Source organism: Spermophilus citellus (assembly GCF_964194105.1).
Source record: "Spermophilus citellus genome assembly, chromosome: 6".
Classification (NCBI taxonomy): Eukaryota; Metazoa; Chordata; class Mammalia; order Rodentia; family Sciuridae; genus Spermophilus; species Spermophilus citellus.
In genome coordinates, this window is record NC_138187.1 from 52337384 (window position 1) to 52409472 (window position 72089).

The window sequence follows — 72089 nt, forward strand, 5'->3', positions numbered from 1 at the left end:
TTAAACCGTTCGTTGGCAGTAACAGTTTTAATATTCAGGTTTCACTCTGTTTTCTCCTATATTGATACATGTAGTTGGAACTCTAAATCAAAGACGGTTTGTGCTAGCTCTTTGAAACTTGACACAATAAAGTAGTTCCAAGTTCTCTCTCTATGGTTTGTTTCCTATTGATGTAGCCCTAAGCAGAGACTGGCACAAATCACTTTCATGGAAAGGGGTTGCCAAGCTACCAAAAAACTATGAGTTTCCTGAAATGTCAGCACACATTTTTTCACCCAATCTTGATGACACTTTCAGGTAATGATCAGTACCCCAATCCCACTTGGCTCACCAAATTTCGTTCTTCTAGGTTAAACCTTTCGTTGGCAGTAACAGTTTTAATTTTTAGGTTTCACACTGATTTCTCCTATATTGATACATGTATTTGGAACTCTAAATCAAACACGGTTTGTGCTAGCTCTTTGAAACTTGACACAATAAAGTAGTTCCAAGTTCTCTCTCTATGGTTTGTTTCCTATTGATGTAGGCCTAAGCAGAGACTGGCAGAAATCACTTTCTTGGAAAGGGGTTGCCAAGCTTCCAAAAATCTACGAGTTTCCTGAAATCTCAGCACACATTTTTTCACCCAATCTTGATGACATTTTCAGGTAATGATCAGTTCCCCCATCCCACTTGGCTCACCAAATTTTGTTCTTCTAGGTTAAACCGTTCCTTGGCAGAAACAGTGTTAATTTTTAGGTTTCATTCTGATTTCTCCTATATGGATACATGTATTTGGAACTCTAAATAAAAACTGTTTGTGCTAGCTCTTTGAAACTTGTCACAATAAAGTTGTTCCAAGTTCTATCTATATGGTTTGTTTCCTATTTATGTAGCCCTATGCAGAGACTGGCATAAATCACTTTCATGGAAAGGGGTTGCCAAGCTTCCAAAAACCTACGAGTTTCCTGAAATCTCAGCACACATTTTTTCACCCAATCTTGATGACACTTTCAGGTAATGATCAGTACCCCAATCCCACTTGGCTCACCAAATTTCCTTCTTCTAGGTTAAACCATTCGTTGGCAGTAACACTTTTAATTTTTAGGTTTCACTCTGTTTTCTCCTGTATGGATACATGTAGTTGGCACTCTAAATCAAACACGGTTTGTGCTAGCTCTTTGAAACTTGACACAATAAAAGAGTTCCAAGTTCTGTCTCTATGGATTGTTTCTTATTGATGTAGGCCTAAGCAGAGACTGGCGGAAATCACATTCATGGAAAGGGGATGCTAGGTTTCCAAAAAACTACGAGTTTCCTGAAATCTCAGCACACATTTTTTCACCCAATCTTGATGACAATTTCAGGTTATGATCATTACCCAATCCTGCTTGGCTCACCAAATTACATTCTTCTAGTTTAAATGGTTCGTTGGCAGTAACAGTTTTAATTTTTAGGTTTCACTCTGTTTTCTCCTATATGGATACATGTAGTTGGAACTCTAAATCAAACACAGTTTGTGCTAGCTCTTTGAATCTTGACACAATAATGTAGTTCCAAGTTCTATCTCTATGGTTTTTTTTCCTATTGATGTAGCCCTAAGCAGAGACTGGCGCAAATCACTTTCATGGAAATGGGTTGCCAAGCTTCCAAAAAACTAAGAGGTTCCTGAAATCTCAGCACACATTTTTTCACCCAATCTTGATGACACATTCAGGTAATGATCAGTATCCCAATCCCACTTGGCTCACCAAATTTTGTTCTTCTAGGTTAAACTGTTCGTTGGCAGTAAGATTTTTAATTTTCGGTTTCACTCTGTTTTCTCATATATGGATACAAGTAGTTGGAACTCTAAATCAAACACGGTTTGTGCTAGCTCTTTGAAACATGACAAAATAAAGTAGTTCCAAGTTCTATCTTTATGGTTTGTTTCCTATTGATGTAGCCCTAAGCAGAGACTGGTGCAAACCACTTTCATTGAAAATGGTTGCCAAGCTTCCAAAACACTACGAGTTTCCTGCAATCTCAGCACACATTTTTTCAACCAATCTTGATGACACTTTCAGTCAATGATCAGTACCCCAATCCCACTTGTCTCACCAAATTTCCTGCTTCTAGGTTAAACCGTTCGTTGGCAGTAAAAGTTTTAATTTTTAGGTTTCACTCTGTTTTCTCCTATATGGATACATGTAGTTGGAACTCTAAATCAAACACGGTTTGTGCTAGCTCTTTGAAACTTGACACAATAAAGTAGTTGCAAGTTCTATCTATATGGTTTGTTTCCTATTTATGTAGCCCTATGCAGAGACTGGCATAAATCACTTTCATGGAAAGGGGTTGCCAAGCTTCCAAAAACCTACGAGTTTCCTGAAATCTCAGCACACATTTTTTCACCCAATCTTGATGACACTTTCAGGTAATGATCAGTACCCCAATCCCACTTGGCTCACCAAATTTCCTTCTTCTAGGTTAAACCATTCGTTGGCAGTAACACTTTTAATTTTTAGGTTTCACTCTGTTTTCTCCTGTATGGATACATGTAGTTGGCACTCTAAATCAAACACGGTTTGTGCTAGCTCTTTGAAACTTGACACAATAAAAGAGTTCCAAGTTCTGTCTCTATGGATTGTTTCCTATTGATGTAGGCCTAAGCAGAGACTGGCGGAAATCACATTCATTGAAAGGGGATGCTAGGTTTCCAAAAAACTACGAGTTTCCTGAAATCTCAGCACACATTTTTTCACCCAATCTTGATGACAATTTCAGGTTATGATCATTACCCAATCCTGCTTGGCTCACCAAATTTCATTCTTCTAGTTTAAATGGTTCGTTGGCAGTAACAGTTTTAATTTTTAGGTTTCACTCTGTTTTCTCCTATATGGATACATGTAGTTGGAACTCTAAATCAAACACAGTTTGTGCTAGCTCTTTGAATCTTGACACAATAATGTAGTTCCAAGTTCTATCTCTATGGTTTTTTTTCCTATTGATGTAGCCCTAAGCAGAGACTGGCGCAAATCACTTTCATGGAAATGGGTTGCCAAGCTTCCAAAAAACTAAGAGGTTCCTGAAATCTCAGCACACATTTTTTCACCCAATCTTGATGACACATTCAGGTAATGATCAGTATCCCAATCCCACTTGGCTCACCAAATTTTGTTCTTCTAGGTTAAACTGTTCGTTGGCAGTAAGATTTTTAATTTTCGGTTTCACTCTGTTTTCTCATATATGGATACAAGTAGTTGGAACTCTAAATCAAACACGGTTTGTGCTAGCTCTTTGAAACATGACAAAATAAAGTAGTTCCAAGTTCTATCTTTATGGTTTGTTTCCTATTGATGTAGCCCTAAGCAGAGACTGGTGCAAACCACTTTCATTGAAAATGGTTGCCAAGCTTCCAAAACACTACGAGTTTCCTGAAATCTCAGCACACATTTTTTCACCCAATCTTGATGACACTTTCAGGTAAAGATCAGTACCTCAATCCCACCTGGTTCACCAAATTTCGTTCTTCTAGGTTAAACCGTTCGTTGGCAGTAACAGTTTTAATTTTAGGTTTCACTCTGTTTTCTCCTATATGGATACATGTAGTTGGAACTCTAATCAAACACGGTTTGTGCTAGCTCTTTGAAACTTGACCCAATTAAATAGTTCCAAGTTCTATGTCTATTGATTGTTTCCTATTGATGTAGTTCTAAGCAGAGACCGGCGCATATCACTTTCATGGAAAGGGGTTGACAAGCTTCCAAAAACTACGAGTTTCCTGCAATCTCAGCACACATTTTTTCAACCAATTTGATGACACTTTCAGTCAATGATCAGTACCCCAATCCCACTTGTCTCACCAAATTTCCTTCTTCTAGGTTAAACCGTTCGTTGGCAGTAACAGTTTTAATTTTTAGGTTTCACTCTATTTTCTCCTATAGGGATACATGTAGTTGGAACTCTAAATCAAACACAGTTTGTGCTAGCTCTTTGAAACTTGACACAATAAAGTAGTTCCAAGTTCTATCTCTATGGTTTTTTTCCTATTGATGTAGCCCTAAGGAGACACTGGCGCAAATCATTTCATGGAAAGGGGTTGGCAAGCTTCGAAAAAACTACGAGTTTCCTGACATCTCAGCACACATTTTTTCATCCAATCTTGATGAAACTTTCAGATAATGATCAGTACCCCAATCCCACTTGGCTCACCAAATTTCGTTCTTCTACGTTAAACGGTTCGTTGGCAGTAACAGTTTTAATTTTTAGGTTTCACTCTGTTTTCTCCTATATGGATACATGTAGTTGGAACTCTAAATCAAACACGGTTTGTGCTAGCTCTTTGAAACTTGACACAATAAAATAGTTACAAGTTCTATCTTAATGGATTTTTTCCTACTGATGTAGCCCTAAGCAGAGACTGGCCCAAATCACTTTCATGGAAAGGGGTTACCAAGCTTCCAAAAAACTACGAGTTTCCTGAAATCTCAGCACACATTGTTTCACCCAATCTTGATGACACTTCCAGGTAATGATCAGTACCCCAATTCCACTTGGCTCACCAAATTTCCTTCTTTTAGGTTAAACCGTTCCTTGGCAGTAACAGTTTTAATTTTTAGGTTTCACTCTGTTTTCTCCTATATGGATATGTAGTTGGAACACTAAAACAAATACGGTTTGTGCTAGCTCTTTGAAACTTTACACAATAAAGTAGTTCCAAGTTCTATCTCTATGCTTTGTTTCCTATTGATGTAGCCCTAAGCAGAGACTGGCGCAAATCACTTACATGGAAAGGGGTTTCCAAGCTTCCAAAAAACTACAATTTTCCTGAAATCTCAGCACACACTTTGCACCCAATTTTGATGACACATTCAGGTAATGATCAGTATCCCAATCCCGCTTGGCTCACCAAATTTATTTCTTCTAAGTTGAACCATTCTTTGGCAGTAACAGTTTTAATTTTCAGGTTTCACTCCGTTTTCTCCTATATTGATACATGTAGTTGGAACTCTAAATCAAAGACGGTTTGTGCTTGCTCTTTGAAATTTGACACAATAAAGTAGTTCCAAGTTCTATCTCTATGTTTTTTTTTCCTATTGCCGTAGCCCTAAGGAGACACTGGCGCAAATCACTTTCATGGAAAGGGGTTGGCAAGCTTCGAAAAAACTACGAGTTTCCTGAAATCTCAGCACATATTTTTTCACCAAATCTTGATGACACTTTCACGTAATGATCAGTACCCCAATCCCACTTGGCTCACCAAATTTCATTCTTCTAGTTTAAACGGTTCGTTGGCAGTAACAGTTTTAATTTTTAGGTTTCACTCTGTTTTCTCCTATATGGATACATGTAGTTGGAACTCTAAATCAAACACAGTTTGTGCTAGCTCTTTGAATCTTGACACAATAATGTAGTTCCAAGTTCTATCTCTATGTTTTTTTTTTCCTATTGATGTAGCCCTAAGCAGAGACTGGCGCAAATCACTTTCATGGAAATGGGTTGCCAAGCTTCCAAAAAACTAAGAGGTTCCTGAAATCTCAGCACACATTTTTTCACCCAATCTTGATGACACATTCAGGTAATGATCAGTACCCCAATCCCACTTGGCTCACCAAATTTTGTTCTTCTAGGTTAAACTGTTCGTTGGCAGTAAGATTTTTAATTTTCGGTTTCACTCTGTTTTCTCATATATGGATATATGTAGTTGAAACTCTAAATCAAACACGGTTTGTGCTTGCTCTTTGAAACTTGACACAATAAAGTAGTTCCAAGTTCTAGCTCTATGGTTTCTTTCCTATTGATGTAGCCCTAAGTAGAGACCGGCACAAATCACATTATGGAAAGGGGTTGCCAAGCTTCCAAAAAACTACAAGATTCCTGTGATATCAGCACACACTTTGCACCCATTCTTGATGACACATTCAGGTAATGATCAGTACCCAAATACCGCTTGGCTCACCAAATTTCGTTCTTCTAAGTTAAACCGTTCGTTGGCAGTAACAGTTTTAATATTCAGGTTTCACTCTGTTTTCTCCTATATTGATACATGTAGTTGGAACTCTAAATCAAAGACGGTTTGTGCTAGCTCTTTGAAACTTGACACAATAAAGTAGTTCCAAGTTCTATCTCTATGGTTTTTTTCCTATTGATGTAGCCCTAAGGAGACACTGGCGCAAATCATTTCATGGAAAGGGGTTGGCAAGCTTCGAAAAAACTACGAGTTTCCTGACATCTCAGCACATATTTTTTCATCCAATCTTGAAGAAACTTTCAGATAATGATCAGTACACCAATCCCACTTGGCTCACCAAATTTCGTTCTTCTACGTTAAACGGTTCGTTGGCAGTAACAGTTTAAATTTTTAGGTTTCACTCTGTTTTCTCCTATATGGATACATGTAGTTGGAACTCTAAATCAAACACGGTTTGTGCTAGCTATTTGAAACTTGACACAATAAGGTAGTTCCAATTTCTATCTCTATGGTTTGTTTCCTATTGATGTAGCCCTAAGTAGAGACTGGCACAAATCACATTCATGGAAAGGGGTTGCCAAGCTTCCAAAAAACTACGAGTTTCCTGAAATCTCAGCACACATTTTTTCACCCAATCTTGATGACACTTTCAGGTAATGATCAGTACCCCAATCCCACTTGGCTCACCAAATTTCGTTCTTCTAGGTTAAACCGTTCCTTGGCAGTAACAGTTTTAATTTTTAGGTTTCACTCTGTTTTCTCCTTATGGATACATATATTTGGAACTCTAAATCAAAGACGTTTTGTGCTAGCTCTATGAAACTTGACACAATAAAGTAGTTTCAAGTTCTATCTCTATGGTTTGTTTCCTATTGATGTAGCCCTAAGCAGAGACCGACGCAAATCACTTTCATCTTATGGGGATGCCAAGCTTCCAAAAACTACGAGTTTCCTGAAATCTCAGCACACAATTTTTTCACCCAATCTTAATGACACTTTCAGATAATGATCAGTACCCCAATCCCACTTGGCTCACCAAATTTCCTTCTTCTAGGTTCAACCGTTCATTGGCAGTAACAGTTTTAATATTTAGTTTTCACTCTGTTTTCTCCTATATGGTAACATGTATTTGGAACTCTAAATAAAACACGGTTTGTGCTAGCTCTTTGAAACTTGACACAATAAAGTAGTTCCAAGTTCTCTCTCTATGGTTTGTTTCCTATTGATGTAGCCCTAAGCAGAGACTGGCACAAATCACTTTCATGGAAAGGGGTTGCCAAGCTACCAAAAAACTATGAGTTTCCTGAAATGTCAGCACACATTTTTTCACCCAATCTTGATGACACTTTCAGGTAATGATCAGTACCCCAATCCCACTTGGCTCACCAAATTTCGTTCTTCTAGGTTAAACCTTTCGTTGGCAGTAACAGTTTTAATTTCTAGGTTTCACTCTGTTTTCTCCTATATGGATACATGTAGTTGGAACTCTAAATCCAACATGGTTTGTGCTAGCTCTTTGAAACTTGACACAATAAAGTAGTTCCAAGTTCTCTCTCTATGGTTTGTTTCCTATTGATGTAGGCCTAAGCAGAGAGTGGCAGAAATCACTTTCTTGGAAAGGGGTTGCCAAGCTTCCAAAAAACTACGAGTTTCCTGAAATCTCAGCACACATTTTTTCACCCAATCTTGATGACATTTTCAGGTAATGATCAGTTCCCCCATCCCACTTGGCTCACCAAATTTTGTTCTTCTAGGTTAAACCGTTCCTTGGCAGAAACAGTGTTAATTTTTAGGTTTCATTCTGATTTCTCCTATATGGATACATGTATTTGGAACTCTAAATAAAAACTGTTTGTGCTAGCTCTTTGAAACTTGTCACAATAAAGTTGTTCCAAGTTCTATCTCTATGGTTTGTTTCTTATTGATGTAGCCCTAAGCAGAGACTGGCGCAAATCACTTTCATGGAAAGGGGTTGCGAAGCTTCCTAAAAACGACGAATTTCCTGAAATGTCAGCACACATTTTTTCACCAATCTTGATGACACTTTCAGGTAATGATCAGTACCCCAATCCCATTTGGATCACCAAATTTCGTTCTTCTAGGTTAAACGGTTCGTTGGCAGTAACAGTTTTAATTTTTAGGTTTCACTCTGTTTTCTCCTATATGGATACATGTAGTTGGAACTCTAAATCAAACACGGTTTGTGCTAGCTCTTTGAAACATGACAAAATAAAGTAGTTCCAAGTTCTATCTTTATGGTTTGTTTCCTATTGATGTAGCCCTAAGCAGAGACTGGCGCAAACCACTTTCATTGAAAATGGTTGCCAAGCTTCCAAAACACTACGAGTTTCCTGAAATCTCAGCACACATTTTTTCACCCAATCTTGATGACACTTTCAGGTAAATATCAGTACCCCAATCCCACCTGGTTCACCAAATTTCGTTCTTCTTGGTTAAACCGTTCGTTGGCAGTAACAGTTTTAATTTTAGGTTTCACTCTGTTTTCTCCTATACGGATACAAGTAGTTGGAAATTCTAATCAAACACGGTTTGTGCTAGCTCTTTGAAACTTGACCCAATTAAATAGTTCCAAGTTCTATCTCTATTGATTGTTTCCTATTGATGTAGTTCTAAGCAGAGACCGGCGCATATCACTTTCATGGAAAGGGGTTGACAAGCTTCCAAAAAACTACGAGTTTCCTGCAATCTCAGCACACATTTTTTCAACCAATCTTGATGACACATTCAGTCAATGATCAGTACCCCAATCCCACTTGTCTCACCAAATTTCCTTCTTCTAGGTTAAACCGTTCGTTGGCAGTAACAGTTTTAATTTTTAGGTTTCACTCTGTTTTCTCCTATATGGATACATGTAGTTGGAACTCTAAATCAAACACGGCTTGTGCTAGCTCTTTGAAACTTGACACAATAAAGTAGTTGCAAGTTCTATCTATATGGTTTGTTTCCTATTTATGTAGCCCTATGCAGAGACTGGCATAAATCACTTTCATGGAAAGGGGTTGCCAAGCTTCCAAAAACCTACGAGTTTCCTGAAATCTCAGCACACATTTTTTCCCCCAATCTTGATGACACTTTCAGGTAATGATCAGTACCCCAATCCCACTTGGCTCACCAAATTTCCTTCTTCTAGGTTAAACCATTCGTTGGCAGTAACACTTTTAATTTTTAGGTTTCACTCTGTTTTCTCCTGTATGGATACATGTAGTTGGCACTCTAAATCAAACACGGTTTGTGCTCGCTCTTTGAAACTTGACACAATAAAAGAGTTCCAAGTTCTGTCTCTATGGAGTGTTTCCTATTGATGTAGGCCTAAGCAGAGACTGGCGGAAATCACATTCATGGAAAGGGGATGCTAGGTTTCCAAAAAACTACGAGTTTCCTGAAATCTCAGCACACATTTTTTCACCCAATCTTGATGACAATTTCAGGTTATGATCATTACCCAATCCTGCTTGGCTCACCAAATTTCATTCTTCTAGTTTAAATGGTTCGTTGGCAGTAACAGTTTTAATTTTTAGGTTTCACTCTGTTTTCTCCTATATGGATACATGTAGTTGGAACTCTAAATCAAACACAGTTTGTGCTAGCTCTTTGAATCTTGACACAATAATGTAGTTCCAAGTTCTATCTCTATGGTTTTTTTTCCTATTGATGTAGCCCTAAGCAGAGACTGGCGCAAATCACTTTCATGGAAATGGGTTGCCAAGCTTCCAAAAAACAAAGCGGTTCCTGAAATCTCAGCACACATTTTTTCACCCAATCTTGATGACATTTTCAGGTAATGATCAGTTCCCCCATCCCACTTGGCTCACCAAATTTTGTTCTTCTAGGTTAAACCGTTCCTTGGCAGAAACAGTGTTAATTTTTAGGTTTCACTCTGATTTCTCCTATATGGATACATGTATTTGGAACTCTAAATAAAAACTGTTTGTGCTAGCTCTTTGAAACTTGTCACAATAAAGTTGTTCCAAGTTCTATCTCTATGGTTTGTTTCTTATTGATGTAGCCCTAAGCAGAGACTGGCGCAAATCACTTTCATGGAAAGGGGTTGCGAAGCTTCCTAAAAACGACGAATTTCCTGAAATGTAAGCACACATTTTTTCACCAATCTTGATGACACTTTCAGGTAATGATCAGTACCCCAATCCCATTTGGATCACCAAATTTCGTTCTTCTAGGTTAAACGGTTCGTTGGCAGTAACAGTTTTAATTTTTAGGTTTCACTCTGTTTTCTCCTATATGGATACATGTAGTTGGAACTCTAAATCAAACACGGTTTGTGCTAGCTGTTTGAAACATGACAAAATAAAGTAGTTCCAAGTTCTATCTTTATGGTTTGTTTCCTATTGATGTAGCCCTAAGCAGAGACTGGCGCAAACCACTTTCATTGAAAATGGTTGCCAAGCTTCCAAAACACTACGAGTTTCCTGAAATCTCAGCACACATTTTTTCACCCAATCTTGATGACACTTTCAGGTAAAGATCAGTACCCCAATCCCACCTGGTTCACCAAATTTCGTTCTTCTAGGTTAAACCGTTCGTTGGCAGTAACAGTTTTAATTTTAGGTTTCACTCTGTTTTCTCCTATACGGATACAAGTAGTTGGAACTTTAATCAAACACGGTTTGTGCTAGCTCTTTGAAACTTGACCCAATTAAATAGTTCCAAGTTCTATCTCTATTGATTGTTTCCTATTGATGTAGTTCTAAGCAGAGACCGGCGCATATCACTTTCATGGAAAGGGGTTGACAAGCTTCCAAAAAACAACGAGTTTCCTGCAATCTCAGCACACATTTTTTCAACCAATCTTGATGACACTTTCAGTCAATGATCAGTACCCCAATCCCACTTGTCTCACCAAATTTCCTTCTTCTAGGTTAAACCGTTCGTTGGCAGTAACAGTTTTAATTTTTAGGTTTCACTCTGTTTTCTCCTATATGGATACATGTAGTTGGAACTCTAAATCAAACACGGTTTGTGCTAGCTCTTTGAAACTTGACACAATAAAGTAGTTGCAAGTTCTATTTATATGGTTTGTTTCCTATTTATGTAGCCCTATGCAGAGACTGGCATAAATCACTTTCATGGAAAGGGGTTGCCAAGCTTCCAAAAACCTACGAGTTTCCTGAAATCTCAGCACACATTTTTTCACCCAATCTTGATGACACTTTCAGGTAATGATCAGTACCCCAATCCCACTTGGCTCACCAAATTTCCTTCTTCTAGGTTAAACCATTCGTTGGCAGTAACACTTTTAATTTTTAGGTTTCACTCTGTTTTCTCCTGTATGGATACATGTAGTTGGCACTCTAAATCAAACACGGTTTGTGCTAGCTCTTTGAAACTTGACACAATAAAAGAGTTCCAAGTTCTGTCTCTATGGATTGTTTCCTATTGATGTAGGCCTAAGCAGAGACTGGCGGAAATCACATTCATGGAAAGGGGATGCTAGGTTTCCAAAAAACTACGAGTTTCCTGAAATCTCAGCACACATTTTTTCACCCAATCTTGATGACAATTTCAGGTTATGATCATTACCCAATCCTGCTTGGCTCACCAAATTTCGTTCTTCTAAGTTAAACCGTTTGGTGGCATTAACAGTTTTAATTTTTAGGTTTCACTCTGTTTTCTCCTATATGGATACATGTATTTGGAACTCTAAATCTAACACGGTTTGTGCTAGCTCTTTGAAACTTGATACAATAAAATAGTTCCAAGATCTATCTCTATGGATTGTTTCCTATTGATGTAGACCTAAGCAGAGACTGGCGCAAATCACTTTCATGGAAAGGGGTTGCCAAGCTTCCAAAAAACTACTAGTTTCCTGAAATCTCAGCACACATTTTTTCAACCAATCTTGATGACACTTTCAGGTAATGATCAGTACCCCAATCCCACTTGGCTCACCAAATGTCCTTCTTCTAGTTTAAACCGTTCGTTGGCAGTAACAGTTTAAATTTTCATGTTTCACTCTGTTTTCTCCTATATGGATACATGTATTTGGAACTCTAAATCAAAGACTGTTTGTGCTAGCTCTTTGAAACTTGTCACAATAAAGTAGTTCCAAGTTCTATCTCTATGGTTTGTTTCCTATTGATGTAGCCCTAAGCAGAGACTGGCGCAAATCACTTTCATGGAAAGGGGTTGCCAAGCTTCCTAAAAACGACGAGTTTCCTGAAATATCAGCACACATTTTTTCACCCAATCTTGATGACACTTTCAGGTAATGATCAGTACCCCAATCCCACTTGGATCACCAAATTTCGTTCTTCTAGGTTAAACGGTTCGTTGGCAGTAACAGTTTTAATTTTATGTTTCACTCTGTTTTCTCTTATATGGATATATGTAGTTGGAACTCTAAATCAAAGACGGTTTGTGCAAGCTCTTTGAAACTGGACACAATAAAGTAGTTCCAAGTTCTATCTCTATGGTTTGTTTCCTATTGATGTAGGCCTAAGCAGAGACTGGCACAAATCATTTTCATGGAAAGGGTTTGCCAAGCTTCCTAAAAACGACGAGTTTCCTGAAATGTCAGCACACATTTTTTCACCCTAACTTGATGACACTTTCAGGTAATGATCAGTACCCCAATCCCACTTGGATCACCAAATTTCGTTCTTCTAGGTTAAACGGTTAGTTGGCAGTAACAGTTTTAATTTTAGGTTTCACTCTGTTTTCTCCTATATGGATACATGTAATTTGAACTCTAAATCAAACAAGGTGTGTGCTAGCTCTTTGAAACATGACACAATAAAGTAGTTCCAAGTTCTATCACTATGGTTTGTTTCCCATTGATGTAGCCCTAAGCAGAGACTGGCGCAAACCACTTTCATTGAAAATGGTTGCCAAGCTTCCAAAACACTACGAGTTTCCTGAAATCTCAGCACACATTTTTTCACCCAATCTTGATGACACTTTCAGGTAATGATTAGTACCCCAATCCCACCTGGCTCACCAAATTTCGTTCTTCTAGGTTAAATGGTTCGTTGGCAGTAACAGTTTTAATTTTAGGTTTCACTCTGTTTTCTCCTTTATGGATACATGTAGTTGGAACTCTAAAAAAAACACGGTTTGTGCTAGCTCTTTGAAACTTGACCCAATTAAATAGTTCCACGTTCTATCTCTATTGATTGTTTCCTATTGATGTAGCCCTAAGCAGAGACCGGCGCATATCACTTTCATGGAAAGGGGTTGCCAAGCTTCCAAAAAATTACGAGTTTCCTGAAATCTCAGCACACATTTTTTCACCCAATCTTGATGACACTTTCAGGCAATAATCAGTACCCCAATCCCACTTGGCTCACCAAATTTCCTTTTTCTACGTTAAACCGTTCCTTGGCAGTAACAGTTTTAATTTTTAGGTTTCACTCTGTTTTCTCCTATATGGATACATGTAGTTGGAACTCTATATCAAACACGGTTTGTGCTAGCTCTTTGAAACTTGACACAATAAAGTAGTTCCAAGTTCTATCACTATGGTTTGTTTCCTATTGATGTAGCCCTAAGCAGAGACTGGCGCAAATCACTTACATGGAAAGGGGTTGCCAAGCTTCCCAAAAACTACAAGTTTCCTTAAATCTCAGCACACAATTTGCACCCAATCTTGATGACACATTCAGGTAATGATCAGTACCCCAATCCCGCTTGGCTCACCAAATTTCGTTCTTCTATGTTAAACCGTTCTTTGGCAGTAACAGTTTTAATTTTCAGGTTTCACTCTATTTTCTTCTATATTGATACATGTAGTTGGAACTCTAAATCAAAGACGATTTGTGCTAGCTCTTTGAAACTTGACACAATAAAGTAGTTCCAAGTTCTATCTCTATGGTTTTTTTCCTATTGAAGTAGCCCTAAGGAGACACTGGCGCAAATCACTTTCATGGAAAGGGGTTGGCAAGCTTCGAAAAATCTACGAGGTTCCTGAAATCTCAGCACACATTTTTTCACCCAATCTTGATGACACTTTCAGGTAAAGATCAGTACCCCAATCCCACTTGGCACACCAAATTTTGTTCTTCTATGTTAAACGGTTCGTTGGCAGTAACAGTTTAAATTTTCCGGTTTCACTCTGTTTTCTCCAATATGGATACATGTATTTGGAACTCTAAATCAAAGACTGTTTGTGCTAGCTCTTTGAAACTTGTCACAATAAAGTAGTTCCAAGTTCTGTCTCTATGGATTGTTTCCTATTGATGTAGCCCTAAGCAGAGACTGGCACAAATCACTTACATGGAAAGGGGTTGCCAAGCTTCCAAAAAACTACAAGTTTCCTTAAATCTCAGCACACAATTTGCACCCAATCTTGATGACACATTCAGGTAATGATCAGTACCCCAATCCCGCTTGGCTCACCAAATTTTGTTCTTCTATGTTAAACCGTTCTTTGGCAGTAACAGTTTTAATTTTCAGGTTTCACTCTATTTTCTTCTATATTGATACATGTAGTTGGAACTCTAAATCAAAGACGATTTGTGCTAGCTCTTTGAAACTTGACACAATAAAGTAGTTCCAAGTTCTATCTCTATGGTTTTTTTCCTATTGAAGTAGCCCTAAGGAGACACTGGCGCAAATCACTTTCATGCAAAGGGGTTGGCAAGCTTCAAAAAATCTACGAGTTTCCTGAAATCTCAGCACACATTTTTTCACCAAATCTTTATGACACTTTCAGGTAAAGATCAGTACCCCAATCCCACTTGTCACACCAAATTTCGTTCTTCTAGGTTAAACGGTTCGTTGTCAGTAACAGTTTTAAATTTTAGGTTTCACTCTGTTTTCTCCTCTATGGATACATGTAGTTGGAACTCTAAATCAAACACGGTTTGTGCTAGCTCTTTGAAACTTGACACAATTATATAGTTCCAAGTTCTATCTCTAGGATTGTTCCTATTCATGTAGCCCTTAGCAGAGACTGGCGCAAATCACTTTCATGGAAAGGGGTTGCCAAGCTTCCAAAAAACTACGAGTTTCCTGAAATATCAGCACACATTTTTTCACCCAATCTTGATGACACTTTCAGGTAATGATCAGTACCCCAATCCCACTTGGCTCACCAAATGTCCTTCTTCTAGGTTAAACCGTTCGTTGGCAGTAACAGTTTAAATTTTCAGGTTTCACTCTGTTTTCTCCTATATGGATACATGTATTTGAAACTCTAAATCAAAGACTGTTTGTGCTAGCTCTTTTAAACTTGTCACAATAAAGTAGTTCCAAGTTCTGTGTCTATGGTTTGTTTCCTATTGATGTAGCCCTTAGCAGAGACTGGCTCATCTCACTTTCATTGAAAGTGGTTGCCAAGCTTCCAAAAAACTCCGAGTTTCCTGAAATCTCATCACACATTTTTTCACCCAATCTTGATGACACTTTCAGGTAATGATCAGTACCCCAATCCCACTTGTCTCACCAAATTTCGTTCTTCTAGGTTAAACGGTTCGTTGGCAGTAACAGTTTTAATTTTTAGGTTTCACTCTGTTTTCTCCTATATGGATACATGTAGTTGGATCTCTAAATCAAACATGGTTTGTGCTAGCTCTTTGAAACTTGACACAATAAAGTAGTTCCAAGTTCTATCTCTATGGTTTGTTTCCTATTGATTTAGCCCTAAGCAGACCAGCGCATGTCACTTACATGCAAAGGGGTTGGCAAGCTTCCAATAATCTATGAGTTTCCTGAAATCTCAGCACACACTTTGCACCGAATCTTGATGAAACATTAGGTAATAATCAGTACCCCAATCCCCCTTGGCTCACCAAATTTCGTTCTTCTAGGTTAAACCGTTCGTTGGCAGTAACAGTTTTAATTTTCAGGTTTCACTCTGTTTTCTCCTATATGGATACATGTAGTTGGAACTCTAAATCAAAGACGGTTTGTTCTAGCTCTTTGAAACTTGACACAATGAAGTAGTTCCAAGTTCTATCCATATGCATTGTTTCCTATTGATGTAGCCCTAAGCAGAGACCAGCGCAAATCACTTTCATGTCACGGGGATTCCAAGCTTCCAAAAAAATACGAGTTTCCTGAAATGTCAGCACACATTTTTTCACCCAAACTTGATGACAGTTTCAGGTAATGATCAGTACCCCAATCCCGCTTGGCTCACCAAATTTCGTTCTTTTAAGTTAATCCGTTCGGTGGCATTAAGAGTTTTAATTTTTAGGTTTCACTCTGTTTTCTCCTATATGGATACATGTAGTTGGCACTCTAAATCAAACACGGTTTGTGCTAGCTCTTTGAAACTTGACACAACTAAAGAGTTCCAAGATCTATCTCTATGGATTGTTTCCTATTGATGTAGGCCTAAGCAGAGACTGCAGAAATCACTTTCAAGGAAAGGGGATGCTAGGTTTCCAAAAAACTACGAGTTTCCTGAAATCTCAGCCCACATTTTTTCACACAATCTTGATGACAGTTACAGGTAATGATCAGTACCCCAATCCCGCTTGGCTCACCAAATTTCGTTCTTCTAAGTTAAACCGTTCGGTGGCATTAACATTTTTAATTTTTAGGTTTCACTCTGTTTTCTCCTCTATGGATATATTTTGTTGGAACTCTAAATCAAAAACGGTTTATGCTAGATCTTTGAAACTTGACACAATAAAAGAGTTCCAAGATCTATCTCGATGGATTGTTTCCTATTGATGTAGCCCTAAGCAGACACTGGCATAAATCACTTTCATGGAAAGGGGTTGGCAAGCTTCGAAAAAACTACGAGTTTCCTGAAATTTCAGCACACATTTTTTAACCAAATTTTGAGGACACTCTCAGGTAATGATCAGTACCCCAATCCAACTTGGCTCAAAAAATTTCGTTCTTCTAGGTTAAACGGTTCGTTGGCAGTAACAGTTTTAATTTTTAGGTTTCACTCTGTTTTCTCCTATATGGATACATGTAGTTGGAACTCTAAATCAAACACGGTTTGTGCTAGCTCTTTGAAACTTGACACAATAAAGAAGTCCCAAGTTCTATCACTATTGTTTGTTTCCTATTGATGTAGCCCTAAGCAGAGACTGGCGCAAATCACTTACATGGAAAGGGGTTGCCAAGCTTCCAAAAAAGTACAATTTTCCTTAAATATCAGCACACAATTTGCACCCAATTTTGATGACACATTCAGGTAATGATCAGTACCCCAATTCCGCTTGGCTCACCAAATTTCGTTCTTCTATGTTAAACCGTTCTTTGGCAGTAACAGTTTTAATTTTCAGGTTTCACTCTATTTTCTCCTATATGGATACATGTAGTTGGAACTCTAAATCAAACACGGTTTGTGCTAGCTCTTTGAAACTTGACACAATAAAATAGTTCCAAGTTCTATCTCTATGGATTGTTCCTATTGATGTAGCCCTAAGCAGAGACTGGCGCAAATCACTTTCATGGAAAGGGGTTGCCAAGCTTCCAAAAAACTACGAGTTTCCTGAAATCACAGCACACATTTTTTCAACCAATCTTGATGACACTTTCAGGTAATGATGAGTACCCCAATCTTACTTGGCTCACCAAATGTCCTTCTTCTAGGTTAAACCGTTCGTTGGCAGTAACAGTTTAAATTTTCAGGTTTCACTCTGTTTTCTCCTATATGGATACATGTATTTGGAACTCTAAATCAAAGACTGTTTGTGCTAGCTCTTTGAAACTTGACGCAATAAAGTAGTTCCAAGTTCTATCTCTATGGTTTGTTTCCTATTTATGTAGCCCTAAGCACAGACTGGCGCAAACCACTGTCATCGAAAGGGGTTACCAAGCTTCCAAAAAACTACGAGTTTCCTGAAATCTCAGCACACATTTTTTCAACCAATCTTGATGACACTTTCAGGTAATGATGAGTACCCCAATCCCACTTGGCTCACCAAATTTTGTTCTTCTAGGTTAAACCGCTCGTTGGCAGTAAGAGTTTAAATTTTTAGGTTTCACACTGTTTTCTCCTATATGGATACATGCATTTGGAACTTTAAATAAAAGACAGTTTGTGCTAGCTCTTTGAAACTTGACACAATAAAACAGTTCCAAGATATATCTCTATGGATTGTTCCAATTGATGTAGCCCTAAGCAGAGACTGGCGCAAATCACTTTCAAGTAAAGGGGTTGGCAAGCTTCCAAAAAACTACGAGTTTTCTGAAATGTTAGCACACATTTTTTCACCCAATCTTGATGACACTTTCAGGTAATGATCAGTACCCCAATCCCACTTGGCTCACCAAATTTCATTCTTCTAGGTTAAACCGTTCGTTGACAGTAAACCTTTTAATTTTTAGTTTTCACTTGTTTTCTCCTATATGGATACATGTAGTTGGAACTCTAAATCAAAGACGGTTTGGGCTAGCTCTTTGAAACTTGACACAATTAAGTAGTTCCAAGTTCTATCTCTATGTTTTTTTTCCTATTGATGTAGCCCTAAGCAGAGACCGGCGCAAATCATTTTCATGTTATGGGGATGCCAAGCAAGCTTCCAAAAAACTACGAGTTTCCTGAAATCTCAGCACACATTTTTTCACCCAATCTTGATGACACTTTCACGTAATGATCAGTACCCCAATCCCACTTGGCTCACCAAATTTAATTCTTCTAGGTTAAACCGTTCGTTGGCAGTAACAGTTTTAATTTCTAGGTTTCACTCTGTTTTCTCCTATATGGATACATGCATTTGGAACTCTAAATCAAAGACGGATTGTGTTAGCACTTAGAATCTTCACACAATAAAGTAGTTCCGAGTTCTATTTCTATGTTTCTTTTTTCCATTGATGTAGCCCTAAGCAGAGACTTGCGCAAATCACTTTCATGGAAAGGGGTTGCCAAGTTTCCAAAAAACTACAAATTTCCTGAAATCTCAGCACACATTTTTTCACCCAAACTTGATGACACTTTCAGGTCACGATCAGTACCCCAATACCACTTGGCTCACCAAATTTCGTTCTTCTAGGTTAAACCGTTCATTGGCAGTAACAGTTTTAATTTTTAGGTTTCACTCTGTTTTCTCCTATATGGATACATGTAGTTGGAACTCCAATTCAAACATGGTTTGTGCTTGCTCTTTGAAACTTGACACACGAAAGTAGTTCCAAGTTCTATCCCTATGCATTGTTTCCTATTGATGTAGCCCTAAGCAGAGACCGGCGCAAATCACTTTCATGTTACGGGTATGCTAAGCTTCCAAAAAACTACGAGTTTCCTGAAAACTCAGCACACATTTTTTCACCCAATCTTGATGACACTTTCAGGTCATGATCAGTACCCCAATCCCACTGGGCTCACCAAATTTCGTTCTTCTAGGTTAAACAATTCGTTGGCAGTAACAGTTTTAATTTGTAGGTTTCACTCTGTTTTCTCCTATATGGATACATGTATTTGGAACCCTATATCAAATAGGGTTTGTGATAGCTCTTTGATACTTGACACAGTAAAGCAGTTCCAAGTTCTATCTCTATGGTTTGTTTCCCATTGATGTAGCACTAAGCAGAGACCAGCGCAAATCACTTTAATGGAAAGGGGTTGCCAAGCTTCCAAAAAACTACGAGTTTCCTGAAATCTCAGCACACATTTTTGACCCAATATTGATGACACTTTCAGGTAATGATCAGTACCTTAATTTCACCTGGCTCACCAAATTTTGTTCTTCTAGGTTAAACCGTTCGTTGGCAGTAACAGTTTTAATTTTTAGGTTTCACTCTGTTTTCTCCTATATGGATACATGTAGTTGGAACTCTAAATCAGACACGGTTTGTGCTAGCTCTTTGAATCTTGACACAATAAAGTAGTTCCAAGTTCTATTACTATGGTTTTTTTCCTATTGATGTAGCCCTAAGCAGAGACCGTCGCAAATCACTTTCATGGAAAGGGGTTGCCAAGCTTCCAAAAAACTACGATTTCCTGAAATCTCAGCACACATTTTTCACCCAATCTTGATGACACACTCAGGAAATGATCAGTACCCCAATCCCACTTGGCTCACCAAATTTCGTTCTTCTAGGTTAAACAGTTCGTTGGCAGTAACAGTTTTAATTTTTAGGTTTCACTCGGTTTTCTCCTATATGGATACATGTAGTTGGAACTCTAAATCAAAGATGGTTTGTGCTAGCTCTTTGAAACTTGACACAATAAATAGTTCCAAGTTATATGTCTATGGTTTGTTTCCTATTGATGTAGCCCTAAGCAGAGACCGGAGCAAATCACTTTCAAGGAAAGGGGTTGCCAATCTTCAAAAAAACTACGAGATTCCTGAAATCTCAGCAAACATTTTTTCACCCAATCTTGATGACAGTTTCTGGCAATGATCAGTACCCCAATCCCACTTGGCTCACCAAATTTCGTTCTTGTAGGTTAAACTGTTCGTTGGCAGTAGCAATTTTAACTTTTAGGTTTCACTCTGTTTTCTCCTATATGGATACATGTAGTTGGAACTCTAAATCAAACACGGTTTGTGCTAGCTCTTTGAATCTTGACACAATAAAGTAGTTCCAAGTTCTAACTCTATGGGTTGTTTCCTATTGATGTAGCCCTAAGCAGAGACCGGCGAAAATCACTTTCATGGAAAGGGGTTGCCAAGCTTCCAAAAAACTACGAGTTTCCTGAAATATCAGCACACATTTTTTCACTCAAACTTGATGACACTTTGAGGTAATGATCAGTACCGCAATCCCAGTTGGCTCACCAAATTTCGTTCTTCTAGGTTAAACCGTTCGTTGGCCGTAACAGTTTTAATTTTTAGGTTTCACTCTCTTTTCTCCTATAAGGATACATGTAGTTGGAACTCTAAATCAAAGACGGTTTGTGCTAGCTGTTTGAAACTTGACACAATAAAGTAGTTCCAAGTTCTATCTCTATGGTTTGTTTCCTATTGATGTAGCCCTAAGCAGAGACTGGCGCAAATCACTTTAATGGAAAGGGGATGTCAAGCTTCCAAACAACTATGAGTTTCCTGAAATCTCAGCACACATTTTTTCACCCAATCTTGATGACACTTTCAGGTCATGATCAGTACCCCAATCCCACTGGGCTCACCAAATTTCATTCTTCTAGGTTAAACCGTTCGTTGGCAGTAGCAGTTTAAATTTTTAGGTTTCACTCTGTTTTCTCCTATATGGATACATGTAGTTGGAACTCTAAATCAAACACGGTTTGTGATAGCTCTTTGAAACTTTACACAATAAAGTAGTTCCAAGTTCTCTCTCTATGGTTTGTTTCCTATTGATGTAGTCCTAAGCAGAGACTGGCGCAAATCACTTTCATGGAAAGGGGTTGCCAAGCTTCCAAAAAATGACGAGTTTCCTGAAATCTCAGCACACATTTTTTCACTCAATCTTGATGAATTTTTCAGATAATGATCAGTACCCCAATCCCACTTGGCTCACCAAATTTCGTTCTTCTAGGTTAAACCGTTCGTTGGCAGTAACACTTTTAATTTTTAGGTTTCACTCTGTGTTCTCCTATATGGATACATGTAGTTGGAACTCTAAATCAAAGACGGTTTGTGCTATCTCTTTGAATCTTGACACAATAAAGTAGTTCTAAGTTCTATCTCTATGGTTTGTTTCCTATTGATGTAGCCCTAAGCAGAGACCAGCGCAAATCACTTTCATGGAAAGGGGTTGCCAAGCTTCCAAAAAACTACGAGATTCCTGAAATCTCAGCAAACATTTTTTCACCCAATCTTTATGCCACTTTCAGGTAATGATCAGTACCCCAATCACACTTGGCTGACCAAATTTCATTCTTCTAGGTTAAACTGTTCGTTGGCAGTAACAGTTTTAATTTTTAAGTTTCACTCTGTTTTCTCCTATATGGATACATGCAGTTGGAACTCTAAATCAAACACGGTTTGTGCTAGCTCTTTGAAACTTGACACAATAAAGTAGTTCCAAGTTCTATCTCTATGGTTTGTTTCCTATTGATGTAGTTCTAAGCAGAGACCGGCGCAAATCACTTTCATGGAAAGGGGTTGCCAAGCTTCCAAAAAACTACGAGTTTCCTGAAATCTCAGCACATATTTTTTCACCCAATCTTGATGACACTTTCTTGGAATGATCAGTACCGCAATCCCACTTGGCTCACCAAATTTCGTTCTTCTAGGTTAAACCGTTCGTTGGCAGTAACAGTTTTAATTTTTAGGTTTCACTCTCTTTTCTCCTATATACATACATGTATTTGGAACCCTAAATCAAACAGGGTTTGTGATAGCTCTTTGAAACTTGACACAATAAAGCAGTTCCAAGTTCTATCTCTATGGTTTGTTTCCCATTGATTTAGCACTAAGCAGAGACCTGCGCAAATCACTTTCATGGAAAGGGGTTGCGAAGCTTCCAAAAAACTACGAGTTTCCTGAAATCTCAGCACACATTTTTGGACCAATCTTGATGACACTTTCAGGTAATGAACAGTACCTTAATCCCACCTGGCTCACCAAATTTTGTTCTTCTAGGTTAAACCGTTCGTTGGCAGTAACAGTTTTAATTTTTAGGTTTCACTCTGTTTTCTCCTATATGGATACATGTAGTTGGAACTCTAAATCAGACACGGTTTGTGCTAGCACTTTGAAATGTGACACAATAAAATAGTTACATGTTCTATCTCTATGGTTTGTTTCCTATTGATATAGCCCTAAGCAGAGACTGGCGCAAATCACTTTCATGGAAAGGGGTTGCCAAGCTTCCAAAAAACTATGAGATTCCTGAAATCTCAGCACACATATTTCAGCAAATCTTGATGACACTTTCAGGTAATGATCAGTACAACAATCCCACTTGGCTCACCAAATTCCATTCTTCTAGGTTAAACCCTTCATTGGCAGTAAGAGTTTTAATTTTTAGGTTTCAGTCTGTTTTCTCCTATATGAATACATGTAGTTGGAACTCTAAACCAAACACGGTTTTTGCTAGCTCTTTGAAACTTGACACAATAAAGTAGTTCCAAGTTCTGTCTCTATGGTTTTTTTCCTATTTATGTAGTCCTAAGCAGAGACTGGTGCAAATCACTTTCATGGAAAGGATTGCCAAGCTTCCAAAGAACTGTGAGTTTCCTGAAATCTCAGCACACAATTTTTCACCCAATCTTGATGACACTTTAGGGTAATGATCAGTACCCCAATTACACTTGGCTCACCAAATTTCGTTCTTCTAGTTTAAACAGTTCATTGGCAGTAGCTGTTTTAATTTTTAGGTTTCACTCTGTTTTCTCCTACATGGATACATGTAGTTGGAACTCTAAACCAAACACGGTTTGTGCTAGCTCTTTGAAACTTGACACAATAAAGTAGTTCCAAGTTCTATTACTATGGTTTTTTTCCTATTGATGTAGCCCTAAGCAGAGACCGTCGCAAATCACTTTCATGGGAAGGGGTTGCCAAGCTTCCAAAAAACTACGAGTTTCCTGAAATCTCAGCACACATTTTTCACCCAATCTTGATGACACACTCAGGAAATGATCAGTACCCCAATCACACTTGGCTCACCAAATTTCGTTCTTCTAGGTTAAACAGTTCGTTGGCAGTAACAGTTTTAATTTTTAGGTTTCACTCGGTTTTCTCCTATATGGATACATGTAGTTGGAACTCTAAATCAAAGACGGTTTGTGCTAGCAGTTTGAAACGTGACACAATAAATAGTTCCAAGTTATATGTCTATGGTTTTTTTCCTATTGATGTAGCCCTAAGCAGAGACCGGAGCAAATCACTTTCATGGAAAGGGGTTGCCAATCTTCAAAAAAACTACGAGATTCCTGAAATCTCAGCACACATTTTTTCACCCAATCTTGATGCAGTTTCTGGCAATGATCAGTACCCCAATCCCACTTGGCTCACCAAATTTCGTTCTTGTAGGTTAAACTGTTCGTTGGCAGTAGCAATTTTAACTTTTAGGTTTCACTCTGTTTTCTCCTATATGGATACATGTAGTTGGAACTCTAAATCAAACACGGTTTGTGCTAGCTCTTTGAATCTTGACACAATAAAGTAGTTCCAAGTTCTAACTCTATGGGTTGTTTCCTATTGATGTAGCCCTAAGCAGAGACCGGCGAAAATCACTTTCATGGAAAGGGGTTGCCAAGCTTCCAAAAAACTACGAGTTTCCTGAAATATCAGCACACATTTTTTCACTCAAACTTGATGACACTTTGAGGTAATGATCAGTACCGCAATCCCATTTGGCTCACCAAATTTCGTTCTTCTAGGTTAAACCGTTCGTTGGCCGTAACAGTTTTAATTTTTAGGTTTCACTCTCTTTTCTCCTATATGGACACATGTATTTGGAACTCTAAATCAAAGACGGTTTGTGCTAGCTGTTTGAAACTTGACACAATAAAGTAGTTCCAAGTTCTATCTCTATGGTTTGTTTCCTATTGATGTAGCCCTAAGCAGAGACTGGCGCAAATCACTTTCATGGAAAGGGGATGTCAAGCTTCCAAAAAAATACGAGTTTCCTGAAATCTCAGCACACATTTTTTCACCCAATCTTGATGACACTTTCAGGTCATGATCAGTACCCCAATCCCACTGGGCTCACCAAATTTCGTTCTTCTAGTTTAAACCGTTCGTTGGCAGTAGCAGTTTAAATTTTTAGGTTTCACTCTGTTTTCTCCTATATGGATACATGTAGTTGGAACTCTAAATCAAACACGGTTTGTGATAGCTCTTTGAAACTTTACACAATAAAGTAGTTCCAAGTTCTCTCTCTATGGTTTGTTTCCTATTCATGTAGTCCTAAGCAGAGACTGGCGCAAATCACTTTCATGGAAAGGGGTTGCCAAGCTTCCAAAAAATGACGAGTTTCCTGAAATCTCAGCATACATTTTTTCACTCAATCTTGATGAATTTTTCAGATAATGATCAGTACCCCAATCCCACTTGGCTCACCAAATTTCGTTCTTCTAGGTTAAACCGTTCGATGGCAGTAACACTTTTAATTTTTAGGTTTCACTCTGTGTTCTCCTATATGGATACATGTAGTTGGAACTCTAAATCAAACACGGTTTGTGCTAGCTCTTTGAAACTTGACACAATAAAGTAGTTCCAAGTTCTATCTCTATGGTTTGTTTCCTATTGATGTAGCCCTAAGCAGAGACCGGCGCAAATCACTTTCATGGAAAGGGGTTGCCAAGCTTCCAAAAAACTACGAGTTTCCTGAAATCTCAGCACATATTTTTTCACCCAATCTTGATGACACTTTCATGGAATGATCAGTACCGCAATCCCACTTGGCTCACCAAATTTCGTTCTTCTAGGTTAAACCGTTCGTTGGCCGGAACAGTTTTAATTTTTAGGTTTCACTCTCTTTTCTCCTATATACATACATGTATTTGGAACCCTAAATCAAACAGGGTTTGTGATAGCTCTTTGAAACTTGACACAATAAAGCAGTTCCAAGTTCTATCTCTATGGTTTGTTTCCCATTGATTTAGCACTAAGCAGAGACCTGCGCAAATCACTTTCATGGAAAGGGGTTGCGAAGCTTCCAAAAAACTACGAGTTTCCTGAAATCTCAGCACACATTTTTGAACCAATCTTGATGACACTATCAGGTAATGAACAGTACCTTAATCCCACCTGGCTCACCAAATTTTGTTCTTCTAGGTTAAACCGTTCGTTGGCAGTAACAGTTTTAATTTTTAGGTTTCACTCTGTTTTCTCCTATATGGATACATGTAGTTGGAACTCTAAATCAGACACGGTTTGTGCTAGCACTTTGAAACGTGACACAATAAAATAGTTACATGTTCTATCTCTATGGTTTGTTTCCTATTGATATAGCCCTAAGCAGAGACTGGCGCAAATCACTTTCATGGAAAGGGGTTGCCAAGCTTCCAAAAAACTATGAGATTCCTGAAATCTCAGCACACATTTTTCACCAAATCTTGATGACACTTTCAGGTAATGATCAGTACCACAATCCCACTTGGCTCACCAAATTCCATTCTTCTAGGTTAAACCCTTCATTGGCAGTAAGAGTTTTAATTTTTAGGTTTCAGTCTGTTTTCTCCTATATGGATACATGTAGTTGGAACTCTAAACCAAACACGGTTTTTGCTAGCTCTTTGAAACTTGACACAATAAAGTAGTTCCAAGTTCTGTCTCTATGGTTTTTTTCCTATTTATGTAGTCCTAAGCAGAGACTGGTGCAAATCACTTTCATGGAAAGGATTGCCAAGCTTCCAAAGAACTGTGAGTTTCCTGAAATCTCAGCACACATTTTTGAACCAATCTTGATGACACTTTCAGGTAATGAACAGTACCTTAATCCCAACTGGCTCACCAAATTTTGTTCTTCTAGGTTAAACCGGTCGTTGGCAGTAACAGTTTTAATTTTTAGGTTTCACTCTGTTTTCTCCTATATGGATACATGTAGTTGGAACTCTAAATCAAAGACGGTTTGTGCTAGCACTTTGAAACGTGACACAATAAAATAGTTACATGTTCTGTCTCTATGGTTTGTTTCCTATTGATGTAGCCCTAAGCAGAGACTGGCGCAAATCACTTTCATGGAAAGGGGTTGCCAAGCTTCCAAATAACTATGAGATTCCTGAAATCTCAGCACACATTTTTTCACCCAAACTTGATGACACTTTCAGGTAATGATCAGTACCTCAATCCCACTTGGCTCACCAAATTCCATTCTTCTATGTTAAACCCTTCATTGGCAGTAAGAGTTTTAATTTTTAGGTTTCAGTCTGTTTTCTCCTATATGGATACATGTAGTTGGAACTCTAAACCAAACACGGTTTGTACTAGCTCTTTGAAACTTGACACAATAAAGTAGTTCCAAGTTCTGTCTCTATGGTATTTTTCCTATTTATGTAGTCCTAAGCAGTGACTGGTGCAAATCACTTTCATGGAAAGGATTGCCAAGATTCCAAAGAACTGTGAGTTTCCTGAAATCTCAGCACACAATTTTTCACCCAATCTTGATGACACTTTCAGGTAATGATCAGTACCCCAATTACACTTGGCTCACCAAATTTCGTTCTTCTAGTTTAAACAGTTCATTGGCAGTAGCTGTTTTAATTTTTAGGTTTCACTCTGTTTTCTCCTACATGGATACATGTAGTTGGAACTCTAAACCAAACACGGTTTGTGCTAGCTCTTTGAAACTTGACACAATAAAGTAGTTCCAAGTTCTATCTCTATGTTTTGTTTCCTATTGATGTAGCCCTAAGCAGAGACTGTGCAAATCACTTACATGGAAAGGGGTTTCCAAGCTTCCAAAAAACTACGAGTTTCCTGAAATCTCAGCACACATTTTTTCACCCAATCTTGATGACACTTTCAGGTAATGATCAGTACCCCAATCCCACTTGGCTCACCAAATTTCGTTCTTCTAGGTTAAACCTTTCGTTGGCAGTAACAGTTTAAACTATTAGGTTTCACTCTGTTTTCTCATATATGGATACATGTAGTTGGAACTCTAAATCAAACACGGTTTGTGCTAGCTCTTTGAAACTTGACACAATAAAGTAGTTCCAAGTTCTATCTCTATGGTTTGTTTCCTATTGATGTAGCCCTAAGCAGAGACTCCGCAAATCACTTTAATGGAAAGGGGTTGCCAATCTTCCAAAAACTACGAGTTTCCTGAAATCTCAGCACACATTTTTTCACCCAATCTTGATGACACTTTCAGGTAATGATCAGTACCCCAATCCCACTTGGCTCACCAAATTTCGTTCTTCTAGGTTAAACCGTTCGTTGGCAGTAACAGTTTAAACTATTAGGTTTCACTCTGTTTTCTCATATATGTATACATGTAGTTGGAACTCTAAATCAAACACGGTTTGTGCTAGCTCTTTGAAACTTGACACAATAAAGTAGTTCCAAGTTCTATCTCTATGGTTTGTTTCCTATTGATGTAGCCCTAAGCAGAGACTCCGCAAATCACTTTCATGGAAACTGGTTGCCAAGCTTCCAAAATCTACGAGTTTCCTGAAATCTCAGCACACATTTTTTCACCCAATCTTGATGACACTTTCAGATAATGATCAGTACCCCAATCCAACTTGGCTCACCAAAATTCGTTCTTCTAGGTTAAACCGTTCGTTGGCAGTAACAGTTTAAATTATTAGGTTTCACTCTGTTTTCTCATATATGGATACATGTAGTTGGAACTCTAAATCAAAGACGGTTTGTGCTAGCTGTTTGTAACTTGACACAATAAAGTAGTTCCAAGTTCTATCTCTATGGTTTGTTTCCTATTGATGTAGCCCTAAGCAGAGACTCCGCAAATCACTTTCATGGAAAGGGTTGCCAAGCTTCCAAATAACTGTGAGTTTCCTGAAATCTCAGCACACATTTTTTCACCCAATCTTGATGACACTTTCAGGTAATGATCAGTACCCCAATCCCACGTGGCTTACCAAATTTCGTTCTTCTAGGTTAAACATTTCGTTGGCAGTAACAGTTTTAATTTTTAGGTTTCACTCTATTTTCTCCTATATAAATACATGTAGTTGGAACTCTAAATCAAACACGGTTTGTGCTAGCTCTTTGAAACTTGACACAATAAAGTAGTTCCAAGTTCTATCTCTATGGTTTGTTTCCTATTGATGTAGACCTAAGCAGAGACTGGCGCAAATCACTTTCATGGAAAGGGGTTGCCAAGCTTCCAAAAAACTATGAGTATCCTGAAATCTCAGCACACATTTTTTCACCCAATCTTGATGACACTTTCAGGTAATGATCAGTACCCCAATCCCGCTTGGCTCAACAAATTTCGTTCCTCTTGGTTAAACCGTTCTTTGCAGTAACAGTTTTAATTTTTAGGTTTCACTCTGTTTTCTCCTATATGGATACATGTAGTTGGAACTCTAAAACAAACACGGTTTTTGATAGCTCTTTGAAACTTGACACAATAAAGTAGTTCCATGTTCTATCTCTATTGTTTGTTTCCTATTGATGTAGCCCTAAGCAGAGACTGGCACAAATCACTTACATGGAAATAGGTTGCAAAGTTTCCAAAAACCTATGAGTTTCCTGAAATCTCAGCACACATTTTTTCACCCAATCTTGATGACACTTTCAGGTAATGATCAGTATCCCAATCCCGTTGGCTCACCAAATTTCGTTCCTCTAGGTTAAACCGTTCGTTGGCAGTAACAGTTTTAAATTTTAGGTTTCACTCTGTTTTCTCCTATATGGATACATGTAGTTGGAACTCTAAATCAAACATGGTTTGTGATAGCTGTTTGAAACTTGACACAATAAAGTAGTTCCAAGTTCTATCTCTATGGTTTGTTTCCTATTGATGTAGCCCTAAGCAGAGACTGGCGCAAATCACTTACATGGAAATAGGTTGCAAAGTTTCCAAAAACCTATGAGTTTCCTGAAATCTCAGTACACATTTTTTCACCGAATCTTGATGACACTTTCAGGTAATGATCAGTACCCCAATCCCACTTGGCTCACCAAATATCGTTCTTCTATGTTAAACCGTTCGTTAGCAGTAACAGTTTTAATTTTCAGGTTTCACTCTGTTTTCTCCTACATGGATACATGTTTTTGGAACTCTAAATCAAACACGGTTTGTGCTAGGTCTTTGAAACTTGACACAATAAACTAATTCCTAGTTCTAACTCTATGGTTTGTTTCCTATTGATGTAGCCCTAAACAGAGACTGGTGCAAATCACTTTCATGAATAGGGTTTGCCAAGCTTCCAAAATACTACGAGTTTCCTGAAATCTCAGCACACATTTTTCACCCAATCTTGATGACACTTTCAGGTAATGATCAGTACCCCAATCCAACTTGGCTCACCAAATTTCGTTCTTCTAGGTTAAACCGTTCATTGGCAGTAACAGTTTTAATTTTTAGGTTTCACTCTCTTTCTCCTATATGGATACATGTAGTTGGAACTCTAAATCAAACACGGTTTGTGATAGCTCTTTGAATCTTGAAACAATAAAGTAGTTCAAGTTCGATCTCTGTGGTTTGTTTCCTATTGATTTAGCCCTAAGCAGAGACTGGCGCAAATCACTTTCATGGAAAGGGGTTGCCAAGCTTCCCAAAAACTACGAGTTTCCTGAAATCTCAGCACACATTTTTTCACCCATGCTTGGTGACACTTTCACGTAATGATCAGTACCCCAATCCCACTTGGCTCACCAAATTTCGTTCTTCTATGTTAAACCGTTCGTTGGCAGTAACAGTTTAAATTTTTAGGTTTCACTCTGTTTTCTCCTATATGGATACATGTTTTTGGAACTCTAAATCAAACACGGTTTGTGCTAGCTCTTTGAAACTTGACACAATAAAGTAATTCCAAGTTCTAACTCTATGGTTTGTTTCCTATTGATGTAGCCCTAAGCAGAGACTGGCGCAAATCACTTTCATGGATAGTTTTGCCAAGCTTCCAAAATACTACGAGTTTCTTGAAATCTCAGCACCCATTTTTCACCAAATCTTGATGACACTTTCAGGTAATGATCAGTACCACAATCCCACTTGGCTCACCAAATTTCGTTCATCTAGGTTAAAAGGTTCATTGGCAGTAACAGTTTTAATTTTTAGGTTTGACTCTCTTTCTCTTATATGGATACATGTAGTTGGAACTCTAAATCAAACACGGTTTGTGATAGCTCTTTGAATCTTGAAACAATAAAGTAGTTCAAGTTCGATCTCTGTGGTTTGTTTCCTATTGATTTAGCCCTAAGCATAGACTGGCGCAAATCACTTTCATGGAAAGGGGTTGCCAAGCTTCCAAGAAACGAGGAGTTTCCTGAAATCTCAGCACACATTTTTTCACCCAATCTTTATGACACTTTCACGTAATGATCAGTACCCCAATCCCACTTGGTTCACCAAATTTTGTTCTTCTAGGTTAAACCGTTCGTTGGCAGTAACAGTTTTAATTTTTAGGTTTCACTCTGTTTTCTCCTATATGGATACATGTAGTTGGAACTCTAAATCAAACACAGTTTGTGCTAGCTCTTTGAATCTTGACACAATAATGTAGTTCCAAGTTCTATCTCTATGGTTTGTTTCCTATTGATATAGCCCTAAGCAGAGACTGGCGCAAATCACTTTCATGGAAAGGGTTGCGAAGCTTCCAAAGAACTGTGAGTTTCCTGAAAACTCAGCACACATTTTTTCACCCAATCTTGATGACACTTTCAGGTAATGATCAGTACCCCAATCACACTTGGCTCACCAAATTTCGTTCTTGTAGGTTAAACCGTTCGTTGGCAGTAGAAGTTTTAATTTTTAGGTTTCACTCTGTTTTCTCCTATATGGATACATGTAGTTGGAACTCTAAATCAAAGAAGGTTATTGCTAGCTCTTTGAATCTTGACACAATAACGTAGTTCCAAGTTCTATCTCTATGGTTTGTTTCCTATTGATGTAGCCCTAACCAGAGACTGGCGCAAATCACTTTCATGGAAAGGGGTTGCCAAGCTTTCAAAAAATGACGAGTTTCCTGAAATACCAGCACACATTTTTTCACCAAATCTTGATGACACTTTCAGGAAATGATCAGTACCCCAATCCCACTTGGCTCACCAAATTTTGTTCTTCTAGGTTAAACCGTTCGTTGGCAGTAAGAGTTTTAATTTTTAGGGTTCACTCTGTTTTCTCCTATATGGATATATGTATTAGGAACTCTAAATCAAATACGGTTTGTGCTAGCTCTTTGAAACTTGACACAGTAAAATAGTTCCAAGTTCTATCTCTATGGTTTGTTTCCTATTGATGTAGTCCTAAGCAGAGACTGGCGCAAATCACTTTCAGGGAATGGGGTTGCCAACCAACAAAAAAACTACGAGTTTCCTGAAATCTCAGCACACATTTTTTCACCCAATCTTGATGACACTTTCAGGTAATGATCAGTACCCCAATCCCACTTGGCTTACCAAATTTCGTTCTTCTAGGTTAAACATTTCGTTGGCAGTAACAGTTTTAATTTTTATGTTTCACTCTATTTTCTCCTATATAAATACATGTAGTTGGAACTCTAAATCAAACACGGTTTGTGCTAGCTCTTTGAAACTTGACACAATAAAGTAGTTCCAAGTTCTATCTCTATGGTTTGTTTCCTATTGATGTAGACCTAAGCAGAGACAGGCCAAATCACTTTCATGGAAAGGGGTTGCCAAGCTTCCAAAAACTACGAGTTTCCTGAAATCTCAGCACACATTTTTTCACCCAATCTTGATGACACTTTCAGGTAATGATCAGTACCCCAATCCCGCTAGGCTCAGCAAATTTCGTTCTTCTAGGTTAAACCGTTCGTTGGCAGTAACAGTTTTAATTTTTAGGTTTCACTCTGTTTTCTCCTATATGGATACATGTAGTTGGAACTCTAAATCAAACACGGTTTGTGCTAGGTCTTTGAAACTTGACACAATAAAGTAATTCCTAGTTCTAACTCTATGGTTTGTTTCCTATTGATGTAGCCCTAAACAGTGACTGGTGCAAATCACTTTCATGGATAGGGTTTGCCAAGTTTCCAAAATACTACGAGTTTCCTGAAATCTCAGCACACATTTTTCACCCAATCTTGATGACACTTTCAGGTAATGATCAGTATCCCAATCCCGCTTGGCTCACCAAATTTTCTTCCTCTAGGTTACACCGTTCGTTGGCAGTAACAGTTTTAATTTTTAGGTTTCACTCTGTTTTCTCCTATATGGATACATGTAGTTGGAACTCTAAATCAAACACGGTTTGTGATAGCTGTTTGAAACTTGACACAATAAAGTAGTTCCAAGTTCTATCTCTATGGTTTGTTTCCTATTGATGTAGCCCTAAGCAGAGACTCCACAAATCACTTTCATGGAAAGGGGTTGCCAAGCTTCCAAAAAACTGTGAGTTTCCTGAAATCTCAGCACACATTTTTTCACCCAATATTGATGACACTTTCAGGTAATGATCAGTACCCCAATCCCACTTGGCTTACCAAATTTCGTTCTTCTAGGTTAAACATTTCGTTGGCAGTAACAGTTTTAATATTTAGGTTTCACTCTATTTTCTCCTATATAAATACATGTAGTTGGAACTCTAAATCAAACACGGTTTGTGCTAGCTCTTTGAAACTTGACACAATAAAGTAGTTCCAAGTTCTATCTCTATGGTTTGTTTCCTATTGATGTAGACCTAAGCAGAGACTGGCGCAAATCACTTTCATGGAAAGGGGTTGCCAAGCTTCCAAAAAACTACGAGTTTCCTGAAATATCAGCACACATTTTTTCACCCAATCTTGATGACACTTTCAGGTAATGATCAGTACCCCAATCCCGCTTGGCTCACCAAATTTCGTTCCTCTAGGTTAAACCGTTCATTGGCAGTAACAGTTTTAATTTTTAGGTTTCACTCTCTTTCTCCTATATGGATACATGTATTTGGAACTCTAAATCAAAGACGATTTGTGCTAGCTCTTTGAATCTTGACACAATAAAGTAGTTACAAGTTCTATCTCTATGGTTTGTTTTCTATTGATGTAGCCCTAAGCAGAGACTGGCGCAAATCACTTTCATGAAAGGGGTTGCCTAGCTTCCAAAAAACTACGAGTTTCCTGAAATCTCAGCACACATTTTTTCACCCAATCTTTATGCCACTGTCAGGTAATGATCAGTATCCCAATCCCGCTTGGCTCACCAAATTTCGTTCCTCTAGGTTAAACCGTTCGTTGGCAGTAACAGTTTTAAATTTTAGGTTTCACTCTGTTTTCTCCTATATGGATACATGTAGTTGGAACTCTAAATCAAACATGGTTTGTGATAGCTGTTTGAAACTTGACACAATAAAGTAGTTCCAAGTTCTATCTCTATGGTTTGTTTCCTATTGATGTAGCCCTAAGCAGAGACTGGCGCAAATCACTTACATGGAAATAGGTTGCAAAGTTTCCAAAAACCTATGAGTTTCCTGAAATCTCAGTACACATTTTTTCACCGAATCTTGATGACACTTTCAGGTAATGATCAGTACCCCAATCCCACTTGGCTCACCAAATATCGTTCTTCTATGTTAAACCGTTCGTTAGCAGTAACAGTTTTAATTTTCAGGTTTCACTCTGTTTTCTCCTACATGGATACATGTTTTTGGAACTCTAAATCAAACACGGTTTGTGCTAGGTCTTTGAAACTTGACACAATAAACTAATTCCTAGTTCTAACTCTATGGTTTGTTTCCTATTGATGTAGCCCTAAACAGAGACTGGTGCAAATCACTTTCATGAATAGGGTTTGCCAAGCTTCCAAAATACTACGAGTTTCCTGAAATCTCAGCACACATTTTTCACCCAATCTTGATGACACTTTCAGGTAATGATCAGTACCCCAATCCCACTTGGCTCACCAAATTTCGTTCTTCTAGGTTAAACCGTTCATTGGCAGTAACAGTTTTAATTTTTAGGTTTCACTCTCTTTCTCCTATATGGATACATGTAGTTGGAACTCTAAATCAAACACGGTTTGTGATAGCTCTTTGAATCTTGAAACAATAAAGTAGTTCAAGTTCGATCTCTGTGGTTTGTTTCCTATTGATTTAGCCCTAAGCAGAGACTGGCGCAAATCACTTTCATGGAAAGGGGTTGCCAAGCTTCCCAAAAACTACGAGTTTCCTGAAATCTCAGCACACATTTTTTCACCCATGCTTGGTGACACTTTCACGTAATGATCAGTACCCCAATCCCACTTGGTTCACCAAATTTCGTTCTTCTATGTTAAACCGTTCGTTGGCAGTAACAGTTTAAATTTTTAGGTTTCACTCTGTTTTCTCCTATATGGATACATGTTTTTGGAACTCTAAATCAAACACGGTTTGTGCTAGCTCTTTGAAACTTGACACAATAAAGTAATTCCAAGTTCTAACTCTATGGTTTGTTTCCTATTGATGTAGCCCTAAGCAGAGACTGGCGCAAATCACTTTCATGGATAGTTTTGCCAAGCTTCCAAAATACTACGAGTTTCTTGAAATCTCAGCACCCATTTTTCACCAAATCTTGATGACACTTTCAGGTAATGATCAGTACCACAATCCCACTTGGCTCACCAAATTTCGTTCATCTAGGTTAAAAGGTTCATTGGCAGTAACAGTTTTAATTTTTAGGTTTGACTCTCTTTCTCTTATATGGATACATGTAGTTGGAACTCTAAATCAAACACGGTTTGTGATAGCTCTTTGAATCTTGAAACAATAAAGTAGTTCAAGTTCGATCTCTGTGGTTTGTTTCCTATTGATTTAGCCCTAAGCAGAGACTGGCGCAAATCACTTTCATGGAAAGGGGTTGCCAAGCTTCCAAGAAACGAGGAGTTTCCTGAAATCTCAGCACACATTTTTTCACCCAATCTTTATGACACTTTCACGTAATGATCAGTACCCCAATCCCACTTGGTTCACCAAATTTTGTTCTTCTAGGTTAAACCGTTCGTTGGCAGTAACAGTTTTAATTTTTAGGTTTCACTCTGTTTTCTCCTATATGGATACATGTAGTTGGAACTCTAAATCAAACACAGTTTGTGCTAGCTCTTTGAATCTTGACACAATAATGTAGTTCCAAGTTCTATCTCTATGGTTTGTTTCCTATTGATATAGCCCTAAGCAGAGACTGGCGCAAATCACTTTCATGGAAAGGGTTGCGAAGCTTCCAAAGAACTGTGAGTTTCCTGAAAACTCAGCACACATTTTTTCACCCAATCTTGATGACACTTTCAGGTAATGATCAGTACCCCAATCACACTTGGCTCACCAAATTTCGTTCTTGTAGGTTAAACCGTTCGTTGGCAGTAGAAGTTTTAATTTTTAGGTTTCACTCTGTTTTCTCCTATATGGATACATGTAGTTGGAACTCTAAATCAAAGAAGGTTATTGCTAGCTCTTTGAATCTTGACACAATAACGTAGTTCCAAGTTCTATCTCTATGGTTTGTTTCCTATTGATGTAGCCCTAACCAGAGACTGGCGCAAATCACTTTCATGGAAAGGGGTTGCCAAGCTTTCAAAAAATGACGAGTTTCCTGAAATACCAGCACACATTTTTTCACCAAATCTTGATGACACTTTCAGGAAATGATCAGTACCCCAATCCCACTTGGCTCACCAAATTTTGTTCTTCTAGGTTAAACCGTTCGTTGGCAGTAAGAGTTTTAATTTTTAGGGTTCACTCTGTTTTCTCCTATATGGATATATGTATTAGGAACTCTAAATCAAATACGGTTTGTGCTAGCTCTTTGAAACTTGACACAGTAAAATAGTTCCAAGTTCTATCTCTATGGTTTGTTTCCTATTGATGTAGTCCTAAGCAGAGACTGGCGCAAATCACTTTCAGGGAATGGGGTTGCCAACCAACAAAAAAACTACGAGTTTCCTGAAATCTCAGCACACATTTTTTCACCCAATCTTGATGACACTTTCAGGTAATGATCAGTACCCCGATCCCACTTGGCTTACCAAATTTCATTTTTCTAGGTTAAACAGTTCGTTGGCAGTAACAGTTTTAATTTTCAGGTTTCACTCTGTTTTCTCCTGTATGGATACATGTAGTTGGAACTCTAAATCAAAGACGGTTTGTGCTAGCTCTTTGAAACTTGACACAATAAAGTAGTTCCAAGTTCTATCTCTATGGTTTGTTTCCTATTGATGTAGCCCTAAGCAGAGACCGGCGCAAATCACTTTCATTCAAAGAGGTTGCCAAGCTACAAAAAACTACGAGTTTCCTGAAAACTCAGCACATATTTTTTCACCCAATCTTTATGACACTTTGAGGTAATGATCAGTACCCCAATCCCACTTGGCTCACCAAATTTTTTCTTTTAGTTTAAACCGTTCGTTGGCAGTAACAGATTTAATTTTTAGGTTTCACTCTGTTTTCTCCTATATGGATACATGTAGTTGGAACTCTAAATCAAACACGGTTTGTGATAGCACTTTGAAACTTGACACAATAAATTGGTTTCAAGTTCTATCCCTATGGTTTTTTTCCTATTGATGTAGCCCTAGGCAGAGACAGGCACCAATCACTTTCATGGAAAGGGGTTGCCAAGCTTCCAAAAAACGACGAGTTTCCTGAAATCCCAGTACACATTTTTTCAACAAATCTTGATGACACTTTCAGGTAATGATCAGTAACCCAATCCCACTTGGCTCACCAAATTTCGTTTTCTAGGTTAAACCGTTCGTTGGCAGTAACAGTTTTAATTTTTAGGTTTCACTCTGTTTTCTCCTATATGGATACATGTAGTTGGAACACTAAATCAAACACGGTTTGTGCTAGCTCTTTGAAACTTGACACAATAAAGTAGTTCCAAGTTCTATATATATGGTTTGTTTCCTATTGATGTAGCCCTAAGCAGATACTGGCGCAAATCACTTTCATGGAAAGGGGTTGCCAAGCTTCCAAAAAATGACGAGTTTCCTGAAATCTCAGCACATATTGTTTCAACAATCTTGATGACACTTTCAGGTAATGATCAGTACCCCAATCCCACTTGGCTCACCAAATTTTGTTCTTCTAGGTTAAACCATTCGTTGGCAGTAACAGTTTTAATTTTTAGGTTTCACTCTGTTTTCTCCTATATGGATACATGTAGTTGGAAATCTAAATCAAACACGGTTTGTGCTAGCTCTTTGAAACTTGACACAATAAAATAGTTCCAAGTTCTATCTCTATGGATTGTTTCCTATTGATGTATGCCTAAGCAGAGACTGCCGCAAATCACTTTCAAGGAAAGGGGTTGCCAAGCTTCCAAATAACTACGAGTTTCCTGAAATCTCAGCATACATTTTTTAACCAAATCTTGATGACACTTTCAGGTAATGATCAGTACCCCAGTCCCAGTTGGTCACCAAATTTCGTTCTTCTAGGTTAAACCGTTCGTTTGCAGTAACAGTTTTAATTTTTAGGATTCACTCTGTTTTCTCCTATATGGATACATGTAGTTGGAACTCTAAATCAAAGACGGTTTGTGCTAGCTTTTTGAAACATGACACAATAAAGTAGTTCCAAGTTCTATCTCTATGGTTTGATTCCTATTGATGTAGCCCTAAGCAGAGACTGGCACAAATCACTTTCATCGAAAAAAGTTGCCAAGCTTCCAAAAACACTACAATTTATCTGAAATCTCAGCACACATTTTTTCACCCAATCTTGATGACACTTTCAGGTAATGATCAGTACCCAATCCCACTTGGCTCACCAAATTTCCTTCTTCTAGGTTAAACCGTATATGGCAGTAACAGTTTTAATTTTTAAGTTTCACTCTGTTTTCACCTACATGGATATATGTAGTAGGAACTCTAAATCAAACACGGTTTGTGCTAGCTCTTTGAAACTTGACACTACAAAGTATTTCCTAGTTCTATCCCTATGGTTTGTTTCCTATTGATGTAGCCCTAACCAGAGACTGGCGCAAATCACTTTCATGGAAAGGGGTTGCCAAGCTTCCAAAAAACGACGAGTTTCCTGAAATCTCAGCACAGATTTTTTCACCCAATCTTGATGACACTTTCAGGTAGTGATCAGTACCCCAATCCCACTTGGCTTACCAAATTTCATTCTTCTAGGTTAAACAGTTCGTTGGCAGTAACAGTTTTAATTTTCAGGTTTCACTCTGTTTTCTCCTGTATGGATACATTTGGTTGGAACTCTAAATCAAAGACGGTTTGTGCTAGCTCTTTGAAACTTGACACAATAAAGTAGTTCCAAGTTCTATCTCTATGGTTTGTTTCCTATTGATGTAGCCCTAAGCAGAGACCAGAAAATCACTTTCATGGAAAGGGGTTGCCAAGCTAGAAAAAACTACGAGTTTCCTGAAAACTCAGCACATATTTTTTCACCCAATCTTTATGACACTTTCAGGTAATGATCAGTACCCCAATCCCACTTGGCTCACCAAATTTTTTCTTTTAGGTTAAACCGTTCGTTGGCAGGAACAGATTTAATTTTTAGGTTTCACTCTGTTTTCTCCTATATGGATACATGTATTTGGAACTCTAAATCAAACACGGTTTGTGATAGCTCTTTGAAACTTGACACAATAAAGTGGTTTCAAGTTCTATCCCTATGGTTTATTTCCTATTGATGTAGCCCTAGGCAGAGACTGGCGCCAGTCACTTTCATGGAAAGGGGTTGCCAAGCTTCCAAAATACGAAGAGTTTCCTGAAATCTCAGTACATATTTTTTCAACAAATCTTGATGACACTTTCAGGTAAAGATCAGTAACCCAATCCCATTGGCTCACCAAATTTCGTTCTTCTAAGTTAAACCGTTCGTTGGCAGTAACAGCTTTAATTTTTAAGTTTCACTCTGTTTTCTCCTATATGGATACATGTAGTTGGAACACTAAATCAAACATGGTTTGTGCTAGCTCTTTGAAACTTGACACAATAAAATAGTTCCAAGCTCTATCTCTATGGTTTGTTTCCTATTGATGTAGCCCTAAGCAGATACTGGCGCAAATCACTTTCATGGAAAGGGGTTGCCAAGCTTCCAAAAAACGATGAGTTTCCTGAAATCTCAGCACACTTTTTTTCACCCAATCTTGATGACACTTTCAGGTAATGATCAGTACCCCAATAACACTTGGCTCACCAAATTTCGTTCTTGTAGGTTAAACCGTTCGTTGGCAGTAGAAGTTTTAATTTTTAGGTTTCACTCTGTTTTCTCCTATATGGATACATGTAGTTGGAACTCTAAATCAAAGAAGGTTTGTGCTAGCTATTTGAATCTTGACACAAGAACGTAGTTCCACGTTCTATCTCTATGGTTTGTTTCCTATTGATGTAGCCCTAACCAGAGACTGGCGCAAATCACTTTCATGGAAAGGGGTTGCCAAGCTTCCAAAAAACGACGAGTTTCCTGAAATCTCAGCACACATTTTTTCACCCAATCTTGATGACACTTTCAGGAAATTATCAGTACCCCAATCCCACTTGGCTCAGAAAATTATGTTCTTCTAGGTTAAACCGTTCGTTGGCAGTAACAGTTTTAGTTTTCAGGTTTCACTCTGTTTTCTCCTGTATGGATACCTGTAGTTGGAAGTCTAAATCAAAGACGATTTGTGCTAGCTCTTTGAAACTTGACACAATAATGTAGTTCCAAGATCTATCTCTATGGTTTGTTTCCTATTGATGTAGCCCTAAGCAGAGACCGGAAAATCACTTTCATGGAAAGGTGTTGCCAAGCTACAAAAAACTACGAGTTTCCTGAAAACTCAGCACATATTTTTTCACCCAATCTTTATGACACTTTCAGGTAATGATCAGTACCCCAATCCCACTTTGCTCACCAAATTTTTTCTTTTAGGTTAAACCGTTCGTTGGCAGTAACAGATTTAATTTTTAGGTTTCACTCTGTTTTCTCCTATATGGATACATGTATTTGGAACTCTAAATCAAACACGGTTTGTGATAGCTCTTTGAAACTTGACACAATAAAGTGGTTTCAAGTTCTATCCATATGGTTTGTTTCCTATTGATGTAGCACTAGGCAGAGACTGACGCCAATCACTTTCATGGAAAGGGGTTGCCAAGCTTCCATAATACGAAGAGTTTCCTGAAATCTCAGTACACATTTTTTCTACAAATCTTGATGACACTTTCAGGTAATGATCAGTAACGCAATCCCATTCTCTCACCAAATTTCGTTCTTCTAGGTTAAACCGTTCGTTGGCAGTAACAGTTTTTATTTTTAAGTTTCACTCTGTTTTCTCCTATATGGATACATGTAGTTGGAACACTAAATCAAACACGGTTTGTGCTAGCTCTTTGAAACTTGACATAATAAAATAGATCCAAGTTCTATCTCTATGGATTGTTTCCTATTGATGTAGCCCTAAGCAGATACTGGCGCAAATCACTTTCATGGAAAGGGGTTGCCAAGCTTCCAAAAAATGACGAGTTTCCTGAAATCTCAGCACACATTTTTTCACCCAATCTTTATGACACTTTCAGGTAATGATCAGTACCCCAATCCCACTTGGTTCACCAAATTTTGTTCTTCTAGGTTAAACCGTTCGTTGGCAGTAACAGTTTTAATTTTTAGGTTTCACTCTGTTTTCTCCTATATGGATACATGTAGTTGGAACTCTAAATCAAACACAGTTTGTGCTAGCTCTTTGAATCTTGACACAATAAAGTAGTTCCAAGTTCCATTTACATGGTTTGTTTCCTATTGATGTAGCCCTAAGCAGAGACTGGCGCAAATCACTTTCATGGAAAGGGTTGCGAAGCTTCCAAAGAACTGTGAGTTTCCTGAAAACTCAGCACACATTTTTTCACCCAATCTTGATGACACTTTCAGGTAATGATCAGTACCCCAATCACACTTGGCTCACCAAATTTCGTTCTTGTAGGTTAAACCGTTCGTTGGCAGTAGAAGTTTTAATTTTTAGGTTTCACTCTGTTTTCTCCTATATGGATACATGTAGTTGGAACTCTAAATCAAAGAAGGTTATTGCTAGCTCTTTGAATCTTGACACAATAACGTAGTTCCATGTTCTATCTCTATGGTTTGTTTCCTATTGATGTAGCCCTAATCAGAGACTGGCGCAAATCACTTTCATGGAAAGGGGTTGCCAAGCTTTCAAAAAATGACGAGTTTCCTGAAATACCAGCACACATTTTTTCACCAAATCTTGATGACACTTTCAGGAAATGATCAGTACCCCAATCCCACTTGGCTCACCAAATTTTGTTCTTCTAGGTTAAACCGTTCGTTGGCAGTAAGAGTTTTAATTTTTAGGGTTCACTCTGTTTTCTCCTATATGGATATATGTATTAGGAACTCTAAATCAAATACGGTTTGTGCTAGCTCTTTGAAACTTGACACAGTAAAATAGTTCCAAGTTCTATCTCTATGGTTTGTTTCCTATTGATGTAGTCCTAAGCAGACACTGGCGCAAATCACTTTCAGGGAATGGGGTTGCCAACCAACAAAAAAACTACGAGTTTCCTGAAATCTCAGCACACATTTTTTCACCCAATCTTGATGACACTTTCAGGTAATGATCAGTACCCCAATCCCACTTGGCTTACCAAATTTCATTCTTCTAGGTTAAACAGTTCGTTGGCAGTAACAGTTTTAATTTTCAGGTTTCACTCTGTTTTCTCCTGTATGGATACATGTAGTTGGAACTCTAAATCAAAGACGGTTTGTGCTAGCTCTTTGAAACTTGACACAATAAAGTAGTTCCAAGTTCTATCTCTATGGTTTGTTTCCTATTGATGTAGCCCTAAGCAGAGACCGGCGCAAATCACTTTCATTGAAAGGGGTTGCCAAGCTACAAAAAACTACGAGTTTCCTGAAAACTCAGCACATATTTTTTCACCCAATCTTGATGACACTTTCAGGTAATGATCAGTACCCCAATCCCACTTGGCTCACCAAATTTTTTCTTTTAGGTTAAACCGTTCGTTGGCAGTAACAGATTTAATTTTTAGGTTTCACTCTGTTTTCTCCTATATGGATACATGTAGTTGGAACTCTAAATCAAACACGGTTTGTGATAGCACTTTGAAACTTGACACAATAAATTGGTTTCAAGTTCTATCCCTATGGTTTTTTTCCTATTGATGTAGCCCTAGGCAGAGACAGGCGCCAATCACTTTCATGGAAAGGGGTTGCCAAGCTTCCAAAAAACGACGAGTTTCCTGAAATCTCAGTACACATTTTTTCAACAAATCTTGATGACACTTTCAGGTAATGATCAGTAACCCAATCCCACTTGGCTCACCAAATTTCGTTTTCTAGGTTAAACCGTTCGTTGGCAGTAACAGTTTTAATTTTTAGGTTTCACTCTGTTTTCTCCTATATGGATACATGTAGTTGGAACACTAAATCAAACACAGTTTGTGCTAGCTCTTTGAAACTTGACACAATAAAGTAGTTCCAAGTTCTATATATATGGTTTGTTTCCTATTGATGTAGCCCTAAGCAGATACTGGCGCAAATCACTTTCATGGAAAGGGGTTGCCAAGCTTCCAAAAAACGACGAGTTTCCTGAAATCTCAGCACATATTGTTTCAACAATCTTGATGACACTTTCAGGTAATGATCAGTACCCCAATCCCACTTGCCTCACCAAATTTCGTTCTTCTAGGTTAAACCATTCGTTGGCAGTCACACTTTGAATTTTTAGGTTTCACTCTGTTTTCTCCTATATGGATACATGTAGTTGGAAATCTAAATCAAACACGGTTTGTGCTAGCTATTTGAAACTTGACACATAAAATAGTTCCAAGTTCTATCTCTATGGATTGTTTCCTATTGATGTATGCCTAAGCAGAGACTGCCGCAAATCACTTTCAAGGAAAGGGGTTGCCAAGCTTCCAAATAACTACGAGTTTCCTGAAATCTCCGCACACATTTTTTAACCAAATCTTGATGACACTTTCAGGTAATGATCAGTACCCCAGTCCCAGTTGGTCACCAAATTTCGTTCTTCTAGGTTAAACCGTTCGTTTGCAGTAAGAGTTTTAATTTTTAGGATTCACTCTGTTTTCTCCTATATGGATACATGTAGTTGGAACTCTAAATCAAAGACGGTTTGTGCTAGCTCTTTGAAACTTGACACAATAAAGTAGTTCCAAGTTCTATCTCTATGGTTTGATTCCTATTGATGTAGCCCTAAGCAGAGACTGGCACAAATCACTTTCATCGAAAAAAGTTTCCAAGCTTCCAAAAACACTACAATTTATCTGAAATCTCAGCACACATTTTTTCACCCAATCTTGATGACACTTTCAGGTAATGATCAGTACCCAATCCCACTTGGCTCACCAAATTTCCTTCTTCTAGGTTAAACCGTATATTGGCAGTAACAGTTTTAATTTTTAAGTTTCACTCTGTTTTCACCTATATGGATATATGTAGTAGGAACTCTAAATCAAACACGGTTTGTGCTAGCTCTTTGAAACTTGACACTACAAAGTACTTCCTAGTTCTATCCCTATGGTTTGTTTCCTATTGATGTAGCCCTAACCAGAGACTGGCACAAATCACTTTCATGGAAAGGGGTTGCCAAGCTTCCAAAAAACGACGAGTTTCCTGAAATCTCAGCACAGATTTTTTCACCCAATCTTGATGACACTTTCAGGTAGGGATCAGTACCCCAATCCCACTTGGCTTACCAAATTTCATTCTTCTAGGTTAAACAGTTCGTTGGCAGTAACAGTTTTAAATTTCAGGTTTCACTCTGTTTTCTCCTGTATGGATACATGTAGTTGGAACTCTAAATCAAAGACGGTTTGTGCTAGCTCTTTGAAACTTGACAATAAAGTAGTTCCAAGTTCTATCTCTATGGTTTGTTTCCTATTGATGTAGCCCAAAGCAGAGACCGGAAAATCACTTTCATGGAAAGGGGTTGCCAAGCTAGAAAAAACTACGAGTTTCCTGAAAACTCAGCACATATTTTTTCACCCAATCTTTATGACACTTTCAGGTAATGATCAGTACCCCAATCCCACTTGGCTCACCAAATTTTTTCTTTTAGGTTAAACCGTTCGTTGGCAGTAACAGATTTAATTTTTAGGTTTCACTCTGTTTTCTCCTATATGGATACATGTATTTGGAACTCTAAATCAAACACGGTTTGTGACAGCTCTTTGAAACTTGACACAATAAAGTGGTTTCAAGTTCTATCCCTATGGTTTATTTCCTATTGATGTAGCCCTAGGCAGAGACAGGCGCCAATCACTTTCATGGAAAGGGGTTGCCAAGCTTCCAAAAAACGACGAGTTTCCTGAAATCTCAGTACACATTTTTTCAACAAATCTTGATGACACTTTCAGGTAATGATCAGTAACCCAATCCCACTTGGCTCACCAAATTTCGTTTTCTAGGTTAAACCGTTCGTTGGCAGTAACAGTTTTAATTTTTAGGTTTCACTCTGTTTTCTCCTATATGGATACATGTAGTTGGAACACTAAATCAAACACAGTTTGTGCTAGCTCTTTGAAACTTGACACAATAAAGTAGTTCCAAGTTCTATATATATGGTTTGTTTCCTATTGATGTAGCCCTAAGCAGATACTGGCGAAAATCACTTTCATGGAAAGGGGTTGCCAAGCTTCCAAAAAACGACGAGTTTCCTGAAATCTCAGCACATATTGTTTCAACAATCTTGATGACACTTTCAGGTAATGATCAGTACCCCAATCCCACTTGCCTCACCAAATTTCGTTCTTCTAGGTTAAACCATTCGTTGGCAGTCACACTTTGAATTTTTAGGTTTCACTCTGTTTTCTCCTATATGGATACATGTAGTTGGAAATCTAAATCAAACACGGTTTGTGCTAGCTATTTGATACTTGACACATAAAATAGTTCCAAGTTCTATCTCTATGGATTGTTTCCTATTGATGTATGCCTAAGCAGAGACTGCCGCAAATCACTTTCAAGGAAAGGGGTTGCCAAGCTTCCAAATAACTACGAGTTTCCTGAAATCTCCGCACACATTTTTTAACCAAATCTTGATGACACTTTCAGGTAATGATCAGTACCCCAGTCCCAGTTGGTCACCAAATTTCGTTCTTCTAGGTTAAACCGTTCGTTTGCAGTAAGAGTTTTAATTTTTAGGATTCACTCTGTTTTCTCCTATATGGATACATGTAGTTGGAACTCTAAATCAAAGACGGTTTGTGCTAGCTCTTTGAAACTTGACACAATAAAGTAGTTCCAAGTTCTATCTCTATGGTTTGATTCCTATTGATGTAGCCCTAAGCAGAGACTGGCACAAATCACTTTCATCGAAAAAAGTTTCCAAGCTTCCAAAAACACTACAATTTATCTGAAATCTCAGCACACATTTTTTCACCCAATCTTGATGACACTTTCAGGTAATGATCAGTACCCAATCCCACTTGGCTCACCAAATTTCCTTCTTCTAGGTTAAACCGTATATTGGCAGTAACAGTTTTAATTTTTAAGTTTCACTCTGTTTTCACCTATATGGATATATGTAGTAGGAACTCTAAATCAAACACGGTTTGTGCTAGCTCTTTGAAACTTGACACTACAAAGTATTTCCTAGTTCTATCCCTATGGTTTGTTTCCTATTGATGTAGCCCTAACCAGAGACTGGCACAAATCACTTTCATGGAAAGGGGTTGCCAAGCTTCCAAAAAACGACGAGTTTCCTGAAATCTCAGCACAGATTTTTTCACCCAATCTTGATGACACTTTCAGGTAGGGATCAGTACCCCAATCCCACTTGGCTTACCAAATTTCATTCTTCTAGGTTAAACAGTTCGTTGGCAGTAACAGTTTTAAATTTCAGGTTTCACTCTGTTTTCTCCTGTATGGATACATGTAGTTGGAACTCTAAATCAAAGACGGTTTGTGCTAGCTCTTTGAAACTTGACAATAAAGTAGTTCCAAGTTCTATCTCTATGGTTTGTTTCCTATTGATGTAGCCCAAAGCAGAGACCGGAAAATCACTTTCATGGAAAGGGGTTGCCAAGCTAGAAAAAACTACGAGTTTCCTGAAAACTCAGCACATATTTTTTCACCCAATCTTTATGACACTTTCAGGTAATGATCAGTACCCCAATCCCACTTGGCTCACCAAATTTTTTCTTTTAGGTTAAACCGTTCGTTGGCAGTAACAGATTTAATTTTTAGGTTTCACTATGTTTTCTCCTATATGGATACATGTATTTGGAACTCTAAATCAAACACGGTTTGTGACAGCTCTTTGAAACTTGACACAATAAAGTGGTTTCAAGTTCTATCCCTATGGTTTATTTCCTATTGATGTAGCCGTAGGCAGAGACTGGCGCCAATCACTTTCATGGAAAGGGGTTGCCAAGCTTCCAAAATACGAAGAGTTTCCTGAAATCTCAGTACACATTTTTTCAACAAGTCTTGATGACACTTTCAGGTAATGATCAGTAACCCAATCCCATTGGCTCACCAAATTTCGTTCTTCTAAGTTAAACCGTTCGTTGGCAGTAACAGTTTTAATTTTTAAGTTTCACTCTGTTTTCTCCTATATGGATACATGTAGTTGGAACACTAAATCAAACATGGTTTGTGCTAGCTCTTTGAAACTTGACACAATAAAATAGTTCCAAGTTCTATCTCTATGGTTTGTTTCCTATTGATGTAGCCCTAAGCAGATACTGGCGCAAATCACTTTCATGGAAAGGGGTTGCCAAGCTTCCAAATACGACGAGTTTCCTGAAATCTCAGCACACATTTTTTCACCCAATCTTGATGACGCTTTCAGGTAATGATCAGTACCCCAATCCTCCTTGGCTCACCAAATTTCGTTCTTCTAGGGTAAACCGTTCGTTGGCAGTAACTGTTTTAATTTTTAGGTTTCACTCTATTTTCTCCTATATGGATACATGTAGTTGGAACTCTAAATCAAACACGGTTTGTGCTAGCTCTTTGACACTTTACAAAATAAAGCAGTTCCAAGTCTAAGTCTATGGTTTGTTTCGTATTGATGTAGCCCTAAGCAGAGACTGGCGCAAATCACTTTCATGGAAAGGGGTTGCCAAGCTTCCAAAAAACTTCGAGTTTCCTGAAATCTCTGCACACATTTCTTCACCCAATCTTGATGACACTTTCAGTTAATGATCAGTACCCCAATCCCACTTGGCTCACCAAATTTCGTTCTTCTAGGTTAATCCGTTCGTTGGCAGTAAGAGTTTTAATTTTCAGGTTTCACTCTGTTTTCTCCTATATGGATACATGTAGTTGGAACTCTAAATGAAACACAGTTTGTCCTAGCTCTTTGAAACTTGACACAATAAAGTAGTTCCAAGTTCTATCTCTATGGTTTGTTTCCTATTGATGTAGCCCTAAGCAGGGACGGGGGGAAATCACTTTCATGGAAAGGGGTTGCCAAGCTTCCAAAAAACTACGAGTTTCCTGAAATCTCAGCGCACATTTTTTCACCCAATTTTTATGACACTTTCAGGTAATGATCAGTACCCCAATCCCACTTGGCTAACCAAATTTCGTTCTTCTAGGTTAAACTGTTCGTTGGCAGTAAGAGTTTTAATTTCTAGGTTTCACTCTGTTTTCTCTTATATGGATACATGTAGTTGGAACTCTAAACCAAACACGGTTTGTGCTAGCTCTTTGAAACTTGACACAATAAAGTAGTTCCAAATTCTATCTCTATGGTTTGTTTCCTATTGAGGTAGCCCTAAGGAGAGACTGGCGCAAATCACTTTCATTGAAAGGGGTTGCCAAGCTTCCAACCAACTACGAGTTTCCTGAAATCTCAGCACACATTTTTTCACCCAATCTTGATGACACTTTCAGGTAATGATCAGTACCCCAATCCCACTTGGCTCACGAAATTTCGTTCTTCTAGGTTAAACAGTTCGTTGGCAGTAACAGTTTTAATTTTTAGGTTTCACGGTGTTTTCTCCTATATGGATACATATAGTTGGAACTCTAAATCAAACACGGTTTGTGCTAGCACTTTGAAACTTGACACAATAAAGTAGTTCCAAGTTCTGTTTCAATGGTTTGTTTCCTATTGATGTAGCCCTAAGCAGAGACTGGCGCAAATAACTTTCATGGAAAGGGGTTGCCAAGCTTCCAAAAAACTACGAGTTTCCTGAAATCTCAGCACACATTTTTTCACCCAAACTTGATGAAACTTTCAGGTAATGATCAGTACTCCAATCCTCCTTGGCTCACCAAATTTCATTCTTCTAGGTTAAACCATTCGTTGGCAGTAACAGTTTTAATATTTAGGTTTTACTCTGTTTTCTCCTATATGGATACATGTAGTTGGAACTCTAAATCAAAGACGGTTTGTGCTAGCTCTTTGAAACTTGACACAATAAAGTAGTTCCAAGTTCTATCTCTATGGTTTGTTTCCTATTGATGTAGCCCTAAGCAGCGACTGGCGCAAATCACTTTCATGGAAAGGGGTTGCCAAGCTTCCAAAAAACTACGAGTTTCCTGAAATCTCAGCACACATTTTTTCACCCAATCTTGATGACACTTTCAGGTAATGATCAGTATCCCAATCCCACTTGGCTCACCAAATTTCGTTCTTCTAGGTTAAACCGTTCGTTGGCAGTAACAGTTTTAATTTTTAGGTTTCACTCTGTTTTCTCTTATATGGATTCATGTAGTTTGAACTCTAAATGAAACACGGTTTGTGCTGGCTCTTTGAAACTTGACACAATAGAGTAGTTCCAAATTCTATCTCTATGGTTTTTTTCCTATTGATGTAGCCCTAAGCAGAGACCAGCGCAAATCACTTACATGGAAAGGGGTTGCCAAGCTTCCAAAAAACGACGAGTTTCCTGAAATCTCAGCACACATTTTTTCACCCAATCTTGATGACAATTTCAGTTAATGATCAGTAGGCCAATCCCACTTGGCTCACCAAATTTCGTTCTTCTAGGTTAAACCGTTCGTTGGCAGTAACAGTTTAAATTGTTAGGTTTCACTCTGTTTTCTCCTATATGGATACATGTAGTTGGAACTCTAAATCAAAGACGGTTTGTCCTAGCTCTTTGAAACTTGACACAATAAAGTAGTTCCAAGTTCTATCTCTATGGTTTGTTTCCTATTGATGTAGCCCTAAGCAGAGACGGGCGCAAATCACTTTCATGGAAAGGGGTTGCCAAGCTTCCAAAAAACTACGAGTTTCCTGAAATCTCAGCACACATTTTTTCACCCAATCTTGATGACACTTTCAGGTAATGATCAGTACCCCAATCCCACTTGGCTCACCAAATTTCGTTCTTCTAGGTTAAACCGTTCGTTGGCAGTAACAGTTTTAATTTTCAGGTTTCACTGTTTTCTCCTATATGGATACATGTAGTTGGAACTCTAAATCAAAGACGGTTTGTCCTAGCTCTTTGAAACTTGACACAATAAAGTAGTTCCAAGTTCTATCTCTATGGTTTGTTTCCTATTGATGTAGCCCTAAGCAGAGACGGGCGCAAATCACTTTCATGGACAGGGGTTGCCAAGCTTCCAAAAAACTACGAGTTTCCTGAAATCTCAGCACACATTTTTTCTCCCAATCTTTATGACACTTTCAGGTAATGATCAGTACCCCAATCCCACTTGGCTCACCAAATTTTGTTCTTCTAGGTTAAACGGTTCGTTGGCAGTAACAGTTTTAATTTTTAGGTTTCACTCTGTTTTCTCCTATATGGATACATGTAGTTGGAACTCTAAATCAAACACGGTTTGTGCTGGCTCTTTGAAACTTGACACAATAGAGTAGTTCCAAATTCTATCTCTATGGTTTGTTTCCTATTGATGTAGCCCTAAGGAGAGACTGGCGCAAATCACTTTCATGGAAAAAGGTTGCCAAGCTTCCAAAAAACTACGAGTTTCCTGAAATCTCAACACACATTTTTTCACCCAATCTTGATGACACTTTCAGTTAATGATCAGTACCCCAATCCCACTTGGCTCACCAAATTTCGTTCTTCTAGGTTAAACCGTTCGTTGGCAGTAACAGTTTTAATTTTCAGGTTTCACTCGGTTTTCTCCTATATGGATACATGTAGTTGGAACTCTAAATCAAATACGGTTTGTGCTAGCTCTTTGAAACTTGACACAATAAAGTAGTTCCAAGTTCTATCTCTATGGTTTGTTTCCTATTGATGTAGCCCTAAGCAGAGACGGGTGCAAATCACTTTCATGGAAAGGGGTTGCCAAGCTTCCAAAAAACTACGAGTTTCCTGAAATCTCAGCACGCATTTTTTCACCCAATCTTTATGACTCTTTCAGGTAATGATCAGTACCCCAATCCCACTTGGCTCACCAAATTTCGTTCTTCTAGGTTAAACCGTTCGTTGGCAGTAACAGTTTTAATTTTTAGGTTTCACTCTGTTTTCTCCTATATGGATACATGTACTTGGAACTCTAAATCAAACACGGTTTGTGCTAGCTCTTTGAAACTTGACACAATAAAGTAGGTCCAAGTTCTATCTCTATGGTTTGTTTCCTATTGATGTAACCCTAAGCAGAGATGGCGCAAATCACTTTCATGGAAATGGGTTGCCAACCTTCCAAAAAACTACGAGTTTCCTGAAATCTCAGCACACATTTTTTCACCCAATCTTGATGACACTTTCAGTTAATGATCAGTAACCCAATCCCACTTGGCTCACCAAATTTCGTTCTTCTAGGTTAAACCGTTCGTTGGCAGTAACAGTTTTAATTTTCAGGTTTCACTGTTTTCTCCTATATGGATACATGTATTTGGAACTCTAAATCAAAGACGGTTTGTCCTAGCTCTTTGAAACTTGACACAATAAAGTAGTTCCAAGTTCTATCTCTATGGTTTGTTTCCTATTGATGTAGCCCTAAGCAGATACGGGCGCAAATCACTTTCATGGAAAGGGGTTGCCAAGCTTCCAAAAAACTAGGAGTTTCCTGAAATCTCAGCACACATTTTTTCACCCAATCTTTATGACACTTTCAGGTAATGATCAGTACCCCAATCCCACTTGGCTCACCAAATTTTGTTCTTCTAGGTTAAACGGTTCGTTGGCAGTAACAGTTTTAATTTTTAGGTTTCACTCTGTTTTCTCCTATATGGATACATGTAGTTGGAACTCTAAATCAAACACGGTTTGTGCTGGCTCTTTGAAACTTGACACAATAGAGTAGTTCCAAATTCTATCTCTATGGTTTGTTTCCTATTGATGTAGCCCTAAGGAGAGACTGGCGCAAATCACTTTCATGGAAAAAGGTTGACAAGCTTCCAAAAAACTACGAGTTTCCTGAAATCTCAGCACACATTTTTTCACCCAATCTTGATGACACTTTCAGGTAATGATCAGTACCCCAATCCCACTTGGTTCACCAAATTTCGTTCTTCTAGGTTAAACCGTTCGTTGGCAGTAAGGGTTTTAATTTTTAGGTTTCACTCTGTTTTCTCCTATATGGATAAATGTAGTTGGAACTCTAAATCAAAGACGGTTTGTGCTAGCTCTTTGAATCTTGACACAATAAAGTAGTTCCAAGTTCTATCTCTATGGTTTGTTTCCTACTGATGTAGCCCTAAGCAGAGTGGCGCAAATCACTTTCATGGAAAGGGGTTGCCAAGCTTCCAAAAAACCACGAGTTTCCTGAAATCTCAGCACACATTTTTTCACCCAATCTTGATGACACTTTCAGGTAATGATCACTACCCCAATCCCACTTGGCTAACCAAATTTCGTTCTTCTAGGTTACACCGTTCGTTGGCAGTAACAGTTTTAATTTTTAGATTTCACTCTATTTTCTCCTATATGGATACATGTTGTTGGAACTCTAAATCAAACACGGTTTGTGCTAGCTCTTTGAATCTTGACACAATAAAGTAGGTCCAAGTTCTATCTCTATGGTTTGTTTCCTATTGATGTAGCCCTAAGCAGAGATGGCGCAAATCACTTTCATGGAAAGGGGTTTCCAAGCTTCCAAAAAACTACGAGTTTCCAGAAATCTCAGCACACATTTTTTCACCCAATCTTTATGACACTTTCAGTTAATGATCAGTATCTTAATCCCACTTGGCTCACCAAATTTCGTTCTTCTAGGTTAAACAGTACATTGGCAGTAACAGTTTTAAATTTTAGGTTTCACTCTGTTTTTTCCTATATGGATTCATGTAGTTTGAACTCTAAATCAAACACGGTTTGTGCAGGCTCTTTGAAACTTGACACAATAGAGTAGTTCCAAATTCTATCTCTATGGTTTGTTTCCTATTGATGTAGCCCTAAGCAGAGACTGGCGCAAATCACTTACATGGAAAGGGGTTGCCAAGATTCCAAAAAACTACGAGTTTCCTGAAATCTCAGCACACATTTTTTCACCCAATCTTGATGACACTTTCAGTTAATGATCAGTACCCCAATCCCACTTGGCTCACCAAATTTCATTCTTCTAGGTTAAACCGTTCGTTGGCAGTAACAGTTTTAATTTTTAGATTTCACTCTGTTTTCTCCTATATGGATACATGTAGTTGGAACTCTAAATCAAACACGGTTTGTGCTAGCTCTTTGAAACTTGACACAATAATGTAGTTCCAAGTTCTAACTCTATGGTTTGTTTCCTATTGATGTAGCCCGAAGCAGAGACTGGCGCAAATCACTTTCATGGAAAGGGGTTGCCAACATTCCAAAAAACTACGAGTTTCCTGAAATCTCAGCACACATTTTTTCACCCAATCTTTATGACACTTTCAGGTAATGATCAGTACCCCAATCCCACTTGGCTCACCAAATTTCGTTCTGCTAGGTTAAACCGTTCGTTGGCAGTAACAGTTTTAATTTTTAGGTTTCACTCTGTTTTCTCCTATATGGATACATGTAGTTGGAACGCTAAATCAAACACGGTTTGTGCTAGCTCTTTGAATCTTGACACAATAAAGTAGGTCCAAGTTCTATCTCTATGGTTTCTTTCCTATTGATGTAGCCCTAAGCAGAGATGGCGCAAATCACTTTCATGGAAAGGGGTTGCCAAGCTTCCAAAAAACTACGAGTTTCCAGAAATCTCAGCACACATTTTTTCACCCAATCTTTATGACACTTTCAGTTAATGATCAGTATCCCAATCCCACTTGGCTCACCAAATTTCGTTCTTCTAGGTTAAACCGTACATTGGCAGTAACAGTTTTAAATATTAGGTTTCACTCTGTTTTTTCCTATATGGATTCATGTAGTTTGAACTCTAAATCAAACACGGTTTGTGCTGGCTCTTTGAAACTTGACACAATAGAGTAGTTCCAAATTCTATCTCTATGGTTTGTTTCCTATTGATGTAGCCCTAAGCAGAGACGGGCGCAAATCACTTTCATGGAAAGGGGTTGCCAAGCTTCCAAAAAACTGCGAGTTTCCTGAAATCTCAGCACACATTTTTTCACCCAATCTTGATGACACTTTCAGGTAATGATCACTACCCCAGTCCCACTTGGCTAACCAAATTTCGTTCTTCTAGGTTAAACCGTTCATTCGCAGTAACAGTTTTAAATTTTAGATTTCACTCTGTTTTTTCCTATATGGATACATGTAGTTTGAACTCTAAATCAAACACGGTTTTTGCTGGCTCTTTGAAACGTGACACAATAGAGTAGTTCCAAATTCTATCTCTATGGTTTGTTTCCTATTGATGTAGCCCTAAGCAGAGACTGGCGCAAATCACTTACATGGAAAGGGGTTGCCAAGCTTCCAAAAAACTACGAGTTTCCTGAAATCTCAACACACATTTTTTCACCCAATCTTGATGACACTTTCAGTTAATGATCAGTACCCCAATCCCACTTGGCTCACCAAATTATGTTCTTCTAGGTTAAACCGTTCGTTGGCAGTAACAGTTTTAATTTTCAGGTTTCACTCGGTTTTCTCCTATATGGATACATGTAGTTGGAACTCTAAATCAAATACGGTTTGTGCTAGCTCTTTGAAACTTGACACAATAAAGTAGTTCCAAGTTCTATCTCTATGGTTTGTTTCCTATTGATGTAGCCCTAAGCAGAGACGGGTGCAAATCACTTTCATGGAAAGGGGTTGCCAAGCTTCCAAAAAACTACGAGTTACCTGAAATCTCAGCACGCATTTTTTCACCCAATCTTTATGACTCTTTCAGGTAATGATCAGTACCCCAATCCCACTTGGCTCACCAAATTTCGTTCTTCTAGGTTAAACCGTTCGTTGGCAGTAACAGTTTTAATTTTTAGGTTTCACTCTGTTTTCTCCTATATGGATACATGTAGTTGGAACGCTAAATCAAACACGGTTTGTGCTAGCTCTTTGAATCTTGACACAATAAAGTAGGTCCAAGTTCTATCTCTATGGTTTCTTTCCTATTGATGTAGCCCTAAGCAGAGATGGCGCAAATCACTTTCATGGAAAGGGGTTGCCAAGCTTCCAAAAAACTACGAGTTTCCAGAAATCTCAGCACACATTTTTTCACCCAATCTTTATGACACTTTCAGTTAATGATCAGTATCCCAATCCCACTTGGCTCACCAAATTTCGTTCTTCTAGGTTAAACCGTACATTGGCAGTAACAGTTTTAAATTTTAGGTTTCACTCTGTTTTTTCCTATATGGATTCATGTAGTTTGAACTCTAAATCAAACACGGTTTGTGCTGGCTCTTTGAAACTTGACACAATAGAGTAGTTCCAAATTCTATCTCTATGGTTTGTTTCCTATTGATGTAGCCCTAAGCAGAGACTGGCGCAAATCACTTACATGGAAAGGGGTTGCCAAGCTTCCAAAAAACTACGAGTTTCCTGAAATCTCAGCACACATTTTTTCACCCAATCTTGATGACACTTTCAGTTAATGATCAGTACCCCAATTCGACTTGGCTCACCAAATTTCGTTCTTCTAGGTTAAACCGTTCGTTGGCAGTAACAGTTTTAATTTTCAGGTTTCACTCTGTTTTCTCCTATATGGATACATGTAGTTGGAACTCTAAATCAAAGACGGTTTGTCCTAGCTCTTTGAAACTTGACACAATAAAGTAGTTCCAAGTTCTATCTCTATGGTTTGTTTCCTATTGATGTAGCCCTAAGCAGAGACGGGCGCAAATCACTTTCATGGAAAGGGGCTGCCAAGCTTCCAAAAATCTACGAGTTTCCTGAAATCTCAGCACACATTTTTTTCACCCAATCTTTATGACACTTTCAGGTAATGATCAGTACCCCAATCCCACTTGGCTCACCAAATTTTGTTCTGCTAGGTTAAACCGTTCGTTGGCAGTAACAGTTTTAATTTTTAGGTTTCACTCTGTTTTCTCCTATATGGATACATGTAGTTGGAACTCTAAATCAAAGACGGTTTGTCCTAGCTCTTTGAAACTTGACACAATAAAGTAGTTCCAAGTTCTATCTCTATGGTTTGTTTCCTATTGATGTAGCCCTAAGCAGAGGCGGGCGCAAATCACTTTCATGGAAAGGGGTTGCCAAGCTTCCAAAAAACTACGAGTTTCCTGAAATCTCAGCACACATTTTTTCACCCAATCTTGATGACACTTTCAGGTAATGATCAGTACCCCAATCCCACTTGGCTCACCAAACTTCGTTCTTCTAGGTTAAACCGTTCGTTGGCAGTAACAGTTTTAATTTTTAGGTTTCACTCTGTTTTCTCCGATATGGATACATGTAGTTGGAACTCTAAATCAAACATGGTTTGTGCTAGCTCTTTGAATCTTGACACAATAAAGTAGGTCCAAGATCTATCTCTATGGTTTGTTTCCTATTGATGTAGCCCTAAGCAGAGATGGCGCAAATCACTTTCATGGAAAGGGGTTGCCAACATTCCAAAAAAGTACGAGTTTCCTGAAATCTCAGCACACATTTTTTCACCCAATCTTGATGACACTTTCAGGTAATGATCAGTACCCCAATCCCACTTGGCTCACCAAATTTCGTTCTTCTAGGTTAAACCGTTCGTTGGCAGTAAGAGTTTTAATTTTTAGGATTCACTCTGTTTTCTCCTATATGGATAAATGTAGTTGGAACTCTGAATCAAAGACGGTTTGTGCTAGCTCTTTGAATCTTGACACAATAAAGTAGTTCCAAGTTCTATCTCTATGGTTTGTTTCCTATTGATGTAGCCCTAAGCAGAGACGGGCGCAAATCACTTTCATGGAAAGGGGTTGCCAAGCTTCCAAAAAACTGCGAGTTTCCTGCAATCTCAGCACACATTTTTTCACCCAATCTTGATGACACTTTCAGGTAATGATCACTACCCCAGTCCCACTTGGCTAACCAAATTTCGTTCTTCTAGGTTAAACCGTTCATTCGCAGTAACAGTTTTAAATTTTAGATTTCACTCTGTTTTTTCCTATATGGATACATGTAGTTTGAACTCTAAATCAAACACGGTTTTTGCTGGCTCTTTGAAACGTGACACAATAGAGTAGTTCCAAATTCTATCTCTATGGTTTGTTTCCTATTGATGTAGCCCTAAGCAGAGACTGGCACAAATCACTTACATGGAAAGGGGTTGCCAAGCTTCCAAAAAACTACGAGTTTCCTGAAATCTCAACACACATTTTTTCACCCAATCTTGATGACACTTTCAGTTAATGATCAGTACCCCAATCCCACTTGGCTCACCAAATTTCGTTCTTCTAGGTTAAACCGTTCGTTGGCAGTAACAGTTTTAATTTTCAGGTTTCACTCGGTTTTCTCCTATATGGATACATGTAGTTGGAACTCTAAATCAAATACGGTTTGTGCTAGCTCTTTGAAACTTGACACAATAAAGTAGTTCCAAGTTCTATCTCTATGGTTTGTTTCCTATTGATGTAGCCCTAAGCAGAGACGGGTGCAAATCACTTTCATGGAAAGGGGTTGCCAAGCTTCCAAAAAACTACGAGTTTCCTGAAATCTCAGCACGCATTTTTTCACCCAATCTTTATGACTCTTTCAGGTAATGATCAGTACCCCAATCCCACTTGGCTCACCAAATTTCGTTCTTCTAGGTTAAACCGTTCGTTGGCAGTAACAGTTTTAATTTTTAGGTTTCACTCTGTTTTCTCCTATATGGATACATGTACTTGGAACTCTAAATCAAACACGGTTTGTGCTAGCTCTTTGAAACTTGACACAATAAAGTAGGTCCAAGTTCTATCTCTATGGTTTGTTTCCTATTGATGTAACCCTAAGCAGAGATGGCGCAAATCACTTTCATGGAAATGGGTTGCCAACCTTCCAAAAAACTACGAGTTTCCTGAAATCTCAGCACACATTTTTTCACCCAATCTTGATGACACTTTCAGTTAATGATCAGTAACCCAATCCCACTTGGCTCACCAAATTTCGTTCTTCTAGGTTAAACCGTTCGTTGGCAGTAACAGTTTTAATTTTCAGGTTTCACTGTTTTCTCCTATATGGATACATGTATTTGGAACTCTAAATCAAAGACGGTTTGTCCTAGCTCTTTGAAACTTGACACAATAAAGTAGTTCCAAGTTCTATCTCTATGGTTTGTTTCCTATTGATGTAGCCCTAAGCAGATACGGGCGCAAATCACTTTCATGGAAAGGGGTTGCCAAGCTTCCAAAAAACTAGGAGTTTCCTGAAATCTCAGCACACATTTTTTCACCCAATCTTTATGACACTTTCAGGTAATTATCAGTACCCCAATCCCACTTGGCTCACCAAATTTTGTTTTTCTAGGTTAAACGGTTCGTTGGCAGTAACAGTTTTAATTTTTAGGTTTCACTCTGTTTTCTCCTATATGGATACATGTAGTTGGAACTCTAAATCAAACACGGTTTGTGCTGGCTCTTTGAAACTTGACACAATAGAGTAGTTCCAAATTCTATCTCTATGGTTTGTTTCCTATTGATGTAGCCCTAAGGAGAGACTGGCGCAAATCACTTTCATGGAAAAAGGTTGACAAGCTTCCAAAAAACTACGAGTTTCCTGAAATCTCAGCACACATTTTTTCAACCAATCTTGATGACACTTTCAGGTAATGATCAGTACCCCAATCCCACTTGGTTCACCAAATTTCGTTCTTCTAGGTTAAACCGTTCGTTGGCAGTAAGGGTTTTAATTTTTAGGTTTCACTCTGTTTTCTCCTATATGGATAAATGTAGTTGGAACTCTAAATCAAAGACGGTTTGTGCTAGCTCTTTGAATCTTGACACAATAAAGTAGTTCCAAGTTCTATCTCTATGGTTTGTTTCCTACTATGTAGCCCTAAGCAGAGAATGGCGCAAATCACTTTCATGGAAAGGGGTTGCCAAGCTTCCAAAAAACCACGAGTTTCCTGAAATCTCAGCACACATTTTTTCACCCAATCTTGATGACACTTTCAGGTAATGATCACTACCCCAATCCCACTTGGCTAACCAAATTTCGTTCTTCTAGGTTACACCGTTCGTTGGCAGTAACAGTTTTAATTTTTAGATTTCACTCTATTTTCTCCTATATGGATACATGTTGTTGGAACTCTAAATCAAACACGGTTTGTGCTAGCTCTTTGAATCTTGACACAATAAAGTAGGTCCAAGTTCTATCTCTATGGTTTGTTTCCTATTGATGTAGCCCTAAGCAGAGATGGCGCAAATCACTTTCATGGAAAGGGGTTTCCAAGCTTCCAAAAAACTACGAGTTTCCAGAAATCTCAGCACACATTTTTTCACCCAATCTTTATGACACTTTCAGTTAATGATCAGTATCTTAATCCCACTTGGCTCACCAAATTTCGTTCTTCTAGGTTAAACAGTACATTGGCAGTAACAGTTTTAAATTTTAGGTTTCACTCTGTTTTTTCCTATATGGATTCATGTAGTTTGAACTCTAAATCAAACACGGTTTGTGCAGGCTCTTTGAAACTTGACACAATAGAGTAGTTCCAAATTCTATCTCTATGGTTTGTTTCCTATTGATGTAGCCCTAAGCAGAGACTGGCGCAAATCACTTACATGGAAAGGGGTTGCCAAGATTCCAAAAAACTACGAGTTTCCTGAAATCTCAGCACACATTTTTTCACCCAATCTTGATGACACTTTCAGTTAATGATCAGTACCCCAATCCCACTTGGCTCACCAAATTTCATTCTTCTAGGTTAAACCGTTCGTTGGCAGTAACAGTTTTAATTTTTAGATTTCACTCTGTTTTCTCCTATATGGATACATGTAGTTGGAACTCTAAATCAAACACGGTTTGTGCTAGCTCTTTGAAACTTGACACAATAATGTAGTTCCAAGTTCTAACTCTATGGTTTGTTTCCTATTGATGTAGCCCGAAGCAGAGACTGGCGCAAATCACTTTCATGGAAAGGGGTTGCCAACATTCCAAAAAACTACGAGTTTCCTGAAATCTCAGCACACATTTTTTCACCCAATCTTTATGACACTTTCAGGTAATGATCAGTACCCCAATCCCACTTGGCTCACCAAATTTCGTTCTGCTAGGTTAAACCGTTCGTTGGCAGTAACAGTTTTAATTTTTAGGTTTCACTCTGTTTTCTCCTATATGGATACATGTAGTTGGAACGCTAAATCAAACACGGTTTGTGCTAGCTCTTTGAATCTTGACACAATAAAGTAGGTCCAAGTTCTATCTCTATGGTTTCTTTCCTATTGATGTAGCCCTAAGCAGAGATGGCGCAAATCACTTTCATGGAAAGGGGTTGCCAAGCTTCCAAAAAACTACGAGTTTCCAGAAATCTCAGCACACATTTTTTCACCCAATCTTTATGACACTTTCAGTTAATGATCAGTATCCCAATCCCACTTGGCTCACCAAATTTCGTTCTTCTAGGTTAAACCGTACATTGGCAGTAACAGTTTTAAATATTAGGTTTCACTCTGTTTTTTCCTATATGGATTCATGTAGTTTGAACTCTAAATCAAACACGGTTTGTGCTGGCTCTTTGAAACTTGACACAATAGAGTAGTTCCAAATTCTATCTCTATGGTTTGTTTCCTATTGATGTAGCCCTAAGCAGAGACGGGCGCAAATCACTTTCATGGAAAGGGGTTGCCAAGCTTCCAAAAAACTGCGAGTTTCCTGAAATCTCAGCACACATTTTTTCACCCAATCTTGATGACACTTTCAGGTAATGATCACTACCCCAGTCCCACTTGGCTAACCAAATTTCGTTCTTCTAGGTTAAACCGTTCATTCGCAGTAACAGTTTTAAATTTTAGATTTCACTCTGTTTTTTCCTATATGGATACATGTAGTTTGAACTCTAAATCAAACACGGTTTTTGCTGGCTCTTTGAAACGTGACACAATAGAGTAGTTCCAAATTCTATCTCTATGGTTTGTTTCCTATTGATGTAGCCCTAAGCAGAGACTGGCGCAAATCACTTACATGGAAAGGGGTTGCCAAGCTTCCAAAAAACTACGAGTTTCCTGAAATCTCAACACACATTTTTTCACCCAATCTTGATGACACTTTCAGTTAATGATCAGTACCCCAATCCCACTTGGCTCACCAAATTATGTTCTTCTAGGTTAAACCGTTCGTTGGCAGTAACAGTTTTAATTTTCAGGTTTCACTCGGTTTTCTCCTATATGGATACATGTAGTTGGAACTCTAAATCAAATACGGTTTGTGCTAGCTCTTTGAAACTTGACACAATAAAGTAGTTCCAAGTTCTATCTCTATGGTTTGTTTCCTATTGATGTAGCCCTAAGCAGAGACGGGTGCAAATCACTTTCATGGAAAGGGGTTGCCAAGCTTCCAAAAAACTACGAGTTACCTGAAATCTCAGCACGCATTTTTTCACCCAATCTTTATGACTCTTTCAGGTAATGATCAGTACCCCAATCCCACTTGGCTCACCAAATTTCGTTCTTCTAGGTTAAACCGTTCGTTGGCAGTAACAGTTTTAATTTTTAGGTTTCACTCTGTTTTCTCCTATATGGATACATGTACTTGGAACTCTAAATCAAACACGGTTTGTGCTAGCTCTTTGAAACTTGACACAATAAAGTAGGTCCAAGTTCTATCTCTATGGTTTGTTTCCTATTGATGTAACCCTAAGCAGAGATGGCGCAAATCACTTTCATGGAAAGGGGTTGCCAACCTTCCAAAAAACTACGAGTTTCCTGAAATCTCAGCACACATTTTTTCACCCAATCTTGATGACACTTTCAGGTAATGATCAGTACCCCAATCCCACTTGGCTCAGCAAATTTCGTTCTTCTAGGTTAAACCGTTCGTTGGCAGTAAGGGTTTTAATTTTTAGGTTTCACTCTGTTTTCTCCTATATGGATACATGTAGTTGGAACTCTAAATCAAAGACAGTTTGTGCTAGCTCTTTGAATCTTGACACAATAAAGTAGTTCCAAGTTCTATCTCTATGGTTTGTTTCCTATTGATGTAGCCCTAAGCAGAGACTGGCGCAAATCACTTTCATGGAAAGGGGTTGCCAAGCTTCCAAAAAACCACGAGTTTCCTGAAATCACAGCACACATTTTTTCACCCAATCTTGATGACACTTTCAGGTAATGATCAGTATCCCAATCCCACTTGGCTAACCAAATTTCGTTCTTCTAGTTTAAACCGTTCGTTGGCAGTAATAGTTTTAATTTTTAGATTTCACTCTATTTTCTCCTATATGGATACATGTAGTTGGAACTCTAAATCAAACACGGTTTGTGCTAGCTCTTTGAAACTTGACACAATAAAGTAGTTCCAAGTTCTAACTCTATGGTTTGTTTCCTATTGATGTAGCCCTAAGCAGAGACTGGCGCAAATCACTTTCATGGAAAGGGGTTGCCAAGAATCCAAAAAACTACGAGTTTCCAGAAATCTCGGCACACATTTTTTCACCCTATCTTGATGACACTTTCAGGTAATGATCAGTATCCCAATCCCACTTGGCTCACCAAATATCGTTCTTCTTAGGTTAAACCGTTCATTGGCAGTAACAGTTTTAAATTTTAAGTTTCACTCTGTTTTTTCCTATATGGATTCATGTAGTTTGAACTCTAAATCAAACACGGTTTGTGCTGGCTCTTTGAAACTTGACACAATAGAGTAGTTCCAAATTCTATCTCTATGGTTTGTTTCCTATTGATGTAGCCCTAAGCAGAGATGGCGCAAATCACTTTCATGGAAAGGGGTTGCCAAGCTTCCAAAAAACTACGAGTTTCCTGAAATCTCAGCACACATTTTTTCACCCAATCTTGATGACACTTTCAGGTAATGATCAGTACCCCAATCCCACTTGGCTCACCAAATTTCGTTCTTCTAGGTTAAACCGTTCGTTGGCAGTAACAGTTTTAATTTTCAGGTTTCACTCTGTTTTCTCCTATAAGGATACATGTAGTTGGAACTGTAAATCAAAGACGGTTTGTCCTAGCTCTTTGAAACTTGACACAATAAAGTAGTTCCAAGTTCTATCCCTATGGTTTGTTTCCTATTGATGTAGCCCTAAGCAGAGACGGGCGCAAATCACTTTCATGGAAAGGGGTTGCCAAGCTTCCAAAAAACTACGAGTTTCCTAAAATCTCAGCATACATTTTTTCACCCAATCTTGATGACACTTTCAGTTAATGATCAGTACCCCAATCCCACTTGGCTCACCAAATTTCGTTCTTCTAGGTTAAACCGTTCGTTGGCAGTAACAGTTTTAATTTTCAGGTTTCACTCTGTTTTCTCCTATATGGATACATGTAGTTGGAACTCTAAATCAAACACGGTTTGTGCTAGCTCTTTGAATCTTGACACAATAAAGTAGGTCGAAGTTCTATCTCTATGGTTTGTTTCCTATTGATGTAGCCCTAAGCAGAGATGGCGCAAATCACTTTCATGGAAAGGGGTTGCCAAGCTTCCAAAAAACTACGAGTTTCCTGAAATCTCAGCACACATTTTTTCACCCAATCTTGATGACACTTTCAGGTAATGATCAGTACCCCAATCCCACTTGGCTCACCAAACTTCGTTCTTCTAGGTTAAACCGTTCGTTGGCAGTAACAGTTTTAATTTTTAGGTTTCACTCTGTTTTCTCCGATATGGATACATGTAGTTGGAACTCTAAATCAAACATGGTTTGTGCTAGCTCTTTGAATCTTGACACAATAAAGTAGGTCCAAGTTCTATCTCTATGGTTTGTTTCCTATTGATGTAGCCCTAAGCAGAGATGGCGCAAATCACTTTCATGGAAAGGGGTTGCCAACATTCCAAAAAACTACGAGTTTCCTGAAATCTCAGCACACATTTTTTCACCCAATCTTGATGACACTTTCAGGTAATGATCAGTACCCCAATCCCACTTGGCTCACCAAATTTCGTTCTTCTAGGTTAAACCGTTCCTTGGCAGTAACAGTTTAAATTTTTAGGTATCACTCTGTTTTCTCCGATATGGATACATGTAGTTGGAACTCTAAATCAAACACGGTTTGTGCTAGCTCTTTGAATCTTGACACAATAAAGTAGGTCCAAGTTCTCTCTCTATGGTTTGTTTCCTATTGATGTAGCCCTAAGCAGAGATGGCGCAAATCACTTTCATGGAAAGGGGTTGCCAACCTTCCAAAAAACTACGAGTTTCCTGAAATCTCAGCACACATTTTTTCACCCAATCTTGATGACACTTTCAGGTAATGATCAGTATCCCAATCCCACTTGGCTCACCAAATTTCGTTCTTCTAGGTTAAACCGTACATTGGCAGTAACAGTTTTAATTTTCAGGTTTCACTCTGTTTTCTCCTATATGGATACATGTAGTTGGAACTCTAAATCAAACACGGTTTGTGCTAGCTCTTTGAATCTTGACACAATAAAGTAGGTCCAAGTTCTATCTCTATGGTTTGTTTCCTATTGATGTAGCCCTAAGCAGAGATGGCGCAAATCACTTTCATGGAAAGGGGTTGCCAAGCTTCCAAAAAACTACGAGTTTCCTGAAATCTCAGCACACATTTTTTCACCCAATCTTGATGACACTTTCAGGTAATGATCAGTACCCCAATCCCACTTGGCTCACCAAACTTCGTTCTTCTAGGTTAAACCGTTCGTTGGCAGTAACAGTTTTAATTTTTAGGTTTCACTCTGTTTTCTCCGATATGGATACATGTAGTTGGAACTCTAAATCAAACATGGTTTGTGCTAGCTCTTTGAATCTTGACACAATAAAGTAGGTCCAAGTTCTATCTCTATGGTTTGTTTCCTATTGATGTAGCCCTAAGCAGAGATGGCGCAAATCACTTTCATGGAAAGGGGTTGCCAACATTCCAAAAAACTACGAGTTTCCTGAAATCTCAGCACACATTTTTTCACCCAATCTTGATGACACTTTCAGGTAATGATCAGTACCCCAATCCCACTTGGCTCACCAAATTTCGTTCTTCTAGGTTAAACCGTTCCTTGGCAGTAACAGTTTAAATTTTTAGGTATCACTCTGTTTTCTCCGATATGGATACATGTAGTTGGAACTCTAAATCAAACACGGTTTGTGCTAGCTCTTTGAATCTTGACACAATAAAGTAGGTCCAAGTTCTCTCTCTATGGTTTGTTTCCTATTGATGTAGCCCTAAGCAGAGATGGCGCAAATCACTTTCATGGAAAGGGGTTGCCAACCTTCCAAAAAACTACGAGTTTCCTGAAATCTCAGCACACATTTTTTCACCCAATCTTTATGACACTTTCAGGTAATGATCAGTATCCCAATCCCACTTGGCTCACCAAATTTCGTTCTTCTAGGTTAAACCGTACATTGGCAGTAACAGTTTTAAATTTTAGGTATCACTCTGTTTTTTCCTATATGGATTCATGTAGTTTGAACTCTAAATCAAACACGGTTTGTGCTGGCTCTTTGAAACTTGACATAATAGAGTAGTTCCAAATTCTATCTCTATGGTTTGTTTCCTATTGATGTAGCCCTAAGCAGAGACTGGCGCAAATCACTTACATGGAAAGGGGTTGCCAAGCTTCCAAAAAACTACGAGTTTCCTGAAATCTCAGCACACATTTTTTCACCCAATCTGATGACACTTTCAGGTAATGATCAGTACCCCAATCCCACTTGGCTCACCAAATTTCGTTCTTCTAGGTTAAACCGTTCGTTGGCAGTAACAGTTTTAATTTTTAGGTTTCACTCTGTTTTCTCCGATATGGATACATGTAGTTGGAACTCTAAATCAAACACGGTTTGTGCTAGCTCTTTGAATCTTGACACAATAAAGTAGGTCGAAGTTCTATCTCTATGGTTTGTATCCTATTGATGTAGCCCTAAGCAGAGATGGCGCAAATCACTTTCATGGAAAGGGGTTGCCAACCTAACAAAAAACTACGAGTTTCCTGAAATCTCAGCACACATTTTTTTCACCCAATCTTGATGACACTTTCAGGTAATGATCAGTACCCCAATCCCACTTGGCTCACCAAATTTCGTTCTTCTAGGTTAAACCGTTCGTTGGCAGTAAGAGTTTTAATTTTTAAGTTTCACTCTGTTTTCTCCTATATGGATACATGTAGTTGGAATTCTAAATCAAAGACGGTTTGTGCTAGCTCTTTGAATCTTGACACAATAAAGTAGTTCCAAGTTCTATCTCTATGGTTTGTTTCCTATTGATGTAGCCCTAAGCAGAGACTGGCGCAAATCACTTTCATGGAAAGGGGTTGCCAAGAATCCAAAAAACTACGAGTTTCCAGAAATCTCGGCACACATTTTTTCACCCTATCTGGATGACACTTTCAGGTAATGATCAGTATCCCAATCCCACTTGGCTCACCAAATTTCGTTCTTCTAGGTTAAACCGTTCATTGGCAGTAACAGTTTTAAATTTTAAGTTTCACTCTGTTTTTTCCTATATGGATTCATGTAGTTTGAACTCTAAATCAAACACGGTTTGTGCTGGCTCTTTGAAACTTGACACAATAAATAGTTCCAAATTCTATCTCTATGGTTTGTTTCCTATTGATGTAGCCCTAAGCAGAGACTGGCGCAAATCACTTACATGGAAAGGGGTTGCCAAGCTTCCAAAAAACTACTAGTTTCCTGAAATCTCAACACACATTTTTTCACCCAATCTTTATGACACTTTCAGGTAATGATCAGTTCCCCAATCCCACTTGGCTCACCAAATTTCGTTCTTCTAGGTTAAACCGTTCGTTGGCAGTAACAGTTTTAATTTTTAGGTTTCACTCTGTTTTCTCCTATATGGATACATGTAGTTGGAACTCTAAATCAAACACGGTTTGTGCTAGCTCTTTGAATCTTGACACAATAAAGTAGGTCCAAGTTCTATCTCTATGGTTTGTTTCCTATTGATGTAGCCCTAATCAGAGATGGCGCAAATCACTTTCATGGAAAGGGGTTGCCAACCTACCAAAAAACTACGAGTTTCCTGAAATCTCAGCACACATTTTTTTCACCCAATCTTGATGACACTTTCAGGTAATGATCAGTACCCCAATCCCACTTGGCTCACCAAATTTCGTTCTTCTAGGTTAAACCGTTCGTTGGCAGTAAGAGTTTTAATTTTTAGGTTTCACTCTGTTTTCTCCTATATGGATACATGTAGTTGGAATTCTAAATCAAAGACGGTTTGTGCTAGCTCTTTGAATCTTGACACAATAAAGTAGTTCCAAGTTCTATCTCTATGATTTGTTTCCTATTGATGTAGCCCTAAGCAGAGACTGGCGCAAATCACTTTCATGGAAAGGGGTTGCCAAGCTTCCAAAAAACTACGAGTTTCCTGAAATCTCAGCCCACATTTTTTCACCCAATCTTGATGACACTTTCAGGTAATGATCAGTACCCCAATCCCACTTGGCTAACCAAATTTCGTTCTTCTAGGTTAAACCGTTCGTTGGCAGTAACAGTTTTAATTTTTAGATTTCACTCTATTTTCTCCTATATGGATACATGTACTTGGAACTCTAAATCAAACACGGTTTGTGCTAGCTCTTTGAAACTTGACACAATAAAGTAGTTCCAAGTTCTAACTCTATGGTTTGTTTCCTGTTGATGTAGCCCTAAGCAGAGACTGGCGCAAATCACTTTCATGGAAAGGGGTTGCCAAGAATCCAAAAAACTACGAGTTTCCAGAAATCTCGGCACACATTTTTTCACCCTATCTGGATGACACTTTCAGGTAATGATCAGTATCCCAATCCCACTTGGCTCACCAAATTTCGTTCTTCTAGGTTAAACCGTTCATTGGCAGTAACAGTTTTAAATTTTAAGTTTCACTCTGTTTTTTCCAATATGGATTCATGTAGTTTGAACTCTAAATCAAACACGGTTTGTGCTGGCTCTTTGAAACTTGACACAATAGAGTAGTTCCAAATTCTATCTCTATGTTTTGTTTCCTATTGATGTAGCCCTAAGCAGAGACTGGCGCAAATCACTTACATGGAAAGGGGTTGCCAAGCTTCCAAAAAACTACGAGTTTCCTGAAATCTCAGCACACATTTTTTCACCCAATCTTGATGACACTTTCAGTTAATGATCAGTACCCCAATCCCACATGGCTCACCAAATTTCGTTCTTCTAGGTTAATCCGTTCGTTGGCAGTAACAGTTTTAATTTTCAGGTTTCACTCTGTTTTCTCCTATATGGATACATGTAGTTGGAACTCTAAATCAAAGACGGTTTGTCCTAGCTCTTTGAAACTTGACACAATAAAGTAGTTCCAAGTTCTATCTCTATGGTTTGTTTCCTATTGATGTAGCCCTAAGCAAAGACGGGCGCAAATCACTTTCATGGAAAGGGGTTGCCAAGCTTCCAAAAAACTACGAGTTTCCTGAAATCTGAGGACACATTTTTTCACCCAATCTTGATGACACTTTCAGGTAATGATCACTACCCCAATCCCACTTGGCTAACCAAATTTCGTTCTTCTAGGTTAAACCGTTCTTTGGCAGTAACAGTTTAAATATTTAGGTTTCACTCTGTTTCTCCTATATGGATAATGTAGTTGGAACTCTAAATCAAACATGGTTTGTGCTAGCTCTTTGAAACTTGACACAATAAAGTAGTTCCAAGTTCTATCTCTTTGGTTTGTTTCCTATTGATGTAGCCCAAACAGAGACTGGCGCAAATCACTTCCATGTAAAGGGGTTGCCAATCTTCCAGAAAACTACGAGTTTCCTGAAATCTCAGCACACATATTTTCACCGAATCTTGATGACACTTTCTGGTAATGATCAGTACCCCAATGCCACTTGGCTCACCAAAATTCGTTCTTCTAGTTTAAACCGTTCGTTGGCAGTAACAGTTTTAATTTTTAGTTTTCACTCTGTTTTCTCCTATATGGATACATGTAGTTGGAACTCTAAATCTAACACGGTTTGTGCTAGCTCGTTGAAATTTGACAAAATAATGTAGTTCCAAGTTCTATCTCTATGGTTTGTTTCCTATTGATGTAGACCTAAGCAGAGACTGTCACAAATAACTTTCATGGAAAGTGGTTGCCAAGCTTCCAAAAAACTACGAGTTTCCTGAAATCTCAGCACACATTTTTTCACCCAAGCTTGATGACACTTTCAGGTAATGATCAGTACCCCAATCCTTCTTGGCTCACCAAATTTCGTTCTTCTAGGTTAAACCGTTCGTTGGCAGTGACAGTTTTAATATTTAGGTTTCACTCTGTTTCTCCTATATAAATACATGTAGTTGGAACTCTAAATCAAACACGATTTGTGCTAGCTCTTTGAAACTTGACACAATAAAGTAGTTCCAAGTTCTATCTCTATGGTTTGTTTCCTATTGATGTAGCGCTAAGCAGAGACTGGCGCAAATCACTTTCATGGAAAGGGGTTGCCAAGCTTCAAAAAAAGTATGAGTTTCCTGAAATCTCAGCACACATTTTTTCACCCAATCTTGATGACACTTTCAGGTAATGATCATTACCCCAATCCCACTTGGCTCACCAACTTTCGTTCTTCTAGGTTAAACCATTCGTTGGCAGTAACAGTTTTAATTTTTAGGTTTCACTCTGTTTTCTCCTATATGGATACAAGTAGTTGGAACTCTAAATCAAACAAGGTTTGTGCCACCTCTTTGAAACTTGACACAATAAAGTAGATCCAAGTTCTATCTCTATGGTTTTTTACCTATTGATGTAGCCCTAAGCAGAGACTGGTGCAAATCACTTTCATGGAAAGGGGTTGCCAAGCTTCCAAAAAACTACGAATTTCCTGAAATCTCAGCACACATTTTTTCACCCAATCTTGATGACACTTTCAGGTAATGATCAGTACCCCAATCCCACTTGGCTCACCAAATTTCGTTCTTCTAGGTTAAACAGTTCGTTGGCAGTAACACTTTTAATTTTTAGGTTTCACTCTGTTTTCTCCTATATGGATACATGTAGTTGGAACGCTAAATCAAAGACGGTTTGTGGTAGCTCTTTGAATCTTGACACAATAAAGTAGTTCCAAGTTCTATCTCTATGGTTTGTTTCCTATTGACCTAGCCCTATGTAGAGACTGGCTCATATCACTTTCATGGAAAGGGGTTGCCCAGCTTCCAAAAAACTACGAGTTTCCTGAAATCTCAGCACACATTTTTTCACCCAATCTTGATGGCACTTTCAGGAAATGATCAGTACCCCAATCCCACTTGGCTCACCAAATTTCGTTCTTCTAGTTTAAATGGTTCGTTGGCAGTAACAGTTTTAATTTTTATGTTTCACTCTGTTTTCTCCTATATGGGTACATGTAGGTGGAACTATAAATCAAAGACGGTTTGTGCTAGCACTTTGAAACTTGACAAAATAAAGTAGTTCCATGTTCTAACTCTATGGATTGTTTCCTATTGATGTAGCCCTAAGCAGAGACTGGCGCAAATCACTTTCATGGAAAGTGGTTGCCAAGCTTCCAAAAAACTACGAGTCTCCTGAAATCTCAGCACACATATTTTCACCCAAGCTTGATGACACTTTCAGGTAATGATCAGTACCCCAATCCTCCTTGGCTCACCAAATTTCATTCTTCTAGGTTAAACCGTTCGTTGGCAGTAACAGTTTTAATATTTAGGTTTCACTCTGTTTCTCCTATATAAATACATGTAGTTGGAACTCTAAATCAAACACGATTTGTGCTAGCTCTTTGAAACTTGACACAATAAAGTAGTTCCAAGTTCTATCTCTATGGTTTGTATCCTATTGATGTAGCCCAAACAGAGACTGGCACAAATCACTTCCATGGAAAGGGGTTGCCAATCTTCCAGAAAACTACGAGTTTCCTGAAATCTCAGCACACATATTTTCACCGAATCTTGATGACACTTTCTGGTAATGATCAGTACCCCAATCCCACTTGGCTCACCAAATTTCGTTCTTCTAGTTTAAACCGTTCGTTGGCAGTAACAGTTTTAATTTTTAGTTTTCACTCTGTTTTCTCCTATATGGATACATGTAGTTGGAACTCTAAATCTAACACGGTTTGTGCTAGCTCTTTGAAACTTGACAAAATAAAGTAGTTCCAAGTTCTAACTCTATGGTTTGTTTCCTATTGATGTAGCCCTAAGCAGAGACTGTCGCAAATAACTTTCATGGAAAGTGGTTGCCAAGCTTCCAAAAAACTACGAGTTTCCTGAAATCTCAGCACACATTTTTTCACCCAAGCTTGATGACACTTTCAGGTAATGATCAATACCCCAATCCTCATTGGCTCACAAAATTTCGTTCTTCTAGGTTAAACCGTTCGTTGGCAGTAACAGTTTTAATATTTAGGTTTTACTCTGTTTTTTCCAATATGGATACATGTAGTTGGAACTCTAAATTAAACACGGTTTGTGCCAGCTCTTTGAAACTTGACACAATAAAGTAGTTCCAAGTTCTGTCTCTATGGTTTGTTTCCTATTGATGTAGCGCTAAGCAGAGACTGGCGCAAATCACTTTCATGGAAAAGGGGTGCCAAGCTTCCAAAATAGTATGAGTTTCCTGAAATCTCAGCACACATTTTTTCACCCAATCTTGATGACACTTTCAGGTAATGATCAGTACCCCAATCCCACTTGGCTCACCAAATTTAGTTCTTCTAGGTTAAACCGTTCGTTGGCAGTAACAGTTTTAATTTTTAGGTTTCACTCTGTTTTCTCCTATATGGATACAGGTAGTTGGAACTCTAAATCAAAGACGGTTTGTGCTAGGTCTTTGAAACTTGACACAATAAAGTAGTTCCAAGTTCTATCTCTATGGTTTGTTTCCTATTGATGTAGCCCTAAGCAGAGACTCACCCAAATCACTTTCATGGAAAGGGGTTGCCAAACTTCCAAAATCTGTGAGTTTCCTGAAATCTCAGCACAAGTTTTTTCACCCAATCTTGATGACACTTTCAGGTAATGATCAGTACCCCAATCCTCCTTGGCTCACCAAATTTCATTCTTCTAGGTTAAACCATTCGTTGGCACTAACAGTTTTAATATTTAGGTTTTAATCTGTTTTCTCCTATATGGATACATGTAGTTGGAACTGTAAATCAAACACGGTTTGTGCTAGCTCTTTGAAACTTGACACAATAAAGTAGTTCCAAGTTCTATCTCTATGATTTGTTTCCTAATGATGTAGCCCTAAGCAGAGACTGGCGCAAATCACTTTTATGGAAAGTGGTTGCCAAGCTTCCAAAAAACTACGAGTTTCCTGAAATCTCAGCACACATTTTTTCACCCAAACTTAATGACACTTTCAGGTAATGATCAGTACCCCAATATTCCTTGGCTCACCAAATTTCGTTCTTCTAGGTTAAACCGTTCGTTGGCAGTAACAGTTTTAATATTTAGGTTTTACTCTGTTTTCTCCTATATGGATACATGTAGGTGGAACTCTAAATCAAAGACGGTTTGTGCTAGCACTTTGAAACTTGACACAATAAAGTAGTTCCAT